Source organism: Nelusetta ayraudi, unplaced genomic scaffold (genome assembly GCF_046127955.1).
Source record: "Nelusetta ayraudi isolate G7.1 ecotype Tasmania unplaced genomic scaffold, CSIRO-AGI_Nayr_v1 ptg000053l, whole genome shotgun sequence".
Lineage (NCBI taxonomy): Eukaryota > Metazoa > Chordata > Actinopteri > Tetraodontiformes > Monacanthidae > Nelusetta > Nelusetta ayraudi.
The window spans coordinates 5,553,977-5,624,788 of record NW_027466103.1 but is presented as its reverse complement, the minus strand read 5'-3'; the positions used below and the strand labels follow the sequence as shown (position 1 = coordinate 5,624,788).

The 70,812-nt window shown below is 42.8% G+C and overlaps 4 protein-coding genes across 5 annotated transcripts in view; 2 read left to right on the top strand and 2 right to left on the bottom strand.

The window, feature by feature from the left end:
- The first annotated feature begins 15,658 nt into the window (after positions 1-15,658).
- Positions 15,659-25,562, top strand: rgma (repulsive guidance molecule BMP co-receptor a). The gene is made up of 4 exons (XM_076037940.1): positions 15,659-16,257; positions 19,866-19,981; positions 21,645-22,162; positions 24,223-25,562. The coding sequence occupies exons 1-4, from the start codon at positions 16,244-16,246 to the stop codon at positions 24,913-24,915; spliced, it is 1,341 nt and encodes a 446-aa protein (XP_075894055.1). The 5' UTR covers positions 15,659-16,243; the 3' UTR covers positions 24,916-25,562.
- Positions 25,563-29,999: 4,437 nt separating this feature from the next.
- chd2 (chromodomain helicase DNA binding protein 2) lies at positions 30,000-56,179 on the bottom strand. The gene is made up of 42 exons (XM_076037941.1): positions 55,797-56,179; positions 54,343-54,403; positions 54,139-54,211; positions 51,807-51,863; positions 48,862-50,754; positions 45,598-45,832; positions 44,969-45,055; positions 44,724-44,779; positions 44,150-44,278; positions 43,302-43,478; positions 42,599-42,738; positions 42,271-42,496; positions 42,082-42,182; positions 41,919-41,960; positions 41,210-41,388; positions 40,980-41,104; positions 40,664-40,880; positions 40,492-40,581; positions 39,961-40,151; positions 39,679-39,867; positions 39,428-39,590; positions 39,114-39,266; positions 38,021-38,092; positions 37,426-37,575; positions 37,194-37,342; positions 37,010-37,106; positions 36,832-36,924; positions 36,544-36,717; positions 36,238-36,407; positions 36,109-36,150; positions 35,859-35,998; positions 35,630-35,768; positions 35,368-35,518; positions 34,573-34,695; positions 34,325-34,447; positions 33,922-34,062; positions 33,616-33,732; positions 33,336-33,514; positions 33,138-33,237; positions 32,856-33,048; positions 32,193-32,436; positions 30,000-31,881 (listed from the first exon to the last, which is right to left on the bottom strand). Exons 5-42 carry the CDS (start codon positions 48,918-48,920, stop codon positions 31,587-31,589), a joined length of 5,451 nt encoding a protein of 1,816 aa, XP_075894056.1. The 5' UTR covers positions 48,921-50,754; positions 51,807-51,863; positions 54,139-54,211; positions 54,343-54,403; positions 55,797-56,179; the 3' UTR covers positions 30,000-31,586.
- Positions 56,180-59,043: 2,864 nt separating this feature from the next.
- On the top strand, positions 59,044-63,159 carry fam174b (family with sequence similarity 174 member B). Its single transcript, XM_076037939.1, has 3 exons — positions 59,044-59,755; positions 60,592-60,723; positions 61,227-63,159. Exons 1-3 carry the CDS (start codon positions 59,475-59,477, stop codon positions 61,228-61,230), a joined length of 417 nt encoding a protein of 138 aa, XP_075894054.1. The 5' UTR covers positions 59,044-59,474; the 3' UTR covers positions 61,231-63,159.
- Positions 63,160-63,373: 214 nt separating this feature from the next.
- The window catches only part of st8sia2 (ST8 alpha-N-acetyl-neuraminide alpha-2,8-sialyltransferase 2), a 13,780-nt gene continuing 6,341 nt past the window's right edge, over positions 63,374-70,812 (bottom strand). For both annotated transcript variants that reach the window (XM_076037936.1, XM_076037937.1), the window contains 2 exons: positions 69,297-69,590; positions 63,374-65,889 (listed from right to left, as the gene is read on the bottom strand). In XM_076037936.1, the coding sequence (XP_075894051.1) occupies positions 65,577-65,889; positions 69,297-69,590 (607 nt within the window). In that variant the 3' untranslated portion in view covers positions 63,374-65,576. The remainder of the gene's footprint in view (positions 65,890-69,296; positions 69,591-70,812) is intronic.

Below are 70,812 nucleotides of genomic sequence, written 5' to 3'. Positions count from 1 at the left end.
CTGCTTTAAAATACTAATTACTGTAGTTAAATAAGCACCTAAACTGCATCTACACCACAAAACGAGTGACTTCAATCAAGTTTAAGCACGGCTGCCTTCACAGAATACAATGTGCCCTTTAATGCAAGACAAAGGTGGAAGACGGTCTTTATCTTGATTTGTCACCACATTCTTAACCTTTTATTTTTCTTTCTAATTGGCTTATGAACCGCAATCAATGACACTGTTCAGAGTCATTGATTTTGTTGACTTCTAGTGACCCCATTGTCATCATCGCATCCGCCACACTAATTTAAGAAATATTTCAGAGTGAATTCACTCTGCCTGTTGTCTCACACTTTGCCAAAGTGCTTTCAATATGAAAGGAGCCTCCTGTGCATGGATGAATCGGATAAATGTGTCGTGAGTGATCTCTTTTCATTAATGGTCAATATTATGATTTTATTTTCAGGGGTTCTTCTCCCTGGAGAAGAAACAGACTGAAGCCCCGCCATTGGACATGTTCCACAGTTATATTTCATTCAGTCTGCTGAGTCTCATTTTAGTCCAGATGACATTTTGGACCGCCAGCACAAGCCAAGCTGCCAATGAAGTCTTTGTCTATTGCACCCCCCGAACCCCCCGAACCCCCCCCGCCAAAAAAACAAAAACAAACCCACAAGTAAAACGTATCCTATCCCAGTAAAAAAAAAAAACACCTGCTGATGAATAAAATCACATGAGCTGAAAAACTCTGAAGACTGAGTAAATTTGATATAGTTCTGTCAAATTTCCATAGCACTTCCACAGAACTGGTGCTTCCTCACTGTGTCGCATCAGTTTGCTGTGGGTTGGGCCAATAAAGCACCAAGCTGTCGGGGTAAACAGCTTTTTGGGAGGTCTATCGCGTTAATTAACACCGAGGGTGAGCCTTGACAGCTGTGACGGCAACAGGCAAGCCAATCGCAGGTGCCGCGCGGGGCGCGGGCAGGAATGTGCAGGGAGTGTTTGACAGAAGAGGCCATGTGCAGAAATAAGATGACAGGTGGTTGGTCTGATCCAGCAGCCGCCTGCCAAAATGAGTTTTTGCCTCCGGGAGCTCCAGAGGAAACGTGATGGCGTGAATGGAAATGGCAGCAAGTCTTAAATGCCTTACAATGGCGTGTCCCACATTCAGGACTGGTGGCCCCCCCAACTGAAAAAAAAAGGAAGTTGCCCTGATAACCTACATCAGAAAGTCCTGGAAGGTGTTGCTGAGAGGTCTGGGGTCTGAACCCAAAAAACTTCCCCTCTTCAGAGGGGAAGTTTTCTTTTCACAAGCTTTTGAGATGTCTGATTCTCCGGATCTGAGCACTTTTTTTGTGTTTGAAGTATATGTTTTTTAATGTAGCTCGGCAAGAGTTTTGAAAAAGTAGGGACGACACTGCAGTGGGTTTCGATGAAGGTTGCCTTTAATGTAGAGATGAGCAGATGAACTGAATGTGATCTTCCCCAGGAAGTGTTGCATTAAACTTCTAACCTTCCTGTTTACAGTGAATGGGAAGCACAAACTTTTGTGGCTCAATCCAGATACATACGGTATGTAGGGCAAATAATTGATGCAATGGATTTGCTGTACAATGCATTGCAGATATACGTACAGGGTTAACTCATAGCCACCTCATATAAATGTGAAACTAGAGGTAAAAGTAAGTAACCATGTAGTGTTCTATAAATACCAGCATATGGAACCCACTTCCATTAAATAAATATATAAAAGAGGAGCTCTGTTCCATTTTGAGAGTGACTGCTGAAATGCATGACTCCGTGATGAAGTGTTAGAGATTTTTTATTTTCTTTTTTGTTCGCTGCAACTTCATGTCCTTCACATGATTTCGAGTCTCTGTGGGCTCTGCCCCAAATACCTCACAGCTTCAAGAAAGCAGGAGCCAGCAACCTCCGAAGTGCAACACAAGACTGGCATGACGGAGCGCTGACACGTGAATCTGCGAGCGAGGAATAGAATGTAATTCGACATATTGTGTCTTATCAAACTCTTTAACGCAGAGGCACCATCCAACTCAAATACACGTTCCGCAAAAGAACTCAGAAAAAGTGGTGAGTGCTGGAAGAGGCCCAAGTACCTTTATTTCACTCACTTAAACTGTTGCTAGGATCAGCATACCAAATCAACATCTAGTGCAATGATAAAATGTTTTTCTCCATTTTGAAATATGATTCTTTATGTTTCTTAAAGTAGTATTTTGGGCGTCTGTCATTGGATGGTGTGGTCAAGGATATTTTGATGGCTTCTTTATGTGGGTAGGAAGCCAGAGAACCTGGAGAGAACCATGGCCAAAGGCCCGGGATTAAACCCACAACCTTCTTGCTGTGAGGTAACAGCTTCTTCTAACTCGCAATAAAGTTTGAGTGCCTTCTTGCAGTGGTTTTACTCCTTTTTGGAACTGAGTTAATGCTCAAACTGCTTAATGGAAACGGGTTTGCCAAATTAACTTTGGTCAGGTGCTCGTGAAACCAACAAGCTCTATGCACCATTAACCCTACCTTGGCATGCGTGTGCAATCTTTGTTGCTCTCTCACCATACGCAAAGTATGAGAGTAAGAGAATGAACAATCTCATTTGTTCTTCTGTTACGGCCTGTCTCCACTCTGGTGACCTCACTACTACCACTACTACGACGACGACAACGCTGCAGCTTTATATAGCCTCGTTATTTTGCACGAAACATGATGCTTTTGCAATTCTCCATTTTGAAACCAAATGTTCAAACGATTGCTAAAAACACACTAAATGCAGACATAAGCAAGTCCTACAGCACTTCTATCACGAAACCTAATTTTTCTTCCATTTATTCTCACTCTAAGTGACTCATCTGCTGCAGAACCCCCCCCCCCCCCCTCCCCAACCCTCCAAAAATACATATTCTTCAAACCCTACCTTCAAAAACAGCTTTGGAGAGAAAATATTTGACTTGGTTGTGTGTACTTGTGGGTGCGTGTTGAATGTGTTCTCAGCTGGTGTCATTCCACTCCATTGCTGTAGCTTTACCGAGTGTTAGATAAGTTTCCATGGCACTGCTGCTGCTGCGCGAGGAGCCCTGCATGCCGGGGCCTGTTTCTTGCACCCGCCATTCTGACACACACAAAGTGCTTCTCATCCAGGCTTTGTGTTAAAGATTAGGAGAGCAGATAGACTGCAGCCACAGGGAGACACACTTCAAATAGCTGCTTCCGTTTTCTCTTATTTCCTCACTGTGTAAATGGCTGCTAGACACCTGACAGTGTGACCGACTTTTGTCCCAGCTGGCGCGGTCAAAGTGTCGGCGACAGCTGACGACGTCTGAGGGGGTTTTTTTTTTCCCTCCAAAGTGGGAGAAAACTGCAGTGCACGGAATTAAATAGTCGCCAGGAGGGTTCAACCGATAATCCGGAGTGTTATTAGCAAACAAAGTAGGCTGTCGAGGGAATAATTTAACTACCCTGACGAGTTAAGGGTTTTATTGCCCAGCGCAAATCACAACACAAAGGGCGCCCCGTTGTTTCAAACGGCTTCCTCCACCAAAGAACAGCACGAGCCATCAAGTCCAATTAGCGTTGCGCTCTTATGCCAGAGCGCAGAGGTAGAGAGCGTCGCCCGCCCAGGAGCAGCACGGAGGGACGACCAGCCTCTGGAGCATGTTGAGCTAGTTAGAGACGTACCCAGGGGGATGGTTCACTTACTCTTTTCTTGCAAAGCAGTATAATTTGAAACTGGCCTGGCCGAGGTTCGGGTTCTGACGAAGATTCTGTTGTAAAAAGAGCAGTCTGTACCTTCATAATTGGAGCTAATGCTCCAATAAGTTTGATTCAATTTTAGTTTTAGTCTAATTTGGCCTAAATCAGGATAATGACATATTGACACGAAGCAACAACTGCAATAACATGGAATGTCGGTTTTCTAAACATTACTGAGATGTGTATTTACGTTAACTACAATAAATATTCCTACTGTAGTTTTTAAGGGTTTATCTGGATTTTTCCTGTAGTTTCCGACACATCCTATGGTTGACAGTTGTTGAAAGCAAGTCTCGTGCCTCCACTAGCGATATCCTCATGTTCTCATTTTCTATTGTTGGACATGTGAGGGAGCGCAAGTGCTGTCATCAAAGTGTGAGGTCCAAAAGCCAACCGAAAAAGACGATGCAAGGCAGTTAAAGGCTAATAAAAGAGCGTTTGTTTCTTTGAATGGGAGAGGACATTCTGCTGGAAGAGAACCAAAACAACACGCCCGGCCACTGACATCACAACGATACTGGGAGTGTTCATCTCTGGCTTTTTCATATATAATACGGACAATATGCTGCTGCGCATGTGAACACCTTTCTTTGAATATCGTCTTTGTCAGATAATAGACCTTATGCCGTGCACACAAATGGGCTACTTGCCTTCCTGATTACAACCAATCTGTGCAAGAGAGCAAAGAGTTGAAAGAGTTTAAAGATGGTGTGGAAACACTAACTGAGCAAAATAAACAGTGTGATCTGGACCCGTTAAAACTCTCTCACACGCAAGTGTTGAATCTAATCTGTTGTTGGAAAAAGCAGACTGTAATGTATGTGTTATAGATGGCAGTAAAGCCTTTCAACGCTCAGCTGACCGTTCACACCTCTCATTCTTTCTCCGCCTCCTTTTTTTTTTTCCTGTGCGTTTTAAAGTTGTCATATAATAGTGCCACTTCATTCCATTGTCACACTGCCGCATTGTGACAGAATGTTTGCAGGTGCAAAGGGTGGAAAAGGAGATTAAAAGGAGAAAAGGCCTGGGTGAATAAATAGAATATTTTATTGCAAAAAGAAGGAGAGATTTTAGGAAATACAGAGAGAAAAGCAGGGGGAAATACAACACCGAACCTTTAATAATAGTCCTGCGTGTGAGTGCGAGTGAGTGAGTGAGTGAGTGAGTGAGTGAGTGAGTGAGACTGTACTTTATCTGTTCCTCATCAGGGTACAATTTTAAAAATGTATGATGGCATTTTGGGCAGAAAAACAGGGGGAGGAAGAAATGGTTTTGGATAGCTCTCTCACTGGTATGAATCTGTCAATACAAGCAGTCATTACTTTTCAAAATCCAACAGAGGACATGAAGGTTGTTTGAGACTCTCTTGCTCGTGAAACTTCTCGGCTTCGGGCTGTGACAGTAATTGAGTTTCTTATCGAAAATGACAGCGATTTGAGATTAGCTCTGCAGCTTCTTCACTCACCAGTTCTCACCAAATCCACAACCAGACAGGAGGAACTACACAGACAGAATCAAACTCTGCGTTTGGTCTCAACTGTATACACTTTGGTTCCGCTCGCATCTGCATTGCCTCATTCTGCAGGCCTGGCTGTTGTTTACCAAATGGGCTAAAGTCGGGGACGTCCACTGAGACACTTGTGAGTGTTTGACTGCTGATGCCCTGGAATTTTGATGCAAAGATGCAGCTGGGATCACGGGAGCGGATCACCTTACTGTGAAAAAGGAGACTGATAGCAGCTGGAAAGCAAATGAGCATGTGTCAGCCATCTGGGGAAGTTGGCCAAAGCGCTACCCATCCTCTGCCCCGAGACAAAGAGACGCAGTTCAACCTCACCAAAGTCGTTTTCACCCTCTTTTTTTTTTCCTCCACAGTAAATGAAGCACAAAGTTGTAATCCTTTCTAAATCAGCCACCACAAATTTGGGCTTAAGGTGTTCCTGATGTCTCCCACAACATACCTCAACATTTCGGTTCACCTATTCAGACCCATGATGAGCCAATTCATTCATGACTGATGCACTTTGACAGTTTGGTTCGAATCGCTGTTCACATCGTCCAGGTCAAATAACTATAGCTAAATTTGCGTCGCAGCATTTGGCGTCATGTTCTTGCCAATAATTATTGTGTTTTCGATAAAACAGTGCGTGTTACAGAGAAACTCCGATTGGGAAAATTTCTGGAAACAGCAATTCAATTTGAAACAACTTCCTCTACTTCCTCTGCTTCTGGTGGTTTTAGTATTTTTGGAATCGGAGCTAATGCACAAAACGTTGCTGGAGAAATGAACTGACACAGTAACAATTCATCATAGCTGACCTGTGCCGTTTGCCTCATCCGGAACATTTCCATAATGAGCGGGGAACCATTGCAGTTCGTTCTGCATTTTGTTTTTCTCTTTTCATTTTTACAGCAAATTTTAGAAAAAGGTTTGTTTTAAATGAACTGCACGCCTTCTTTCAAATGAATGTTTGTCCATCTTCTGTTGTCCAGACTGCACAGGCTGTAAACACAACTGCAAGCAGCGAATCTTAAGAATGTGCAGATTAGGGGCGTTGGCTGCTGACATCTTGTGTGGTGACCATATGTTTCAGACGTAGCTGAGGCCAACACTCTCCTGGTGGGGCTGGAAAAAATATGTTCACGGATGCAGAGCAGTCTGGCTCTTTCTTTTCGTCTTCAAAACGCTCTAAATATCACATACCACTTACGGACAGCCTTCTTCCGCTTCCACCGTCCGATTAAAAGCACCACGTTTTCTTACGTTCCCCTTTCTGGGTGATGTTGATATACCATCACTTCAAAACAATGCAAATGTTGTCGGGTGCAGGGGTTTCAGACAGAAAGACGTGACAGAGGACAGGCTTATGGATGGTGGAGGTCGAGTGCCAGTGTGCGAGTGAGACTATACATCCAGCACATCAGTGGAGGCATACTGAACACATTAAAGCCAACAGCTGCTTGCCAGAAACGTACCTCATAACACCAACACTTGGCTGGTTTTATAAAACAAAAAAAAATAACAAAAAAAAAAAGCTATGGAGGAAGTTGTTTGATGTCCATCCAGCAGAAGCTGGAGATGGAGATTCAAACTCTCCCCTGTTCCAGCTGATGGGCCATCGCACACATTTCCTTTCATTTATTTACTTTTCGGCTGGAACAGTATAGTCTGGCAGTTTTTAGTTACATATATATTCCCCAGACTCGGTTGAAGAGCAACATGTCTATAAAACACAGAGTTAACGAGAGACGCGCTACGGAACAAAACGTCAAATTCAGGACCGTGTTCATGCACTCTGCAATAACCCAGTCAAGAGCTCTCGTTGGACAGAGAATAAACATTAACACCATAACACATATTTACACACACGGTTAAACTCAGACAACGGTTATAGCCAGCTCAGACATTTATTAGACCCCTGTGCTTGTCCCTGCATACGAGCCCATCAGGGAAATTGACTTATTGACTTCAGCGTGCATAGCTTTACTACCTCACATGGCGATATGCCACTTAGTGCAACTAGACGAGATGGACCATGTTAACACTTTTGTGTTTTGTCACGGAGCAGTTGAATCAACTGGCTTTAGCGGCAAAGCAGTAGCATCAATGTTATGCCCTCACTGGTTCAAATTGTTGTTTACTTGGTCTTTACTTCTTCTGTCAAAAACTGATGCAGCTGATGCCTCTGTTTTTATTTATTTATTTATTTATTCGTTCAAGCTCATGCATGCAGAGTTCCCAGCCCAGTTTGGGTGATTAATAGTTTGGGTTTCCAATCACAAAGCCTGAGTTGTGTTAGTTCATCTCTTAGAAATTGATAAGTGATAAATCCAATAAATAAATGAAAAGCTGTTTGGATGTGATTTTGAACTCCTATTTCCTCCCACACATTCATTCAAACTCTATGCCAACTAAATATTTCACAAGAAACCAAGAAGAAATAAAATACGTGGAAATGTCTAGATTCATTGATAATCTTTCAGTGAGATTTCTTTGCTATTTATTCCTGCATAATGTGCAACCCTTGCATTAAAAAAAATAATCAGTCATTGCATGGAGGTCTGTGGGCTGAGGCCATTTATTTCAGACAATTGAGACTGAAATCCCATCAATCAGTCAGGAGACTTTCGCTGTGTTGCTGCGGGGTCCAGGTACAAACTGCAAACTAAATCCAGAAGTGTATTTTACACTGCAGACTAATTTATTCTCCTTCGAGGTCATAATATACGCAATGGGGGAAAATCATTTCTGGCTGTTCCACTTTTTCCTCAATCTCAATGTGCCATCCCAATATTATGTTGTGATATTTTTCTTCTCCTTTTTATTGTTGTTGTAAATTTTGTTTTTTCAGTTTCTGGTATTTAATTCATCCATTAGCAACACTGCATAATAGCCATCTAACACACCAAAACAGAGTTGAATCAACTGCTAGTTGGAATTTGTTTTTATGCCTGAGGCCTTTTAGATTTGACCCCCCAGCATGCCAAATGTTCCCATTAAAACGAATGAAGAATACAGTGTTTCTCACTGCAGCGTTATTGTGACAGTGCACAGGGCCCCGAGGCTGTGGAAACCAGTTAAACTTGGCTCTCCGAGTTCATCTGGGGTGTGGTTCGATTGTAAGAGAAAGCAGAGAGGCCCCATCTCATTCCTTTACAGAATATGTACCGTTAACAATAATCCTTCTGCATGTATCATTGATACATATTATTAATTCCAAAAAAAAAAAAAATGCTATTTACAGCAGAATAAATTCACAGAAATGCGTCAGTTCCGCATACAAAAACTGAGGTTGATCAAACTGGAAAGATGCGATTGTTCCTAAACAAATTTCTCAGAAAGCAACAAGGGACCTTAATTAGGAATTGAAAAACTGTGACCGTGGCGTGTTTTGGCTGAGGTCAGGGCCCATGAGAAATGCTGAAATGTCAGTTGTCACGTTACTTTTTTTTGAAAGGGCATGCTCTCACATTTTTAATAGAGTTCTTGCTATTCTGAATGAGCAAAAATGTGCACAGCTCACCGATAGCTTAATGGATTGCTTGATTGACAATGTTTTTTGTGTTGTTCAAGCGGAGTCCATATAACACTAATGACAACAGTACAGTCATATTGCTATGTCCAGGTCGAACACCAGGTTCATTATAATTACAATGCAATTATTGAATATGAAAGTTTGCAGCTGTTCATGTAGGTGAAATGTTTTCACAAGGTTAAACAGTTTGAGATTAGGTGATAATTCTTTCATTCAGATTATCTCCCAGCTTTAGCTAACTTCCAGTTAGGGAGTACTGCTTACATTGAAAGCGCTCAAGTTTACATTGAAAAATCTGGCATGTCACAAAATTGTTGTATTTTATGACCATCAATCAAACAACGGCGCTCAGCATTGAGAACCAGATTTGATTCTTTTCCAGGATCTCCTGGGGTCACAATAGTGCAGATAATAATGAGTTTTTAGCTTCCTGAAAGCACACACGCTCTGCTAATGACACCATTCACTCAAACTGAGGTGCTTGATTTAAAAAGAGTGATTCAACCAGCCGTGAAAGGCTTGATCTACTGCTGTCTCTTGTCATGGGTGTTTTCAGCAAAGCTTCTCACTGGCCTCCCACATCCGTTCTATTCACAAAGCAGATTTAGCAGCCAGGTACCATTTGCATGGTAAAAAGAAACGATGCTAAGAAGCTTACATACCAGTGTTTGACTCTACATATTCAGACCACAGAAAGCACAATTCAGTTTATCAAAGCCTTAAAAGAACGGATTTAAAGGAGAAATTGGAGCGCTTTTCACTCGGATTCCTTGGCTTTCTTCTTTTCTTAGGCAGTTAAAAGTTTGCTTGATTTACATGCCCTAACAGCTACAGCAAAGGTCTGTCAGGACACGTGATAGCGCCTCATAAAAGGTAGCCCATTTCACCTAATACGTCATTTGTCATATCGCTGATTTTCCACCAGCCACAGGTATGCCTCTTCAGTGTTGCTTTGATTGGCACAAATCAGAATACACGCAGACAATACATGGGCATGTAGAGGCAGCCAGATGAGGACTGAACCAGCCTTTTTATTCACATATGTATGCATTTGTCAAGAAAACCAACATTTACTTTCACCAGCTCAAACGTGACAAAGAGAGGCTACAAATTATTGCCAATGTGCTTCCAGTTGCATTATTTAGTCGTAGAATCTTATCTGAATTCCGCAATTACACTCTTCGACCTATAATCCTTAACAAGTTGGCTAATAATCACAAATCACACCCCAGACTCAAAACTCAGCAACAGTCCCTACTAAACCCAAGTTACTGGTACGAGGGATAGCCTGCATGTTGAGACAGAGGATATAAAGTGGCCTGGAGGCAACTCTGGCTCACTGATGTTAGTTTGGCTCTGGTGTTGAGACTGGCTTTTTTTTTTTGTTGTTTTTTTAACTGGGGTGGGGGCTAAGTCTCCTCCTGTTTCACAACTTTGTGAGGTCCTCGCCGCAGAGAGAGCTGTCAGTAAAACGTCAACAGCCTCCGTCGTCATTCCAGCGTTCAGCAAACACCTGCCCAAACACATCGACCCAACTTCGTGGGACTCTTACCGAGTTCCCGCCGTACCGCCTTCAACTTACTGTTAATTAACCTCAATGCATATTAAGTGAGGTCCTGCAGCGTAGACGTCTACAAACCGTTACCGCTAGCTCACCGAAAGGGGTTTTCTTTCATTTGCTCTCATTTTCAGGGTCTGATTCAATTAACCTGCTGCGATTGCGACGGGCGAGACAGATAAATTGCAGCATCATTTTACACACGACGATCAATAGGTGCATCATTTAGCCCAGGGGAAACCGTCTCGGGAAAGAGGGTCCCTTTCCTGTAATTAGACGTCCGTGGTGTCTTCAATTAATCTGGACCCAAAACGCAGACGTTTCCACAGCTCATTACGAAACAACAAAAACCGGATGGGCAACAATAGTCCACACGGGACTGGAGACCGACGACGCATCGGTGGTTTTCGCTGTCATCCACAACATTGCGTGAAAAAGATTCCACATATTTGAGAGCGTCTAGTGGGGAATATTACAGCTCTTTCTCGGCAACGCTGAAGAGAAAGCACGTGTCTGAATGTGTTACAAATGTATCACTTCTTTCAGCCACTGCTGAATTCCACTCCTCACTAGTTTTAGGGAGACTATAAATATTTCAGTATGGAAACGATCTTTGTCTACTGCCCTAGAATTGAAAATCCACCACGTTCCTCTGGCGGGGGATGAAATTATTGCTGTTGAGAACGGATTGTTGCCAAATTCTGTCGAGCAACTGACCCGTGATTATGGCTGAAACCTTTCCAATTTATATTTGTTGCCAGTGCAATCTGATTTACTGCCCAGATATTGGAGGAATGATTCCTGAGATCGAGTAATTGGCCGCATATCCTTGAACCAATGACAATTTAAAAGGAAACCAAAGTAATAAACTGTGTAATGGAATCATTTAAAGGAGATTTGGGAGCAGCAATGCAGACTGGACATTTGTGGGGTCAAAGTAATACAAAGGAGGACGTACAAGGTGAGCCAAGTAAATAGTGAAGCAAAACACAACGCTAAATTCCTACTGACTCTAATGTTTTGAATTAACTTTCAATATAGAGTTTCTGCGAGGAGATGTTTATCCCCGGCATTGGGGGGAACTTTTCATGTGAAATATAGTGTGATAACATACATTTGTGGAATGAAAAGGCAACAGAAAAATGCCTATCAGATTCCACAGGCAGCACGAAGACTCTGCCCCAATCCCTGTTTGTCACAACTGGCAGAGCATGAAAGCTTCAAAGTGGTTTTGGCCTGTGGATAATTTGCTTGCACCTGCAAAAACTTGAGCTTTTTCTTTTTTGTTTGTTTTTTTCACGGCGGCTATTGTGGCAAGAAGGGACAAAAGGAAGGGCAGCACACATTCCCTGCAGCTGTGCATACAGGACATCAGGGCAGAACCCTGGCAAAGTATAACAACCGAGAAGGAGAAGCCCAGAGACATGTGGAGCTGTGAAGGGTTCAGGGTTGGCTGTTTATTTTCCCAACACCCCTGCATCAGCCTTGATTGATTGAAGACAACATTTTTAGACTGTGCTGGCATTCTTCCATGTGTCCCCTTCACTCTGCACTTACACAGACTGAAGAATGACGTTTAAAGACACATGGCTGCTAATTGAGATTCACTGCTTGCATAGATTTTTGTTTACCGATCGTCGCTGATCAGGCAGCAGCTGCAACGTAAAATGTGTGACATTTCATCTTTTAATTGCAAATTTCTTGGCGCTAAATGGGTGGACGTAATTAAATTGTCCGTGTAAAATGCAAAAAAATAGAAAAAGAAAATCATTAACGTTTTTCCGTACCGACAAAAAACATTTTATTTCCAAGACTGATTAGTTGTGAAATGCTATAGATCAACCTGATGGCGAGGCATTTAACCATGAGGGGAAACCCTTTATCGAATTTCATAAACTGGACGTGTGGATAGCTGTGCACTTTTCGCACATGAACGTCAGGGGCAGGAAATTAAAAAAGGCAGCTGTTTTATTCAGATAAGCCCCTCTATTCTTGCATGAATTTATGGCATCCTGAATGCTAATGCAGTCATGGCTGCTCACAACACATGTGTTTTGTTTTTTTTCTTCCCCAAACCCTGTCAGGTGCAAAATTGTGTTGATGGTCCTTGGTTTAAATGACGCGCAGCAAAGTCCCTGCCTAAAATGCGTCCTGATACGTTGCGTCTTCCACTGAGGTGGGTTGTGTGCGGCGGCGGCGGAGCTAATTATTTGTCTCGCAGTCTCCACACTCTCTGTCTGCTTCTGTTCATGTCTGGAATTAAACAGTGGGCATAATTCTTAGTGGCTGGCTTCAGGGTGGGGGGTAAGGGGGAGAAAAGTGGGAGTGGAAAGGGACAGAAAAATCTCCCCCTCTTTGCTCAGAATGTGAAAGGGGCTCCTGTAATGAGGGATTGTCAATTCAAGCCCATTCCTCCGTTTGCACGAAGCGACCAATTTGCAAAGCTCCGGCGCGTCTGTATTGTTACCGACTGCGGCAGTAATTCCGCACAGCGCCCGGGCCCCACACATCACCTCTTAATAGAATTTTTCAAATGCACGCTCACACCTTATTACTACAGACAGCGCTGCAGGATGAACTCCCCCCTCTTTTTAAATGCCAATCATGTCGGGGTAACATACATCTTAGTCTATTTGTAGGAATCATTGACTACAGAGGAACAGTCATTGGTTAACTGGGGAACATTTTTCTACTTGAATAGCCTGGAGAGAAAGGAGACCTCAGACCCTCTGAAGGTCATTTTTCAACACCGAACGGCCAGGAAGATTTCTATATGCGTATTAAAGCACACACTCACACGTAGAAACAGAATGAGGATGGGTTAACCCTGTTGTACGTATGATGTAATAGTGTCAATTCAATCCCAATGCAAACGTGTCATTTCAGGGAACACAATTTTTTAACTTGCGCTCATGAAAAAAACATCTCAGCAGTTTCTGTGATTTATAACAATAATTGTTTGGTGACAAAAATAATCTTATTTTACTAGATACACATATTTTTAACTGCTGCAGAAATAATTTCCGCCTAAATAAATAAGTAAGAAAAAGGCAAATAATTCTGTTTGATGTAACAACATAACGCAGATAATGTCGTCAAGAAAAAAAAATCCATTAAACATGATGGCATCTTAAAAAACGAGACATTCAGTTAATTGGCATTGATTTAATGGATTCTTGATCAACACCATCATAAAAGACTTTTAAAAAATGTGGCACTGTGACTAAAAATGATTGCTGTTACAATTACAACCACAAGATTTGTCTAAACTTTGAACTAAATTATGGATAAGAAAAAATAGGCGTGATAAGTCAAATGGCCTGGGGCTGAAAAGTCACCAATGTACTTCTTCTCTAACTCATCTTCTGATCTCTGACAAGTTTCCCATTCCTTTTCGCACAATCATCCACTCACAGCATGTGAAAGTTTTTACCCAGGAGAGTAAAACCACACTACGATTATTTGACCTGAAAGACACTGAGTCTTCTCTCGGTATTTACGAGAAATGGATCAGCGTCTGGTAAACTTGTGAACCCGCAGCAGAGAGGTACACTGAGGGTCACATGACCCACTCTAACCAGAAACAGGATCTGAAGTTGATCCGAGTTCAACTCGCGGTTTCTACTTTGCAATTCATCAAGAATACACTGCAGAGTGTTTGAAGTTAAATTAGTCAATAAGCACATGGAGCTCTGAATCATCTCTCATCTAAATCCAATGTGTCTGCCAGGACACCAGGTCCTCAAAAAAATGTTCTTTTGGCCTTTTTTCCAGCAGATTCCTTCTCTCGCTTGTAACAATTAAACATCTTCCTCCTTCACCACCTAGAGTTTGCTCGAACTCTATAAGAGACGGATCCACAAGCTTCAGGGCCGTTTCTTTCATCAGCATCAATAAATAGTTTCACGGCTGTCACTAATCCAAAATAAAGCAGAAAGTGAACAGCGCGCCCAGTCGAAGCTCCGCGCACTCGCTATAATGCCCCAGCAAGGCGTCGTGCACACCAGCTGTGTTTGAGATGGGGCCCCGAATCGGGCACCTCTAAAACCATTCTTTTCACTCTGGGGTGTCACTCTTTCATGTTCTTGTGTTACATCAATGTAAAATATGCTGCCTCTCAGCGGCCATCTGGAGGGGGGCAGCTCCGGGCGCTGACAGTAAACGACGGGATTACAAGGGTCACTTTTCTTTCTGCTGGATGCAGAAAAGGGGGATGATGGAACGAGACAACTCCAGTCCGGCGGCCAAATGCAAACAGCATCCCGCTGCCGTGGTTGGCCGGTTGTGAAAAAAGGGGGTTTATCCATCAGGCTGGTGGGCGATCAACCCTGGTTGTAAAAACCAGCTCGGGAGGCTGTGCTGCCTCCCCCTTCCGACTGTGGAGGACTCTCCCATGTCGAAAGTGGAGCAGAGAGAGAAGCAGTGCTGCTGTACAGAGAGGAGGCTCAAAAGGCTTGAAGAGTAAAAGGGGGGGTGGGGGGGGGGTGGAGTAGGGGGAGCGGTCTGTGGTGGTATTTCCCTCCATGCTGGTCTGATCCCCTAAAACACAGGTGCAGGCACCACTCTTCCTCTGAAGGCGCCCCCCCCCCCCCTTCAATCCTTCACGGCTGCACAGTGTTTGTCCATCTGATCCCCCCCATTAAATCCTGATTAGTGTGGATTTGTCTTTTTCCCCCTCCCCCCAAAACCTGTGATGTGCAGATCAGAGAGGGTGTGTGGGGGGACTTTCTGCGCAAGGTTAAGGTGCACATCTTGAAAAAAAATATATATATATCACTATTTTGCTGGAAAATAATGTTGATAATAACACTAAGTTTCAGGCTCACCCTACCAACAAAGACACAACATTTGTATTACTATACCTACTACTACTACTACTACTACAAAAAAAAGACCCTTTTATATTAGACGAGCCTCATACCAGGTGATTAGAGAGATAGAGAGATAGAAACAAACTAACAGCACAAAATATACAACAATTAGGAATGTTATGGTGAATTAAAATAGAAATAAGGCAGTCAGTTGAGCAGCGGCAACGATATACAATGCATATTACCATAAATGCATAACATATTCACCCTATATGGTGCAGATTTGGGGTTGAAAAAAAATATTGGGTTCGTTTTAGCATTTCTCTTCAGTGCATCTGCGAGGCTCCGGGTCTGTGTGAGATAAGTTGGACATGAGGAGGGAGGAAGAGGAGGAGGAGGAGGAGGAGGGGGCCCCGTGGCGGAGATGTGTGGCTCCCAGTGGCGTCATGCGGAGCCGATCATTGTCTCTCTTCTCACACTTTCTAACAAGCCATTTCACAACATCCACACCGCGGATCGCAGCAGCAGCAGACGCAGCTCTGGCCCCGGGGCTCCTCTCTCTCTCTCTCTCTCTCTCTTGCTCTCTTCTTTCCTTTCTTTTTTTTTTTTTTTTTTTACCTCTACCCGACGTCAAACCCCGCAAACTAACCATTTGGATTCCCCGGACGCGCGCCGGCTCAGGAGGGCAATTACTGGACTTAATCTTTCATAATGTCTCCTTTCCGATCGACTTGATAGGCTCGCGAGTTACGCAAATGGCTGAGGAGACACGAGTCGTCCCCCGCGGGTGCGAGAAGTGATCTGTTTAATAAATGAATCCCCCCCCCCAACCACCACCCCTGGTTTGCGATGAGGAAGGCTGCTTGATTGCACCGAGAGGCACGTCGGCGGACACCATGTACGCATCGGCGGATTTTACGCACGGCGCGTTCGATTTCGGATTACTGTGACAACGCGGGAGGACTTGTTTGAAAAGGAGGTGGATTTTTTTTCTCTCTCTCCTTTCAGGAGTCTCCTTCCTTCCTCTCTTGCTCGTCTCCGCTGTCCTCCGGCTTCCTGCAGGACTCCAGAGTCCCGGAGAGCTCATGCAGTCGCCAAGGTGGGTTCTCGCTTCTTATTTTTCTTTTTTTTAAGGGGGGGGGGGGGGGGACACTGAAGTCAGCGGCATCGGGCATGATCGCACGCAAGCAACGCACACGTTTGACAGATGCTGTTATGCCCCTTAAAAATCCCAAATTGTGTCCAAGCAGGCGACACCGAGCTGTTTTTCTGATGCAGTGAGGGGGGGGGTTGTGCAAGTCAGGACTATTATAATGGAGAAATGCGTTCCTTTTTAACTGTTAAATGCTGGACTATCACGCAGCCACTTTTTTATTGCTATCAAAGCGTCTAAGCGTAAAAACCGCAGGGGATGTAAAGTCCTCACAGTCCCCAGCAGCGCAACGGGACTGCGGAATTTCTCCGTTCATTCTAATTACATGACAAGCAGTAATCAGGGGAATAACCGAGCTGTCCGCGAAGCCCAGATGTAATGACAGGTTCGGGGGGTTTGTCCGCACAATGCCATGTGCGCCTGTGTCATGATGTGCGCCTGTGTCATGATGTGAGGTTTCATATCGGAGCCCACAACAAAGCGCCATCTGTTGGAGAAGGGGATCCGTCCCTCGTGATCGTCCAGACGAGCAGAAGTAGACTACATGCATGACAGCATGTATGTGACAGCGTTAGAAAGAAAGGAGGTCACGACACGGAAACGTGCGCAAACCCGGAGTGCTGCGAGTCGATTAAGGTTCGATTTAAACGGTGACATCACAGGTTTAAATCGGCAGTATAACACGTGATTTTATTACATTTATGATAGTTGAAATGGCTGTGACGGCACCCGGTCTTCAATCTACATCCGACAGTGGATAGGTGGTTTTCAGAAGTAATTGATGTTTTTGCCATGTAACTGTTTTCAAAGCCATTCATTGAAGCCAATTAGACATTCTAAAGCCCAAAAACCAAAATAAGGCAGATGGCAAACATATGAAAGAAAGAAATATGCAAAGACAAGGGAGGAAATATAATGGTATTGCAAACGGGTTGATCAGATGACGAGGCTGTTATATATTTTCAGTTTACTGCGAAATATGTGAGGATTTAATCGGCTCACGTCATAATTTCTCACTAACAGCTGCATGGCGTTCTGTACATTCTTTGTGGTTATAAAACTTTGACATCTTGCATTTGGAGAGCCAGATTTGTTCACAATTCAGTGATTGCTCATCAGTTAGAATATAATTATATTATTTGATATTCAAAATGCGAAATGGATCGCTATAAAAAGCGAGACAGAAAATATCTCTCAGAAAACTCATATGGCCAAATTGTATTTGCCCAAAGCCCGTTTTATCACTTGGAATATAAGTAATGGGAAACATTACTCTTATTTTCATTCAGAACTAGGTAAAGGGCCAGAGCTTCTGTGATATTAATGGCTAGTAAGTTCGGCCACAGAATGTCAAAACTATCCGTTATTGCATTGTACAATTATTTGAAAAAAAAAAATCTTAATTTCAGGATATGTAGATCATGTAGATAAATAATGCAGAAGCAAATATTTTGTGTAATAAGTTAATATTTCAATAGCAATTTTCAAAAATGACAGACAAAGCTGCTAATACTGTCACAGATCTGCATCAAAGTCCTGTCATCTAATTACATGTCATCCCTCATTTTCGTCTTCGCTTCAGAGGAGCTAAACATGTTGCACACTTCATTGAAACATTCCCCAGAGCGACTTATTCTTTCAGCCGGAGCCATTCCTCGCAGAGGCGAACGCACGTAAACATATTAACCCTGGAAATAGGCCTGCATATAGGACCACCCTTGTAGAAAAACATGCAGGCGCAGACCTCATTGTGCACCAATGTATCCATCATCCATGAGAGGGACAGCACACACAAAAGGTGTCTCACGGAACAGTGGAAAAACACTGTACAGCCTGTATGCATGCAACCGCCTGTCTGATTGCACTTACATGCATTTAAAGGACCACAAGAGCTCAGGGATATTTAAGAGAGAGGGTGTATGTCATTTAGAGGTGGAGATCAATGCTTCACTGTGAAGTTTAACACAGCCAAGAATCACCAGAGTGGATGTATTTGTATATGCTGCTGTTAATTAGTGAGACTGTACTTACGATTTAGGTTGCCTCGTGCAGTGTTGGGGGGGAGGGTGGTTGAACAGCACACACAGCAAGGCCGCATGTTTAATGAGCTCATGGCTTGTTGTTTGCGGATCGATATTTTCCTCTAGGTGTCATTGAGAACACACAGATCATGTGTCTTCAGGGATTTCTCTCCATTTAACCACATGAGGATCAGTTAACATCAGAGGCATTTTAAAGAAAGTGGGCTTTAAAATGATGTTTTTCCTATAGTTTTTTGTTTTGTTTTTTTTTAAGCCACAATCTCATGATTTGACTCACTTGGGCATCCAACTAGTTCAATCTTTATGAAATTCTCTACAATTAAACCACAAACTGACTACAGTGAATCATTTGATAGCAACACAAGGCGAAAGGAGGAGAAGGAGGGAGAAATATCCGATTTCTCCTATAAAGATGACTACCACTTTTTTTAAAATAACTTTAAAAAAAAATGCTACTGACAAATTAAAACCTGCAACAAAGCAAATTGTCCTTTAATGAAAATGGGTAATAACGGGTAAAATTTCGATTAGTGTTGTTTTAGCTGTTGTAGCCTAAATATTTATTTAAAAGAAAAAAATGGGTAAACTGTTCAATTAAAGTAAAAATGTTTTTTGGTCAATTGCACCTTGAGAATCTGCAATCGAAAATTGGAAGAAAGATCTGCATCAACACGTGGTGTAAACACTGTATGAACAGTATGTAATAAGTGGTCCATCCGGTTGAGGGCCATAACGTTATCACTAACCGTACTGAACTAACAGAAATCTGGAGGTTGTTGGGGATTGTTTGCTTAAGTTTAGTATTTTCTTCATAATAAATCCAGCACAGTCAACCGTCCAGCACAGACCAGCAAAGTCCAACATGGAAAATTTACATTTGATTATGTATGTTGGCCCCTGTGGCACAGTAAAGAGCGCTAATGAAAGGAGCAGAAAGAGAGCACACAGTATAATTTGCAGTTACAAATCAATCCAAACCCAATGCCTTCGCCCCGCTCTGTATTCACCTCCAGAAAATGGCTGTGTTGGCCACAGTGCGCTTATTGGCGTGACTCCCCTCCCCAGTATGTGGCGTTAAGGAGAACTGGCTAACACCAGTGTGAGTTGTGGGTTCCTCGCCGAACAAATCTGCACTGTGAGGTGTAACGTGAAACTTGGGGAAGGGGGGGGGGGAGAAGGAGAAGAGGGGAGGTTTAATGGAGAGGGGGGAGGGGGGGGCGGTTGTGATTGGCCCTCCGTGTTCGCTCGGCTCCGGGAGGCTGCCCCTGCCTCGACACTCCCTAAAAGGAAGATAGGTTCCTCGGGCTCCCTCCCTCCCTCCAGCCGCAGCGCGCCGCACTGCTCCCGCACTCAGCGTGCGACACTCCCGCTGGAACGAACAAACTTTCCGAACAGGTCGCCCCGTGTTAGTGATGAGAGGACGGGGCCGCCGTCACAGCTCTCGCATGGACTCGAGTGTCTTGGGCGCCTCTAACTGCTCTCCTCTGTGCTTCCTCAATCCGGTGTGACCAGGGAGAGGAGCGGAGTGCGAGCCCGAGCTGGATGGATGGTTATGGGGGAAAGAGGAAGACCCTCGGCGCTTGATGTGTGCAGAGTGCTCGTCGTCTTTCTGTCACTCTTCCCCGCCGGTGAGTTGCCTGTTTGTTTGTTTTTTGTTTTGTTTTGTTTTGTTTTCCTGTGCTCGTAAGTTGCTTGGTTGACTTTACAACACACTGACGTCGGAACTTCACAAAACAAATCATCGCGTCACTTGGCTAACTCGTCTCGAGAGTAACTCCAGCCGACACGCTTCTTGGAATGCTGTTTTTTGTAAAAATGTTGCGTTCTGCGTTTGATGTTAATGTGGTTCCAGTTGTTAGTAGTATCTGTAAGCCAACGACGGAAATCTTTTGAAATCTCACTGAACGCAAAATAAGAAAGTGCCGCATTTGTCGGCGACGTGCACGAGCGCACTCGCTTTAAGAGGAGAAATAAATAAATAACTGCCTTGACATAGTCTAACTCCTATTACGATGTAATACTTCATATTAATATTACTATGCGGGTCCGTTTTATTCACTGCGATCGCCAGAAACGCCAAACAAAGTGAGAAGTCTTCTAGGAGCTGCTGCAGCCTCCAACCAGTGTTGTGTTTGGGGGATGGGGCAGGCATTAGGAATTCACATTAGCCCCAATGTCTTTCCATTACAGCCTCTGGTTCAGTGGTTGGCCATGAAATGAATTTGTTTTTCAAAGTTACTTTCCTTGCATTTTAAAGAACTCCGACAAGAGTGACATCCGGGTATTGTGCTTTGCCGGTTAAGAGTTAAGTTGCCTGTCAAGTTTCTCTCTTCTCTCCCGAAATATTTTGACATTGTTTCGTATCAAAGTTTGAGAAAGTGCCTTTTTTTTTTGTACTTGTGTGATTTGGCTATAATGTGTTTGCCTTGGAATCACAGTGTGCCCTTGCCAGACTCTTATCAGTTTCCCTCTTAAGTCACTTAACCATCCAACAACAAGGTGATAAAGCACTGATAGCGGAGATCAAGATGAGTTTATTGCCATCCATCTAGCGGGTGGTGAGTGGGGAGGCGACATGGGGTGGGGGGTGGGGTGTTGGACAGGATTGCGCTGAAGTTTTTCTGCAGAGGAAACTGTTTTAAGTGGGACTTCAAAGTGTCGACATGCCGTCCTGGGTGAAAATTCACAGCCGGCTCAAATAAAAGCTTTATTAGTCAAAGATAATACAAGTCAAACAAGGTGTTGCGACAAGGCATCCTGGGAAATGTTTGAGAGACACTTTGTGTTTAAAGTTTTCCGGCAGCCGCAATAAAGCAGGGGAGAACAATCTCAAGCCGAGGGTGTTTATAATCACCATCAAAGGTGTAGATTAGGATCCCAAATGGCTCTTTTACGTAAACCAAGAGCCAGTGGGTGTGAAATGGAAGTGCATTTCTTCACAATTGGGAAGGTCATCCTATATCCTCGGTGACCTTGGGGCGTTTTAGACCCGCCATTTGCCTCTCCAAATGAGGTCAGGCTTCAAAAAGTTTTGAAAGGAACATGGATTGTTTGCATTTTGTTCTTTTCTCTATCATTCCGGTGTTAAAAAATTAGATAAATCATATCATTATACATTGTGAACAGAGTTCAAAACATAAAATAGTTTTAGCTTATTGTTGGCGATACTGCATACCTGTACGTTTATAAACCACCATGGAGGAGCTCAGGCTGTATCGAGTTTCTTGCTTTTGCTCGCAGGCTCTTGTCTTGCTTCTTTTGTTCACGTTGTATTTTATTCCCCCGTGACAGTGAGCCTGCAGTGCAAGATCCTCAGGTGCAACTCGGAATTTTGGGCCTCCACGGCGAACTCGGGACTGGAAGAGGAGTTCTGCACGGCACTGCGAGCCTACAACGGCTGCGTGCGGCGGACCGCCCGTACCTGCAGGGGTGACCTGGCCTATCACTCCGCTCAGCATGGCATCGAGGATCTAATGAGCCAACACAACTGCTCCAAGGAGGGCCCCACGTCCACGCCACGTGCCCGCACGCCGGTTCCTCCCCCGTCGCCTCCCCTGCTGCCCGACAGCCAGGAACGCTCCGACGGGCCGGAGGTGTGCCACTACGAGCGGAGTCTCTCGCGCAATGCCGCAGCGCCCAACTACACCCACTGCGGCTTCTTCGGGGACCCACACCTGCGAACCTTTGGCGATGACTTCCAGACGTGCAAGGTGGAGGGAGCATGGCCACTCATACACAACAAATACCTGTCTGTGCAGGTGACCAACACACCTGTTGTGCCAGGTTCTTTGGCCACTGCAACAAGCAAGGTGAGGTCCTGTCCTTATTTCAGTCTTGTACTATACATACATGTATAAGAAGACTTGTATTTTCTGAAGGCCTATTCAGTTGAACTGGCTGAATCAGTTTGCTTGTTTTATTTCTGGTAACATTTGACATATTTTTAGTTTTTAAGCTAAAGAAAAATAAATGCAGATTAAAGTTTCTGGAACTTCATTATATGATACGTTTAAACATGACAGAGTGCTTGATAACGACTTAGAAAAAAAAAAGTGGTTGGTTTGACATTTTCTTTTCACGTCCACAGTTAAGAGAAAATTATAGAGCAAGAATCTCAATAATCATTAGCCATTAATCAGAAAGGAAAACAGCTGGAAGCAAAGAAATTATGTCAAATTGGCCCTTCTATATAATTAAGACAATTTCCTTGGCAAGAGATTCAAAACGGCTAATTAATGTGTAATTAAAATAATCATTAGGTTCCAATTCGTTGCTACATGTTGTATCAATAACCCTCTTTTGTTTTTTTTTAATTATGTGTGTGTGTGTGTGTGTGCGCGTGTGTGTAAGTCTGCTGTAATAGTGAGCCATTTTATAAAGTGTGCAATCTGGTTAGTGTTTGGATGAGTTCCATGATTACAGATAAGGAAGTCAAACTCCGCTCGAGTGCAAAGATCCCAAAGGCTTTACAAATGATATGTTTGTATTACAGCAGCAGCGCGGCATCACAGTGGACAGCCACGGCTGATGTTTGTCCTACTTAGAGTGGAGTTCAGTTTCGGTGGAGTGAATTAAAAATTGACAGTCTCGACATGGGGGAATCATATCTGCATCAGGAGAGCTCTGGGTTTTTGTGTGGATGATGGCTTTCAGTTGCGCTTGAGCTCTCGCCAAAGAAGGAGAAACATTTGTAGATTGCAAACTCACTCTAGACTTGGTCCCACAGTCTGGCGATGTCTGTGGCCCTCCACCACTTTGCAGACTTTGACCTGGAGGACAAGCAGACTTGGTCCTTAATCACATTGGTAGAAAGCGTAATTTTCTGTAATCAAGGTTTCTTAATGATGCGCTGTTAAGCACTTGTGGGTTATTAAGCATTTAAAATAATGGCATTTTTGCATTGCTGTTTTTGGAAGCAAATGAGACAGCTTTTTAAGGATCTTTATTCTGGACAAAAGCAAAACAAGGCAGCAGCCAATTCCACCTGTGTAAACAAGGCTGCCCTAGTAAAAAAAAGAAAAAAGAAAAAAAGATCGACATTAGCAAAGCCCTGACTTTTGGTTCTGTATGTTGCTCTTACTAGAGCAAATAAAATTGTCTGGCTATTTTCATCCTCTTCCTGGGGAGGGTTAATGGGAGACATTTTTGTGTTGTTTGTTTTCATTAAAGTCTACAGAAACAGAAGTGAATCGGGGAATAAAGAGAAGCTAATAATGTAAATGGGAAATGCAAAGGGGGGTTCGGGGGGGGGGAGTGGTGGCGGCAGGAGATGAATTGTTAAAGTCATAGAGAATTCTGTAGTCTCCATTGTGCTGCGTCCCGAGTGAGCAGACATCAGGCTCTGTCCTGGTATCCATTCTCCGACAATGGCTCATTGGTGTCCTGGAGAAACCAAGCTTGCAGAGCCCTGAGCAGTCTCATTTAATTAGCCGCAGACTATATTGCCGTGCCCTGGCCCGATGCCACTCCCTGGAGCATAGTTCTGGGGTTCACAGGCAGGTTCTCTGGGCTATGAATGGATCTTCTTTGTGTCTGTGAACTGAGGCCTGATTTTTTTACATGGCTTGGACCCGTGTTTTTTTGCGGGCGTTTACCTTGGCCTCCCCCATGTCGAGCCGGTGCTGAAACATGACGCTCAGCTGAGGCCGAGGGGGTGGGTGGCACAAGCTACTCCTTAATGCAAACACATAAGTGCTTCCCTTTTTAAATGCTTTTTTTTTAAACTGCAGTTTGCAAGGTAATGCAGAAGCAGCTCATGACGGCGGGTATTTGTAGGAATATCAGGGGACTCGCTGGCCAGCATTCATGAGGTTTTTGCTTCTTTTTTTTTCCTTCTCCCATCTCTTCTTCTTCCTTCCTCCTTCTGCAGCTGACAATCATCTTCAAGAACTTCCAGGAATGCGTGGACCAGAAGATGTACCACGCAGAGACGGACGAGCTGCCGGCCGCATTCGCCGACGGCTCCAAGAACGGAGGGGAGCGGCACGGGGCCAACGCCCTGCGTGTGGTGGAGAAGGTCCCCGGGCAGCACGTGGAGATCCAGGCCAGGTACATCGGAACCACCATCGTGGTCCGGCAGGTGGGCCGCTACCTGACCTTTGCCGTGCGGATGCCCGAGGAGGTGGTGAACTCTGTGGAGGAGGGCGACGACCAGGACTTGTACCTCTGCCTTCACGGCTGCCCCGCCAACCAGCGCATCGACTTCCGGAACGTCAGGGCCCGGGGAGCCGAGGCCAAAAGCAGGAGTGCTGCCGGGTCGAGCGGCTTCACCTACCAGTCTGCCAAGGACAAGTGCAAGGAGCGGCTCCCGGTGGAGGACCTTTACTTCCAGTCGTGCGTGTTCGACCTTCTCTTGTCGGGGGACATAAACTTCACAATGGCTGCCTACTACGCCTTTGAGGATGTAAAGATGCTCCACTCGAACAGTAAACGGCACCACATCTTTGGAAAGGATGCTTTCAGGAGCGGTGCCGTGAGGCAGGACGGAGGCCGACTAGAAGTGATCCTCCTCAACATCTTGGCTGTGTTCGTGTGGCTGGAGTGCTGCACATTTCAACTGTAGGCATTTCTACGACAGTGTCTTCATGCTGTATCTGTCCGTGAGTGTTCAAAAGTGCCATCGCTGTGTAGTGCATCGGCTGCCTTCCTCCGGCTGTGATGGCCGACTTTCCATCCCAAGGGGCCATCCTAGCCCTGGTCTCATTTGTATTGTATCGTCGTGTCTATGACTATGAGTCGCTGAGGTTCAACGTGCTCCTACCCGTCGTCACGCGTCTGTATCGAACTGGTCTTTGAGAAGACTCGTGGTTGGAGGGTGAAGGACTCTGGAGCTCAGGATTTACCCCCTGGATTAAACCCAACATTCTAACCAGGGCTTATGTGGTAACAGGAAGCCAGACAAGATGAGCTTTTGCTGAAAGAGGAGTTTAACCCCAACCTGAGGTACTAGTAGCAGGGCAGGTTCAGGACTTGCGACTAATTTAGACTCAGTTTTCTCAGCCAGGGATTGCTCTGATATAGTACAAGGTCTTAGCTGGAACAGACAGACCCAACTGCTTATGGCCAAGGTGGGGTTACCATGACTTGATACTGCACACAGATATTAAGAAATAAGAAAGAAAGAAAGTGTTTTTTCTGAATCAATGGCTTAATTCTCATTAATTCAGAAAAAATATCAAGTTCATTAATTTTTACTTTTTTAAAAACAAACGTATTGCCTGCAATCAGTAGAAACAGAGCAAGTACTCACCACGCATGCACGCACACACACACACAACAAGCTTGAAAGTACAGACAAAGGCAGTCCACATTAAAGGTTTCACAAATCATAAGCGGTGTTTGGATACGAGTTAGGCCTCGCAAAGCCAAGAGCAACCGTTGCAAACACACATAATCCAACATCGATGTTATTTCTGGGAAGGAGAGGTGTATACAGACAATATACAATGACATAACGACGTGGCCCTCTAAGCAGCGGAGACAAGGAAAGCAAACTTGTCCCTGGATCGTTCACATTGTGAACCAGCTGTGAACTGGCACCAACACCAGTTGTAGTGGCTTTAGGTTCCAGTCGGTGGGAAAGAAGGGGGCTTGTAGCACATGGGGCAAAGTAAGTGTTAACCCAAGGCCAGAAGCAGCTTGGTGTCAGATTGGTTTCCAGCTTTGGAAGCACTCAGCCAAGAGCATGTCAGAGCAACGTCTCCAGTTGTCTGCTGTTGAGATTAATGGGTCATATTGTTTGAAAGTGTGTTTGCTTTGTGCGTGTGCGTGCGTCCGTGTGTGTGTGTGTGTGTGTGTGTGTGTGTGTGTCATCTGTGGATCATTTTGCGTGATAATTTGATTGTGAGCGCATGACTTCCTAGAAATGATATAACAAAGTTCCAGTGGTAAATATCTTCCTTATGTCGTCGCATCAAAACATTTTCATTGTCAGCCTGTTGAAATTGACTCGGAGCAGCAAATCCCCCAAAGGGAGCTGATAAAAATAATCGCTTCTCATCTGGGCTTCATTCGCAGTGTCGTTCAGCTTCTCACTTGATCCTTTCAGCAGACAGTGTGTGCTTCTAGGTCTGCCTCGCGAGCTTCATGGAGCCTGTGTGTTTTTTTGTTTTTTTTCAGAATTCTAATCAGAGCAGATAAAGGAACAGCACCAACTTAAGGGTCCCATATTATCTCCAAACTGATTTGAGCTAAATTGTCTACTAGTAATATGTGTTGCTGCTATGTTTTGAACAGGAGGCTGCAAGCACAGGGCTAATTGTTTTGTTTTCCCCCTGGAGATACAAAGAGTGTGTTGTTAAAAGATAACTGAATTAAAATAAAATAAAAAATCACAAAAAGCTGCCTCACATGAGTTTGAGAAGATTTTATGTTTTTAAATGGAGATAGTACGGGACCTTTATTTACCGATCTAAATCTGTGCCCACTGTAAAGACATGTTGGCGTTTTTACAAAGAGCCTGCTGTGTGCTAATCTGAACTGTGCTCGGTGTGACGACAGGCATGCGTCTCCACACCTGATTTCATGGTGGCTCGAGTCATGAGCCAGAGAACAAGCCCGTTATGCCTGACAGTAGAATTTTCATAGCTCACATAACAGGGATTCTTAACTGTATCTGTCCGATGTTTTGTGGTTGAATTTGTTGTTTTGATGGAAAAATGACATGCACGTGCCGTGAACGCACGGCCTGCTTTTCCTCATGTCATCAGACAGAGTTCCATTTTTCCATGTGGTGATCTGAACTCTGATCCTCAGCTGCAGTGGTTAATGTGCAGGTCAACCTTGTAGATACTGTCGCCACTTGGGCACCGTTTTCTGCTCAGTTATCCTGTACACTGAAGTATTTGGGCAGGTCTTACTACTGCTATTTGGATCATGTATTGGTGCAAGAAACACAAACACAGAAGAAAAAAAAAAATCCTAAAACAAATGATTGTAATGTTGTGTTAATAGGTGTCATTTGTGTTGTGAGTTTTTTGCAGTATATAGTTCAATGTGTGTTTAATGTGAGATTGTACATATGTTTGTGAGTTTAAATTTGTACATTAACAGTTGTGTTTTGGATTTTTATGCCTTTGTTTTTTTGTTTTTTTTTTTGGACATGAGACATTTTGGTGAATGTGAACCTTTTTTTTTTTTCCTCAAAAGGGATTTTTACAGAAACATGAACGCCACAGAACAAAACTCTTGTTTACTAAATACAGTACACTCGGCTAGTTTCTTGTACTTCCGATGAAACAGCCTGAATGCAGCCCACCTCATCCACAAAGGGAATGTAGGAATTTCTTCTGCGGCGTCCATGTTTTTGAATTTAAAGCACTTTATGTTAAATTTTTTTTTCTATTTAGCTCTTGCTTGGTTTGAAATAATGTCAGACTTGTACTGATTTCAACAATGAAAAAAAAGGAAACAGCTGAACGTCAGAAACTGTGTTTGTATGTTAGGCAAATGTTGCGCCACAAGTCAGCTGTTTATAATGTAAATTATTTATTGAATAAAAGCAAAATGTCTTGTTAAAGAGCCCTTCTCTGCTGTACTTTTTTTTTAAATCCACGTCTGCTGCCGCAGTAGAATAAGTAGGCTTTGACTGCCCCCTCCTGTAAAGATTTAGTATCGCATGGGAACTACATGAGTCAGAAGAGCAAGTTGTATACAACAAAGTTCACAGTCACTGCGAGGGTAGTCATTAGAGATGGCCATCTGCAAAAAATACCGTCTTGTATAAAAGTGATGAGATGAGAATTCCAGGTGTTTGTTTTTTAGGTAACTACATCATTTGGCACAGCTCACCAAGAAGAGGCAGCTGACTTTTTTTTTCTCCCTAACAGATCTTTTCTTCTCATACATTGTCATTGTCATTTTTAGTTTGTTCAGATACATTTAGCAATGCTTTGACTTTCTGTTGAATTACCACCTGCATTATTAGTTTAGTACTTTCTTTGGACTGATGTATTCAAAAGTGAAAATTACACTTTCTAATATTCATTCGTTGCTGTAGTTAGTCATTTTCATAGCATTTACAGCCCGCCATAACTCTAATTGCAGGATCACCATTCTGAATAAAGTGGACCGATATATAATTAGTTCAATTCAACACATGCCAGTCCATCAAGATTAATTGTTTAGGGAGTTGGTGGTGAATTGTTAATCAGGAGGCCATACTGTAAAGTCCAACAGCCAAAAATATAAACATAAACACACAAGGAGAAGTGATCTGGGGCCTTGTTGGTGTAGTAGGACTGTTTTTGATGGTAAGCTGTCATATATGTGAGTGGGAGGAACCACTCCTATGATTCTTTCCAAAAAAAGGCCTTTTCTTTCTTTCTCTCACCAGGTGTAAAGCGCAAATTAGACAGTTACGTACAGCTGATTCATCGCCAATAAAAGTGTGTTGACAAGGAGAAAATTACCGTGCTACAAATTTGACAAATGTTACAAAATAATGGCGATGATAACACCACATTGCCGACTGTGGTCTAGGTGGCCCTGGGCTCTGTAGCTCAACCCCAGACCCTGCAAAGTAAGTGATAACTACCAGTCATATGACATCCAGCAAGATGGAGTCACTGAACCACCAGAAGGACTTCCTGCACAAAGACACACACAAATGAACTCTCTGTGAAGCTGTCAAATCGCATGAACATTGGTCAAGTGCAAAGAGTTCAATGAATCACAACCGCCTTCATCGGAAACTACAAAACAATGATAGAGTGAACCAAATAATCCCAAAGTAGTAAATGACTTAACACAGTAAGAAGGCAAGAGGTGCAAATTAATACTTGGGTAGCTACACAAACTCAGAAAAAGACAACGCAATAGAAATGCTCACCAAACAGCGCACAGCCTACACTATGAGGTCACACCATCACATCAGATTATCAGCCCACTAGTCACAGACAGCACAACAGCTCTAACCTTCATACGTGGTTTCCCTGTTCGAAGTGAGCTAACGTTGGCTAGCTCAGTAGCCTCCTCGACTTCATTTCCCGCTTTTTTCGAAACAGCAATGGGTTTGCAGGAGACTTTTTCTTTCTTTTTCATTATTGTGTACATTCGTCTTTCATCTTTCTTTCCCCGTCTTTTCTTTCTCCTTGCAGTTAGTTTCGGACTATAAAGGTGACAGGTGTTACTGGTTTTGAACCACCCGCCGCACACTCACAGACTGCCACCACTGGCCAATCAACAAGGTACATCTCAGCCGGTTAATTAGGTTGCAAAGGTTTTTTTTAAATAAATGAATGACACATTCAATTTAATTATTTATTTTGGTTTAATGACAAATAGTTTCATATTCTGGTAGTACTGTTCAAATCTGAGGTAAGTTGTTGCATGTGTTTGTTTTTGACATGGACTACCTTTCACCCTCATCACTGAGCCTACATACTGAAAACCTCGGTTCATTTATAAGTTGTATAAACCATCATCAGTCTCCACATACATTTAGCACCTCATCATTCCCCTGCGCCTTGTCTTACTTTACAGGATGGCAGCTACTACCACAACACAACATAATTCTCAGAGGAGATCCCCTACTGGTCTCACAACTTCTATACAAATCCAATTTCATAACCGCGGCTCTGGCAAAGAATCAATTTACAAAGTCTCCTCAGGCTGGACTGGTAGACCACAGATTCACAAAGAGACAAATTCAGGTTGTGTAACAAAGTTTATTACATATGTCCAAACATATGTACAACACGTTCCTCTGAAGAGTGGTTTTTTTGTCACAAATATAAATTATTTCGACTTTCTTAAAGAACATATAATACAGGGACTGGAGTTTGCTCGAGTGGAAGAGGAGATGTGCTGGCCGTTCACCGTAACAGGGCGGGGTCAAGACGTCTGGTTCAAGTTCCTGTTTCCTTCTCACATATCAACTCCTTCTGAAACCACATGATGATGACGATGACGACGACGACGATGATTATGATGATGATGAATGAATGGAATACGTGGACCCTTCAGCCATTGTCACCAGCATGTCCTTAAGTGGCAATTTGCTCAAGTGACTGTAATACTACGCAGTACTGCCCATGGACCAATATGCAGCATGGAATTACACACATAAATAAGGCACGAATGGAGAAGTCTCGTCATGATTTAAAAATTGGGAGAAAAGAAGAAGAATGAGGATGAAAGCAGGACCAGATTTGGCACGGGAGAGGAGAGCCGAAAGACAAGAAAGATGAAGAATTGCCATTAGAGATGTCCTGAAAACATTTCAACAACACCTCTGCCAATAAGACAATACCCACCCACCCACCCCCCAAAACATCACATACTTCAGACAGCATCCAGCTCTTTCACAGGGAGCGGATGTGTGGGTGAATAACTGAGATGATACCAGAGTTCCGTCCTTAACCAGCATAATACTGAGAAGCAAAGCGAAAGTACAGTTCTGTGTCATAGTGTTAGTGTTGTCGCAATAAATACTGCCCACAAGTCTTTCCTTTTACCCGGCCTGCTGAGAGGAAAGTGGTTAAAGTGAACAAAAGGAGGACTATCGCAGTGCTCCGTCCGGCTACACAACTACAGATGTCATTGTTTAAACACGTGAGGAAATATGAATTTGCTAAAACCTCTTTCTGCCTTTGATGTCACCCGCGTCGGCGTAAACACGCCGGCCACGCTGAGCGTTCACATTTCAAAGGGAATCGGGCCGCGCCAGCTCAGCTACATGTTCTGAGATAAACATTCTGAAGGTGCACGAGAACACGTTACATACTCTACATGACATCATTTTTGTGAGACTTAAAGCTTAAGCAAACAAACAAACACAAAACACAAAAGTCCAGGTCATGTATTCCTACTCGAAAAACCTTCAGGCACTTTTAGGATGGAGATCAGTCACCTGTCCAAGTATCCTAAATTCTCCTTAGATAATAGTCCATGGGACTAAGAGTTCCACTCAGTCTTAGTCCTGGTTGACTGATCCAGTCTATTCCTTTAAATAAAGAAGTTTGTTTTTGTCATTGCAAAGACAACATGAGGAACAAACCCGTCCCTTAAGGTCAGAAATTATTCAGAGCCGCCCATCAACAGGGGGAACATAACCAACAGCACAGTTTTGCTGGTTTAAAAAAATAAAATAAAATAAAATAAAAAATAAGAGGGAAAGCTGGTTCCCTTTCCAAATGTGAGCTTATGATTGGCTGAGTCAGACTCGTCCATGAGTGAATAAGTTTGCTTCAGAACCCAGATCAATCAGTCGCTGGGCCAACGCTGACGTGGCCTTTATGTCTTCCTGCTGTTCCAGCCGGGGTCGGCGGCGGCGGCGGCGGTGGCCTCAGCGGGCCGCTCCAGCGGAGATCGGGAGTCCTGGGGCGACTTCTGAGCCTGTGGGGAGCGCGGATCCAGCAGGGCAGGGGGCTTCTCAGAGTGGAAAGGCCGATTGAAGTGCTCCGGCCCTGACGGCCCCCCTCCCGGCAGGTGGTCGGACCTCCTCCTGAAGTCCTGCGGAGGAGCATCTCTGCTTTGGTGGTAGCTGGGATGGAAGTCGTCGCCACGCCTTCTTTTGGGGTCCGAATGCCTGGAACGGAGTAAAGTTCACATCAAACCGGCTGTTTTTTTTGTTTGTTTCGCATTTGAAACTAGTGTTGCAGTCAAGACTGCACCAACCGAGAGCAAGACATTATTAAGACAAGAGAGTATCGAGATTGAGACAAGACCAAGACTTTACCGGTCTTGGTCAAAAATCCCGAGTCCGTCTAGTCCGTGACCGAGACGAGACAGAGTAAAAAAGCCTCTGAGTCTAAGATGAGACAACTGGTCTCAAGACCAAGACCAATCTCCAGTACTCCAACGCTATTTGAAACTATAATAAAATCAGTTAATGCTGACCTGTCGTAATAGGGCCGATGTCCCCGGTGGTCCCGGTCGTTGCTGTACTGGTCGTACGGTCTTTTCCGAGGGGAGCTGTTGCGGTAGCCGCCCGAGCTGCGGTACGAGTCTCCGTGGGACCGCCGGTCCGAGTAGTGATCCTTGTAGCGATGCTGGTCGTAGGGGTGATGCCGGTCTCCCTGCCACGACTGGTTGCTGTTTCCTGGGTACATGTACTTTCTGTCCCTCTGCCAGTCTCCTCTGTCTGGAACACAGGATTTTTTTCTTATCTTTACAAACGAATGCTTTGCCAGGGTTTTCCCAACGATTAAAAGTCCCTCGGTCAGAACTTAAAAGAAGGGCTGAGTTTACTTTTTGTTTTGCTTTACTTTTAAAAAAAAAAGTTTGTACTAAAACTTTAGCTCTTTGTGATGTCACAAAGTGAACTGATGCCTCTCTTGGTTAGAGGAAGCACTGCTTCTTGGTCTACAGAGTGCTTTTGCAGGAAGCTGTAAACGAGGGATTAAATATGCTGTGTTTTTCTCTGATATCCAACCATGCAAGGCTGTTCCACTGAAGTCTGTGTAGGGAAACAAAACCTGAAAACGGGTCCAACAGCACAGCTGCCGACCACTCGTCCAGTCAGGTGCCTTCAGGTAAAGACTCCTTCCTGCTGCTACGTACCATCGTTTCCAAAGTGACGCTTGTTAGCAGCGTTGTAGGGCTCTCGGTGGTGTCCGTGGGGGCCACCCTGGCCCGGGTGAGAGGCCGACTTGGAGGACAGCTGAGTGCCCGTGGAGTCGCGGCTGGAACCGGATGGCTCCGGACGGAAAGATTTGCCCCTCCCACCGGGGTCCTCCTTCTTCTTTTGCTCCTTCTGGAATCACCGACATTTGTCACGATTATCACGACACTGCAGCTGCTTCAATCGTCAATGACTATGATTAACAATCGACAACGACTTGCCTCTTCCTCATGCGATCTCTTCTTCTGGGCCATTTTGTAGAGCTTGTGAAGCTTTCTGGCTCCAAACTCAGTGAACTTGGACACAAATATCCAGAGGTTCCTGTGAGTGAAAACAGGACAGCACGGCATTACAATGAGCGCTGTGGGGGAAATTTAGCAGTACCGTGAATTTCCCCAACAGATTACAAGGAGTCTCACCGTCGCCATATCTTGACATGATCGGGGTCGCTGTAGGCTTTAAGGCACTCTGTGATTCGGTCCCCGATCTTCAGCAGGCACGTGCGAGTGTGCTGCAGCTGCTCCTGGTCCGACAGACCCTCGTCGGGCTTGTCCAGCTGCTTCAGGGCCTTCTTCACTGGCCTCATGCGCTCCTTGCACTTCGCATGACATTAATGGAGCAGAGTTTGTTGCTACGACGGCCGTTTGATTTCAGCGGTTTTATCTTAAACGGGACAAAAAAGGGGGGGGGGGAACTCACAATGCTGAAGGTCTCCTGGTCGAGTTCGTCGTCCTCTTTCCCCTCGATGGGGACGGGCTCCGATCCAGCTGTGATGTGGACTGGACCCTGAGTCTTCTTCCCTTTGGCTGCTTTAGCCTGACAGATAAAAAAAAAGAAAAAGAAAAAAAAGACACATTTCACACCACTGGCACACAAAACAAATTAGACAAAAGAATGGTGGGGAGGTGGCCCGAGGCCAGGATGAGCTCTCGTTCTGCTGCTATTCTGAGAAAAACTAAATCTTCATCTGAATGACTAAACGAGGCCGTTAATCTGCCACAGTACCTTCTCTTTTCTGGGCTTGGCGCCCTTCTTTTCTTTGTCCCCGTCCTTCTCCTTTTTAGGAGTCCCCTGTTTTTCCTTGTTCTCCTTGTTGTCTTTCTTCTTCTGCCGCTTCTTGGCGGGCGATTTCTCTGTTCCGTCATCCTGTTCAGACGCGAGAAGAGACAGGGTTGCGTGAAGTGAGCCAGGGAGAGACAAACCAAAGAAAAAATGAGCAGCACTGTTGGACTGAACGCAGGACTAGATTGCATTTCATAGATTTTGTATTTTATAATTTGGCTTGCATTTGGCTGTTTAGAACTCTTCCCTCTGCTGCTCATTTTACATGCACAGAGGCTTTTCAACAAAGCTCATGACCACAGCGCCCCCTGCAGGCAGCCTGGCTGACACCGCAGCCCTCGCTGACCTTGACCTCGCCCTCCTCTGACGGGTTGTCCGACAGCCGCGGGGAGCCAACGTCGTTGCCCTGGTCGTCCTTGAGGACCTTGTTCTCCTTCTTCACCCGAGGCTTCCTCTTTTTCGCTTTGACCTTTTAAGAGGAGAAGACGGGTGAGATGCACATTTCGTACTGCGCAGCACCGGGCTTATCGAGGGCAAGCATCCAGCGGTGAGCGGAAAGCCAGATGAGGTTCTCGGAGATTACTGGCAGCCTACCTCCTCCCCAGTTTTGGACACGTCTGTGCTGTCTTGCTCTTTCTTCAGCAGCTTGAGGAGATACTCGGCTCTCGCCTGCAGCTGCTTGCCCTGCGGCTTTTTGCTCGGATCATCAGGGAGAATCTGTGCGGAGAAGAGAGAAAGTTGAAAAGAAGCTTTTATCATAACCACAAAGGCCAGTGCTACCCTAGTCCAATTTTAGCTGCGCGCCTTCACAAAAAGGCAACGGATTTACACTCGAGGTCTCACTACACAGATCTGATTTGTTGCCTGTATCCAATTTTGTTGCCTGTTTTTCCCCTTCAACATCTGCTTATATCTGCTGTAAAAAAAACAAAAAACAAAAAAAAACACCCATATCTAAATCAGCGCAAACTTTGCTTCACGCTCCCAGCATGCAACAAAGCAATTTTTGGCTGCTGACCCAGAATAGGAAAAGAGCTGGCACAACAACAGCAATAAACAACGTTCCGCAATGGAGTCCAGTAGAATCCAGCTGCAGGCTCAGTGCAGGAACGCTGGCGTGATGGCTACAGTTTGATAGGATGATGATCCAAATGAGAAGTGAAACAGAGCTACCTCACAAGGAAGAAAGAGGGGCAGCTGACTGAATTGTTTATTAATCATGGACATGGAAGTATGGACACTCCTGGATGTATGCTGCAGTGATTTGCACTGTCAGAGTGAGTCAATGAGAGAGAAAAACAACTGATTTATTTTACTTCAACCATGTAGTATAAGCAAGTGTCAAAAGGTTTTAAATAGAAAACGAGAAAAAAAGAAAAAGACATTTGCCTTGTCAGCCAGTTTAAGGTCGGGATCGGTCTTGATCAGGTCCCAGTTTCCGAAGCCGTGCTCATAAATGCCCAGCAGGAGCTGCATGTCGTCCTGCTGATCCCAGTCCACATCAAAGTGGGCAATCTTGACCCGGCATGTCAGTTCAAATCTGAAGCAAAGCAAAGATTTGCTATACATTGCATGTGATATAAACACTTTGTACATATCAATGATAATATAAAACCAACTAAATGTGCGCTGCCTCTTTAAGAACCCTTACTTGCTCCTCTCAGCAGGGTTGGCGGGCACCACTTTGTGCAGGGGTTCGAACTCCTCCTCGTGCTGGATGATGGATTTGGCGTTGACCTGAACTCCTGAGATCTTGATGTTGATTCCTCGCCGTTTTCCAGGGCCTTTGGCTGGAGCGGCAGTGTACGTTTTCAGTTTTTTTTGGACCGTCTTTGAAACGGTTCAAACAGACAGTCGGTCGGTCGGTCGGTCAAGCGTACCTTCCACTGGGTTCTCCTTCATCTGCTCCTCGTGCTCCTGCACCGCTGCCACGCAGCTGGAGTGAATCAGCTCCCCGAGTCTCTTCAGGTCAGCTATGGATTTGTCCACCAGCTCCGAGTCTCTGGCGATGGCTTCCAGTCTGAACACAATGACGCCACTTAACTGCCCAATCTGTTCAAAGACCCCAGACTGAGGCCAAACGTGATGTTGCTGATGCACGTTTGCTGCAGGGATTCTGAATGTTCTTACCGCTCCAGAGGAGATCCAAATTTCTTGTATGCCTTAATGAACCTGTAAGTGACATCGCAATCAATTACCAACATGGTTATTAACGCTAAAAGAGAGAAAAATAGAATATTTAGTTAAAAGTGAAGATACCTTCGTATCTCTGTATCAGTGAAGCCCTCTACATTGTTTTTGCGGGCTCGCGGCCGTCCTCTCTTCTTTGGCTTCTTGTCGTCGTCGCTGTCGTCCGTCTCGCTCTCGGAGCCTGAGGAGCGGTGCTTGAGCTTGGAGCCCACGTCGCTGTCGCTGTCATTGGCCCGAGCCTGGATGGAATAGGAGAGACGGAAAAAAACAACAAAAAAAAACACACACACACAGTGACCACTTATAGCCTCATGTAAAATCTGAAGATGCTGAAAGGGGCTTCGAGCGCTCACAGTGGGCAAAACAACCGCTTACCCTCTTGTTGGAGCTCCTACTTCTGGGGAGCATGAAGATGTCCTCCATCTCCCGCTGCTTCTCCGCTTCCTCGATCTTGCGTCGCTGCTCTTCCGGGATGATGTCGTCCCACTCTCTCACATGCTTCTCGTCAAGGTCTGGAGCGGTCTCTTCCATGCTGGAGAAATTGGCCACCTGCGGAAGCACATTGAGAGATGAGGGGGGAGAATTAGGAGCCAAACGGAAAAAAGAAGCTTGAAGCCTGGACATTTTAAATGGATGGGTGAAAGGGGGACAATTTGAAAGTACCTTAAACTGAGACAGAAGTTCGTCTGTTGCACTTGAGCCTTGGTCGCTCTCTCGCGTCTCTGCCAGCCGCAGGATCTCATCGATATCCATTTCCTACGCAAACGCAGACATCCTGCTTTAACATTCCAAGGGAATGCATCGAATCAACGTTATAACGATAATCAGTTCATAGTGGCACCTGTGGTTCCGACTCTTCTCCCTCGGCCTCTTTGAAAAGTTCCTCTGCACCAAACTTGAGGATGGCAGTCAGTTCCTCTTTATTGAATGGGTTTGAACTAAAAAAAAAAAACAAAACAAACATGATTCCCTGTTCCAACATATTGAACGGCTGATAGCAAAAGCTCATTTCTGACTGAACTTACTTTGTGTTTCTTGAGTTGCTGTCGAGTACAGTGCGGCCAGTGGTGTCCATTCTCTGAATGACCAGATGGTCCAAAACCATCTTCTTCTTTGCTCTCTCGATGATATCCTCCTCGACCGTTCCCTTGGTGACCAGCCGATAAATATTCACCTGAGGGAACAAATACACATTAGACTGCGGTGAAATCACTTGAACAGACCTTGCGGGAGGTGGAGTCGTCGCCTTTGGCTTACCTGCTTTTTCTGGCCAATCCTGTGAGCCCTGGCCTGAGCCTGCAGGTCGTTTTGAGGGTTCCAGTCAGAGTCAAAGATGACCACGGTGTCCGCTGAGGCCAAGTTGATGCCTAAACCTCCAGCTCTGGTGGACAGGAGGAAGCAAAAGTCCTGCAAAACAGTCACAAAACCAGTCACCCAGATGTCACAGACAACACACAAACATTGTGAAATATCCTGCATTATGGCATTATTAGTGCAATATTGCAACATAATATCACCTTCACCTTAAACTATTGGGTGAAAATCAGTTCATGCCAGAGTGATACTACATCATAAAAGCAGGAATTGGATGCAAACAGGTTCAGTTTGAATGCAAACTGTCAGTGAACCAGTGGTGATGGGATTTTTACACTCCAGTGCTGAGCATTATACAGTTGGCCATGCACACTACAGACTAAAAGAAGACAAAAAAAAAAAGCAATGTGTTTGTCCACACCTTTACCCCAGGGTTATCAATTAAAATTATGCATCATTTTAAAACCTAAGAATAGGAAATTATATTTTCATACATGGACTAAGCAGTTAGTAGTGCTGAGATTATTAGTGCACACACCTCTGAGCCTTCAGCATTGAAGTGGTCCAGGGCTTGCTTTCGGATTTCTCCCTTTATGGAACCGTCCAGCCGCTGAAACAGCAAACAGAGCTTGTTAAACCAGTGAAGAGGTCCTGGGCTGCCATCTGCCATAAAATTGGCATCACTTTGCTTCACATGCCATAGTAAATCCCCTCTATACATCCACAGCAGTCTCCACCATGCACCCAGTCAGCAAGAAAACATCCAGTCGTGTGACAGGCCCGAGTATTCGCCAGGGTTTGACAGCGAATATCTTGCTGGTATAAATAACTACATGAAGTCCAAGCCGGGCAGATGACAACTGATATCTGACCCTCAGAGTCTCACTCTGCAGGGCAAGCGACTCAAAATGCTCCATCCGTGTAAACACCAATAAAGGCTAAAAGGAAAGAGCTAACATTTAGAGCCTTGGAGGTTCTGGAGATGATATTTACAAAATGTCAGTAAAGCCCAGTGAAAGCACACAGCCGTCAGCAGCCTCCAATAGAAGTCTTTAAAAGGTTTGTGCAAGTGATTAGGAAGGGGACCAAACTCTAATCAAACGTTCCCCCCCTTTAGATTTAAATTAATGACATTTCACACCTTCACAGCAAACAAACACAAACTCGACGCTCCATTTAGACTTTGTGACTATTTTTACCAATTTAATTTGGCTTTCTTTAAACACACACCACCAGGCTTTTAGGCCACAGACAACAGCGCTTTTGGAAATAACTTGAGATGTTTGCATGTGTCAAACTTGTCATTTTTGTGTCTGTGATTTTCCCTCCTAATGCGACAACAGACAACCAACCGCAAGCATGACTTTAAAAAAAAACAAAATTCTGTTCAAAGCACATTTACTCTCCTAATGCACTGGGGGCGAGATGGCCCTTTCATGCGTTTTAATGACTTTGAACTCTGAAACAACAGGGACTGAAAGTGAAGAACTTAAACTTTATTGTTTCTGCACACTCTTAACATGTGACTTTAAGCTTTTTCTACAGGTTTCTGATTAGCATATAGTATGGTAGCACCACCTCTTGGTTTGGCATGCAGTTGACAGCTGCTCTTTGTAACATGCGTCTCTCACCTGGAACGGGTAGCGATGTTTGGTGAGATACTCTGCCAGAATGTCCAACATCCTGACCATCTGAGAGAAGATGAGCACTCGGTTTCCTCTCTCCCTCAGCCTGGTCAGCAGTTTGTCCAGCAGCACCAGCTTCCCGCTGCCCTTCACCAGACACTGGAACACACATCGGATTTTCAACACAAAGAACCACGAGAGAAAACGAAAAATCAAAAGCACCCACCCCCGGTTGGCGTCGTTTTGTTTTCATCTGTGCTACATCACAACTATACTTTCATACCCTGGGGTGGGGCTGGGAGCTACACTGGGAGGTGTACCTGGAGGTGGTCCTCTTGCGTTTCAGTCTCGCCCTCCTCGGGGTGCTTAATGAGGAAACTGTGGTTGCAGCACTTTTTCAGTTCCATAACAATGTTCAGGAAGCCCGAGGAGCTGCCTCGGGTGCCTTTGGAGAGAGCTCTGTAATTCCTGGTCAGAATCCACCTGGACACATTGAGGAACAGATGAGCGTGACAGAAGAGAAGGACAGAGCGACTGGAAAGGAAACAGATGTGAGGAAATCCCCGCTCACTTGTAGAACTGCTTCTGCTGCGCGGACATGTCGACGCGGAGGATCTGCTCCACCTTGGCAGGCAGAGACTTTTCCACGTCTTTCTTGACACGGCGCAGCAGGAAAGGCTCGAGGACTTTGTGCAGGCTCTGATAGCCGTTGTCCCTTCCCTGGCCGTGTTTGTCCTCAAAGTCCTCCCACAAGTCAAATCTGAAGCAGGAAAGAAAAACCCCAAAAAACAAAAGACGTAAGAATACTTGCCGCTCGTGCCAGGGGGCATTTAGCATCACAACTGGGACGTACTTGTCAGGCATGAGGAAGTGCAGCAGTGACCAGAGTTCTTTCAGCGAGTTCTGCAGTGGAGTGCCGGTGATGAGGAGTCTGTGATTGGACCTGAATTCCATCAGGGTTTTGTACAACAGGGAGTCGTCATTCTTCAGCCTGTGCGCCTCGTCCACACCCATGAAGGCCCAGTTGATGTTCCCCAGGACGCCCTGCACACAAAATGTCAAGTCCTCTGTGAGCCACACAGACTGAACTTCCTTCACGCTCAGACACACAGTGTAATGACGGTATGAGCAGAAACCAGGGTATCAATCCTTGAGGAAACTGTTTAAAATCTATTATCTTCAAGGACAAGCTCATCTTCAGGATGATGACGGAGGGTATAGTACTGAATGTATCTTATTACTCATCGTGCATTTGAAACACTGCTCACAGAAAAATCCTAAATCCTTTAATTCGAAACACATCTGGTCAACAAGTACACAAAAAACAAACCAAAAAACTAAATTTGAAATGAATTTGCAGCTTCATTTTCTTGTTCTCACCAACCTTATCCTTCAGTAGAATTTCATAAGTGGTTAGAAGTGCATTGAATCGGATTCTTTTCGTCTGGAGGTTCACCCACTCGTAGTCGCGGATCTGTGCAGAGGGCGTGTAGAAATGTGAGTCAGCGAGAGTCGAAGGTCAAGCCAGGCCGAGGTGGCAAACCTCTCGAACGTACCGTTTTCCTGCTCATCACGTCACCGAGGTAGACCACCACGTTCATGTCCGGAGCCCAGGTGTCAAACTCCCTCTGCCAGGAGGTGAGCGTAGACAGAGGGACCACCAGCAGGAAGGGTCCGTACAGCTGGTGCTGGTGAAACAGGTAGGACAGGAAGGAGATGGTCTGGATGGTCTTCCCCAGACCCATCTCATCAGCCAGGATCACGCTGTTGCACCTACACGGGAAGGCATGATGTCACTTAACACATCTGTCTTAACACAGCCCGGCTGTGTCGTCTTCAGAGCCAACCGGCACCATATTTCGTGCACGTTACCTGCACCAGGAGTGAGCCAACCAGTTCAATCCGTCCAGCTGGTAATCTCGTAGCTGCAGGTTGTCGTCACCGATAAACGACGGCTGTTTCTTGAGAGGCACAAACCTGGGCCTTTGCTTCAACACCTGAAACAGGGTGGGGTGGGGACATTGCAAGCAAATGTAAGCAAAGAAACCACTTCTCAAAGAAACGCTATAATGCACAACATTACATTGAGAACCTTGTCCTACCTTGCAGTCTTTGGAAGGGACGGTTTTACTCGAGTTCCTGTTGGTGAAGCTGTCTATGCACGGCTGGAACTTCTTTCCAATTAAAGCGCCTTCCTCCCAGCTGCACTCCGAATACGGCAGGCCCATCCACTTACAGAAATACTCTGGCTCGTTGGAGGATGGGGTCTTGTGACTGTGAGCTGATGAAAAAAACAAAAAACAAAACACAATTGGGTCTTAGACACTGAACTACCTGCTGAATGTGTAGCAGACGGCCTACATACAAAGCAGCCAGCTAGCTGGCCACTAGGGGGTATTCAAGCTCTTGCATTGTAAGAGCTTGTGCAGAGCAGCTGCCCAATAAATCTGTACTGGCATATTTTTTATTTTTATATGCGATCATTCTAAGATTCAATCTAGTTATTACAGGTTCTATTTGATTTTGATGGATGGATGTAGCATTTGCAATAAGGCTGTGTTATCTTAGTGGCTAAAACAAATTGAAGAAAAGGTGATATGATACTGCAGGCCTGGAGCCGTCAGTCAGCCGTACTCCTGGAGTTTCAAAATTAGTGTTAGTACCGACTTTGTGTTAGTAGTGAGATATTAAAAAGCATAACAACTGTAGCGCTCCTGAATCTTATCCTGCTTAAGCAGGCCCCCGTCTGCACTTGACAGGTTCAAATAATACATGCACTCGCAGGATTACTAGATACTATGCAGGACTTACAGGGAAAGTCGGAGGATCCAGCTGCTTTTCCGGTCCTTGTTGCTGTTGAAGATTACATTTTGTTGAGTAACAATGCAACATGACGCTCCATTATTTGTTTATTATATTGTTTTTATAAGAAATAAAAAAAAAAGGTGTGGTCTGTGTGGCCACAAACGCTCACCAATAACACGCTCCATAATGTGAAACTGCTTGCTCAAGTCAGCGGTGAGTTCCTGCTGGCAGTTGTGGAACTCGACGTCCTCTGGGGAAGCTTTCCTCAACCTGCACACACGGTCGGAAACAGTGACAGTGACGCATCTGGAGAGGGAAACGAGCTGACGCACAGAAAGAAAGACTTCTTCATCTGTACCATGAATTCAGCTCCTCATGCTTCTTTTTAAAGTTGTCCAGTTTCTTGAGTCCCTTGACTTTCTGTTGAGTGAGTGAGTCCATGCTCTCCCAGGTGCTATGGATGTAAGACCAACCCTTCCACTTGATGAGGTAATGGGTCTCCCCTTCATCTTTGTCAGGGTCAAAGCCTTCGCCTGGGTCGCCATTCTCTTCCACAGCATACAGAGTCGTGGAAGCCCCAGTGGCTTTAGAGTTGGACGGATGCAAGTTTGCGGTTTTCATTTATGCCAAACTATTTAACAATATTCATTATTTTTAATAGGAGGGCAAACGCAAAATTGACTCACCTCCTTTTTTGCCTGTCCTGGCTTCCATCACCCTCTCGATGGTCTCGCTGTCATCGTCCTGCTGCTCCTCGCACGCGTCCCCTGTCATTTCAATCAGGTCATCCGAGTCGGTTTCAAAGTCATGTTGGTCCTCTTTGTAACTGTGACAATCAGAGCAAGCAATGAGGATGACGACTCAGGTCATCCTTTAAAGCTCCACAACATGCCCACTTTGAAGGACAGTATTTCCTTTCATATTGGACTCCAGAGACACACCCCCAAGTAATAAACGACCCATAAAAATCCACAAATCTCTGGAAACACTGCCCATTCACTCCTTTGTTTGCAGCCTCCACCAAAAATACCTAGTTTTATTATTCTGCAAAAACAATGTTTTATTAAGGCTGCACTACACCCTAGACCTGCAGTGTGTTTGAAAAAGGATAAAAACAAAGAGGGCATGAGGTTAGCGGTCGTTGACCTGACGAGGTATCGGAGCCATTTGTGATGTCACAAAGGGCTGATATCTAGAACGACATTCTAACAAGAGGAAGAAACAAACGCAGGATGCAGGCTAGCGACGCATATTGATAGGAAACCCTGGGTCAATGAGTTTCATGACGTCAGACCTTTATCCGTTCTTGAATCGGAATTTCTGGCATTGTTGTTTTTAAAACACCAGGACGGACATGTTAACATATTAATAAAAGTATCGGTGTGGCACCTTTTAACGTTGGTGGCACCCCGCCTCCGGGTCTGTCTTTTCGGAGTGTCTTCTTCATCATCCTCATCGTCCTCATCCTCTTCTTCATCGTCGTCTTCTTCGGCAGATGAGTCCTGTTTCCTTTGCTTCTTGCCTTTTTGCGAAAGCGTTTTTTTCATTGTGGACTTGGCCTGAGGTCTGTAACAAAGAAAATTACGCAAACATGCAAACAGCTGATAATAGAGTGAGTCTCAGTATGAGTGATAAACTGCAGCAAAACCTCGTACTTTGAGTGACTATTAATGTATTAAAAGGTCCCATATTTCCAGCTAAATGTAATTATCCGATGAAAACTCTATGGATCTCCAGAAACAGCATAATTAGCCCTCTGTTCACAGCCTTCTATGAAAAGGTTCAGTTTTTAGCCTCTTGCAGAAAGGCGTGTTTTGTTGGACCTTCCCTTTGTTTGGAAGGGGACACAAACAAGACGGCCATGCGGTGGTCTCAGAGAGGGAGCCACCCCTTAACTGTGGGTGTTGTCAGTAACCTAGAGAGGTATGAGTGTGTGACATCACAAAGGGTTGGATTCAAGAACTGCGTGCTTTTGAACAAGGCATTATTTCTTGAAAACATTGTTAGAGGTTCATTTTGCATAATATGGGACCTTAAGACAGCATTTTGTTTAACGATTCAACAATTTGAAATTCAAGTCATTTTTGAGTTACTGTGTTTTACAACAACAGGCTGCAGCATGAGCACCAGGTGACACAAATGTAAAGGAAAAAAAAAATGTGACAGGGGAAGTGCGGTATGGAACTAATTTGAGCAGTGGGTAGCTGTCTGACGGCCAGGCTTCGCTATGTTCTTACCTTCTAGCAGGAAGTCGTCTGGATCTAACTTTTTTCTCTTCCTGCTCACTGTCTGTTATGTCGGAAGACGACTCCTCCTCCTCCACCTCCTCTTCATCATCATTAGAGTCATCATCTTTCCAGATATTTCTTTCAACAAAGAAATACCACAAGTTCACCCTTACTGCCGTAACCAATTGAAATTTCATCAAATGCGAGCCACAAGGGTGTTCACTAGAAGCCGACATTGATCTGATCAATCAATTTTTTGAGTTATAGCTATAAATGTACGCAATGCAAAACATCACCTGGCTGACCAAGGCCATGAGGCCCATGTGGCGCAAACAGATACCCAGTAACAGGCTTTAAGTGATATGACCAACATTATCAACACAGACTGACAACACAGTGACAAACACACAGATGGGCTGAGCAAAACCACTGTATGAAAAGGACTACGTATTAAATAATAGAAAAAAGATGCTATCAAAAGACTTCACTGTGCACGTCTTTGAGCAGATTTAATAAATGTGCTTTAAAAAATAATGGAAAAAAGAGGAGGCTTTGCTGCTGCTACTTTAACATTCATACTTACTCCTTTTTCTTTGACGTCTTCCTCTTGGGACTCTCACCCTCTGAGTCACTGCTACCCTGAATTGGCAGACCGCAGAGATTGCGCATTTAGCAATAGCATCTTTCAACAATAACAACTGCAAGCACCTGAACTAATTTTAAAGATCCACTAGATGGAACAGTGAGCTTGCCGGAGAGAGCTGGTGGTCACACAAACAGCAAAGACTCCTCAGGCGTTTCTTTAGGCTGTCTCTCTTGATCACTTACCTCTGCTCCAATATTCAAACGGGCCGGTTCTTGTCTGCTGCGGTTTGACCTCCTGACTCCATACACATCTGGATGCTCATCCCACATCTGTAAACAAAGGCCAACCCCCATCAGTGAACCATACGGTCCACGGCACAATGAACTCCTTTTACAATGCATTGTTTTTTTAGTTTGTTTTTCCTTTCTTTTCTTTTTTTAATTTAGTTATTTCATATTGCTTTCATGATTTATGGGTATAACTGGTTAGTTCCTTTGTAGAAATGAAGCCCAGAACCTAACAGAGGGACAAACAATCTCTCTAAACATTTGGGACAGAAAAAAAACCAAAACAATAAAATAAAATCAGTGACTAAATTTCTAATTTGACTATATCTTTACACTATTTATCAGTATTTGTAACTACCTTGGAACAAGGATGTAGCTAGAGGTTATTGTTTGAGGAGTGGTAGAAAAATAGAACTGAACCATTGCAACTACAACCTTGGCACATGTTCAAATGACAATACCTTATTATTATTATTACAAGAGCAACCTCAATCTTCAGCATTAAGTATAGAGTATTTTTTATTAATAGGAAAAAACACCCAAATCTTTTCATTTATAAAAGTTAAAAGTTCAGAGACCTTTACCTTTTTCACATCTGCCAGACGTTCCTTCTTTCGAACAGGCTTGTTTTTGGCCTCTGTGGTGGGCCGCTGTGACTTGGATCCCGTGGATCCGCTCTCTGACTCGGAGTGGCTCTCAGACTCTGAAGAGCTGTTTGACTCGGAGTGGTGTGACCGCCTCCTCTCGCTGCCATGTTCACTTTCTGACTGACTTCCTGTGTCCGATGCAGAGTGGTTGGATTCTTCTGAAGCTGAATTGCTACAGGAACAGACATGTTTTAAATCCTCAAGTTTTTCAGTGAATGCGATTTCATTTATGCCAAAATCAACACGTTGGAATGACCTCAAACACAAAGTGAAAGTTCAGACCATATAGAAATGTCTGACAAGTGTCAGTAGCACGCTGTTTTTAAATGAGCCAAGAGTAAAACTCAAAAACATGTTGCATGATCTTTATTAAGCTTATATATTTACCTTATCCTGGGGCATTTAAATCATGTACAAAGGTAGAGGCTTAAAATTAAATTTCGACCACTAAAATAAAAACTAAACTGTACTCAAATTTGTTTCTGTTGAATCGTAATTATGACGCTACAGCTCATTAAACATTAGGAACTGGAAAAAAATAAATAAATATTGAAGTACCAAGTATATTTGCACAGACTCCAGATTGGTACTTTGACTCACATTTTAAGAGGGAAAGATTCATCTGTAACATATAAGTTGCTGTTTATATTATAACTTACTGTTTTATATTTTCTTTTAAAATTTAATTGAATTTATGAAGCTAGAAAAAAAAGAAGCAATGTCTATCTGCATAGGTGACCGTCACACATGCAGTACCGCACGTGGACACAGAGGGGCATTCATTTTGGAGATTAACTCCAAAAACTGGGACTGAACTAATTTTCGCTGATATTACCATTGTGTAGCACTAAGGTCTACATTTAAATGTATACCTGGCTTTTAGAGTTAACTGGGTTAAAGGTTAAAGTTTTTGAGGTCGAAGTTCATATGTATTCATTTTTAAAGCAAGAGTGGTAAGATAAATATTGTGAATGTTGGAAACCATTGTACACACGGCAACAAAAAGAAAGAACAGCCTGACTAGAGTGTTATTTATGGCCACCCAAACGAGTGAGAAAAGATTGCGTAACCCTGCAACTCCGTCTCAGTTTCTCCTCGTAAGCGGTTTCTATTCCTGAACACGGATGAGAACGGGTACTTCCGCTTTAAGTGCGTTTAGAAATGGGCAGGACCAAACGTACCCTAACGGCGAATTGTGATTGGCTAGTGGGTTACCATGTCGCCTTTCGTCCAATGGCAGCGCGGAACGCAACATTTTCGAGGTCGGAACTCTTCCTGTACCTCCTCCGTGTAGTTCCGAGCAGAGTTTTAATACAGATAAGTGAGCCAGCTTGCACACAAAGCAAGGGCCATTTTGTGGTTCAATGGACCCTATGTGAGAAGTGTTTTGACTACACGTAATACAAGAAAGACAAAACACTTGGTCTTTACGTTCTGAATGTAAGAATGTGTGTGTAAATTATTCAAAAATGTGTTGCACTGCTTGTTGTGAGGAAGAGGACATATTTCACTTGCAGCTAAAAGCACTAAAATGGCTGCCACAAGACCACAGAAAACTACAACTGTGATGTAAACTGCTGCAGTACAAGGACACCAAAACGCTCTAAAAAGAGGGTGAATATCTGCACCTTGCACAGAAATATATAGCTTAAGAATAAATACCTTAAAAAAACAAAGTCTTTCAAAATTCACTGGATAATTGGGAAAAAAAACATGATGCCTGTCAGGATTTGGAAAATCAACCTCAACATGTTTGTGGAAATGGTGATCCCACATCGGCTTTCTAAACTTCAGGGTGGTTCTGACACCACAAAAACTGCCTGTTTCTTTCATAAGTGTATATAAACTAGGTCTTTATTGATGAAGTTGTAACGTTTCCCCTGTAAATGGATATCAGAGGGTTCAAATACCTGTTGAGGATATATTTTACTTTACTTGTTCACATGACACAGCTATTTCGCACTTTTATTAAAAAGAAGACTAGAATGTCAGTTCATGGGGTGAAAAATAAAAATGGCAACAGGGTCAACTCTTTTACACAGGCCTTTATACCTGACCTGAGAATAAATGACAAACACATCTGTCAAACAGTTACCTTTAAAAATTACAAACACCATATATTTGAGACACAATTCACAACCTGCATTTGTTTTGGGAATTCTTTGACTGTCATTGCAAAAGTTGATTATCGCGACAATTAAAATTACAAATTTATTCCTCTGGCCATCAACGAACTCTCCACAGGATGAAAAGGCCCGAGAAAGATCTGTTACTTTTAACCTTGAGGAAAAAGTCTGACAAAGTTATTTGACATTTGACAATTTAATATTTGCCTTCAAAAACAAAAGGAAGACAAATGAACCCCACAAAACACCATTTGAATAAAGTTAAAAACTACATAAGTTAAAATCTATCAGTTCATGTACAGGAGTAGGTCAACAGTGACAGAGATGAGTAACTGTGCTTTGTATTCACTATCCATCCTACAGAAGCATAAATATATGAAATTTATGAAATATTTGAACTAGTCATTTGGGGTTTAATACAGAGGAAAGGCAATAACTGAAAAGAGCAAACTTTTTTTTTTTTTTTTTTTTTTTAATTTCCAAAAAGCTGTTGGTCAAACTAATGTGCACAGGCCCCTGAAGGCATCAAAATGAATACAGCAGTATCCAAAATGACTTGAAGTAGTTTATGTAATGTCAAGTTGCAGATGTGATGAAGACATCAAAAACAATGAAATAAGGGGCATATTGTTCATCATATCACACGAAAACGCAGCAGTGTTTCCAAAATGAAAACATGAATTAGAAGGTTGGTAAAATGGTGCAATGCAGCAGCAACTTGTCAGACAAGGTCATAATACTTTGCAACGATCAGACATCAAATGTATGTGACAAATCACTGATAACGTTGTCAAGGAGACAAATGACTTCTTTTTTTTTTTCTCTTGCGGTTAGCTACATACATCTTATGTCCGATGATCAAACAGGCCCAACTGTCAGATGCGAGTCGAAGAAACGGTACGAAAATCAGGGTGTGGCTATTAAACAATGGCAAGGTCATTCGTGGCAACGGTGCACTTTGAGCAAAAGCGTGTGGCAATCGAACACACAGGTGATCAACCAAGCTTGACAAGGTAAACAATCACAGAAAGCAAAAGTAAGGTAAAAGAAGGGGAAAACGTTTGAAAAGTCATACCTTGATGCATTGCTTTGGGTCGAGCCTTCGTCGTCTTGCTTTTTACTTTTAGTCTTCATCGTCGTATGATCCGGATAACGTTTGATAAGATGATCTTTTGCCCCTATTATTAGCTGTCAAAAAGTTAGAGGAAGCATGGACTGTGGTTTAAGTCCCACAAGACCGCCTTTGCTCAGGTGGCAGTTAAAGCCCAGTCGCTCTGACACGAGTACAGAAAAGGAGCACTAAATCCAAAGATTTAGTAATCATTATCTCTAATATTAAAGAACCGAGGGGGGAAACAAAAATGAAAACACTTGAGGTTAAACAGTCAACGTGAGTCTTTCAGTTCAGTCCACGGATCAAGCCGCATGCAATTATTTCTAACTGCGTCATCAGACGAGGGATTGGGAAAAACACGATTTAAAGAGACGAAAACCGAAAAATATCGCTTTGCAAAATGTAAACAGAGCAAATCAAAGTAGGGAAAGGTCGTAACCTATAAATGAAATACAAGATTGACGTTCGCTTGTGTTTCGCTTTTTTAAAAACCTTAACACAAGCCGAACACGACACGTATTTTTTAAAAAAGACAATTTAACAATAAATTACAAAAAACATGCTTCGATTCAAAAAGCTTGAAGGCCTGTACGGTCTTCATTTGCTGTCAGACTCAGAGCGGCAGACGCGAGCAGCACACACTAAAAATGGAGGCGCGCCATGGCTGCCGGAGCCCAGTATGGAAAACAACGACAAGCACTCCGCAGCCCAGACGGCTCAATCGCATCGAAAATCAGCCCGAAAACAGCACAAAACGCCTCAATTTCTACAGAAACACCGATCGGATCACAAAATCCATCCCTTGGCGGTCGAAATCAAGCGAAATAATCCGAAAAAGAGACAAGGAGAGCAGCCAGACGAAGCCCCATAGCTCCCTTCCCAAGGCTCAGCCGCCATCTAGAGCTTCTTCCTAGCTCTGAAAGCTTCGTCTCTGATTGACGTTATTTCCATTTACACCACACTCAGGTGATGTTTAAGTCCCACCCCTTTTTATAACGTTTAAATGTACTTCTATAGTCTTGGACGTGAATTTTTAACACTGAGACACAATTAATAAGAGGGGCATTTTCTTTCCTCTAACGTAGATAAAGTTAGAAAACGAGTGTAAGCAATAGAAGTATGTAATTGTTTTGCACCAATTGCATCACTTCCTGCTTGTGCAGGAAGAAGAACAACCAGAAGCCATTTTGAGGGGACATTTGGACACCATTTCTGTTCAGACCCTGACCCAATGGCATTTAAGGTATCCAACCAACATCCATTCAACTCGAATGCTTGATGATTAAAAAAATATTCAATATAAGAATTGGCTTTTTTAATCAAAGATAATTGTAAAAGTAAATGCACCAAAACACAAGAATCTGAAAATTATTTCAAGTAAAATGGCAAAACAACAAAAAAAATAACACAAAGGAACTTAAAAACCAGATTGATTTGTAGTTGGAAATAGCTACAAAAATACCGCAACCAACTTCCGATTTAATGGTTTTTACCATAATATAAAGAAATACATGGAGTTCAAGTGAATTTCTGATCGCTAATGAGGCAGTAGCTAATGAAGTAAAGCCAAGAAAATAAAGAAAGATACATTTTATTTAACAGCATTTGAATATGAAGTACAGAAGCGAATTTCGCAATTCCCGAAAACAATTTAATTGTAAAATTCAGTCCATGAGACAGCCAACAATTTTCGTTTCGAGTGTCCACGGTGTCAAAAAAAGTAAAAAAAAATGGAAATCCAGAACTCCAGACAGAAAACGATTTCATCTTGTCAAAATCTGGCTAACTGCCAAAAGACTTGCAATCTTCACGTTAAACAACGCTGTCTCCACTTCAGCGATATCCAGGTGGGGTCTTGATAGGATAAAAAAGAAGGAAAAGTTGTAAGCCCACAGTGAATACTGAACAAGAAATGCTTCACTGTCCAGCAGCTACAGACAACAAGTGGAAATAGGCTGAATGAGCTAAACCCATGGCTTTTTGGCTAGCCTTCGTTTGAGTGTGCTAGCATAGTCCAAGCACATCGCATTCAAAATGTTCACAAAGTGTTGAATTGCACAGACTGAAACACTGCTATCCACAGAGTGCAAGAAATCCGACTACAAATACAGGTAACTGTTGACGATCCCGCGTCACAATTGTTATTCGATTTAAGTCAACTATGCTCTTCTATTTGGCAGACCTTGAGTTAATTACTACTTTAATTACTATCACTACAATGTTAAGTATTTCTTTCCTTCCTACATGATGAATTTAATATAATATGATATTATTATGGCCAAAATGTTGGGGGGAAAACTTGGTCAAGTATTAAATTCTTCCTATGACCACTAGGGGCTAAATAAACTAAACTTAAGACATTTCAAAAAATATATTCCTCAAACAAATTTACAGTGATTTTAATGTTCTAAAATGAAAATTAAAAAGGATGGCATGTGCACATGACATTTCTTAAGTTGAAATCATAATAACTAGTCATAAAGACTAGGGCTCGTGAAAGCACTTGATGTTGGTATGCATCCACCATTTTCAATTTCCAGAATTGTTAAAAAAACAAAACAAAGAAAAAACAGATAAATACCAACATCCACACAATTGAACTGAAATGAGAAATTTTTGTGACACATCATCCAAATTAAAAATGATTTTCTGTGCACTACACTATACAATGTATGTACTACCATATTTTGGCTTGGATCATGCATTCAGTTTCCTATCATTTGGTCCTATGATAACTTGAAATTTAGAAATTGATGAAACAAAAGTGTAGATTTAGTCTGCTTGCTCCATCCTCTACCTATGAAATAGGACTTAGGAATACATGTCTCCGAAATAACTAAGTAGAATGTTGTATTACTTCGCTCTTCAGGGATGTGACAGGGATGTGAATAAAGAGACAAACTTACAGAGCTGCCTCAGTTTTCTTCAAATTTTCAGCATCTTCTATTCAGTGATGATCTCCACTGTGGGGAAAACATGGGGAAAAAATAAATAAAAGCCGATCAGAAGCACATTTCACCATTTTCTGTGATAGCATCTTAACTAAATGACTGCTTCATGTGGTTAAAAACACCGCACACTGTTTCATATGCTACACTGGAAAGACAAAATGTAATTAACCCCACCCATTTACTTCATCACAGTGCTAACGTATAACAAAAAAATAAAAGTTTTTTTTTTTTTTTTAAACAAAACCTAACAATGCATCTTTTATTACATAACAATAATGTTAAAAATGTGGTTTGGCATGAAGCCAAAATTAGATTAGGCTTAGGATATTGCACATCCTCTTCTCTGATCTCCCCTTCAGGTAAATTGAAAAATGAGAACTAAATGCATTCACATGGTTGACCTGTATAGATGTCAAACTATGGGATTTTTTCTCTTGCAGAGATTGATTGTTAGAGTCAAGCAAGGCTAAGCTTTGCCATAGTTTTGTTTTGTATAACAATTGTAATTGTATAACATAGCCTTAATTGTTTCAAGGAAAGAAACTCTTCAGGACATTAAGTGTAAGGATGGTGAAAGAAAATATAAAAAATTAAGATGGTCTTTCTAAATCATGCTTTTAAAGTTTGCCAACCTCTTCAACTGGTGTGTGCAAAAAATAACAAACAATGTTTTGAACTCATTTCTATTTTTCCTCCCATTCAGGGTTACCAATCACTTAAAAATATCCAAGCCACTGTATGGCAGATTAGCGAACACAACACTTTGGTACGCTGTCACCAATTCAGTAACTTTTGTGAGATTCAACGCAAAACTTGTTCAATATCATGGGCATGTACTTTAAACTATCACACGGATTTTAAAACTTGGATCACTGATAATTATGCATGTAACTGTATATATGTATGAAGAATCAGAGTATCCAAAGTGCTATGATTGGTAGTACAGGTGCTCCATGAGTCTTCGATAAAGCTTGTCTCGAAAGAGTTACATGGACACAATTGGCGAATTTGTTTTTTTTTTTTTTGCTCTCCGACCCACACTGTCAAAATCAGACTTAAGTAAAGCAAGTTCATTTCTGTAGCACTCTTGAGATTGCTTAAAGTGCATTATAAAATCAATGTATTATTATTATTATTATTATTATTCAAACAGATTATGGGCCTGAGGCCTAATCAGTCGTGTAGTGTAAATAAAGAGAACAGGTAAAGACACCAAGCTAGGGGAAACAAAGTCCATGTCCTATGCTAGTCGGGTGACATACGATTCAATATCAAAATTCTTGAAAATGTATTAGATTGGTGGAATAATCATGTACTCTGCACACCCAAGTAAAATATCAATTACATTCTTCAGTGCAGCGCAAATAAGTATCTTTTTTCGTAGATGTACTTGACAAAAATCATGCATGAATGATTTTTGACACAAGGCAGTGGTAGGTTTCGTACCCGAGAGGAGAGTAACCTAATCGTAGCTTATTTGTTTTTACAGGTATTGTAATCAATGGAAATGAGGCACAATGTGTATTTATGTATATTTTTGTCAAGATGAAAGGATCTATAGCTATTACTGAAGAGGTCCAAACAATACAATTTGTTAAAAATTCAAAAAGAAAAACCATTGCTGACTCATGCAAATGTGAATCCTGTGATTTTTTTTTTTTTTTTTGAAATTCTATGAGTAGACAATGGTTAGTTAACCTCAACTCGTAGTTGAATATGTCATAATACGACGAAATGTTGGGATTAACGCAATATTACCTCGCTACTAGTGCACTGTAAGGATCTGTTGGTTTATTAAGTTATAAATATGAAGTGTTTGGTGTTAGGTATGCTAAGTACTGGGCAATCGTTGGTTAAAACCATTTTAGACACAAGAAACAAATGCAGAGTGGTATGTCAAATGGTTTCATATAATTTAACAGACTAGCGTGGGTTAGATAAACTTTACATTTTTTGGGAATAGATAATTTATAAAAGATACAAAACAATTTAAGATAGTTATATAAAAAGCAAAAAGCCAGGTGAAGTGGATTTTTAAAAGAATGTATGCATTATGCAAATTATGCATCTTCAAATATAATACGTGTATATAAAATATATAATAATGTTTTTGCATTTCAATAAGATAACGTAATGAAAGTATCAATTACCGAGTAACACCTGAGATGCACAAGTTAATTTGTTTTGGTTTGTCCAAGTAGCCTTTTTTAGTTGGCCTGATTGAATGCACACAGTGCAAGCCTTAAGTTTTCTTAAAATACTAAGTCATCGGAAAAATAATACTTACAAGGCTTCGTTGCAGCGCGAATCAGCAAACTTCTTCATGTCACATCCCGTACAACCTGTACTGCATGTTAGCCCTTAAAAACAGAAAAACCACGATTATGAGGTGTGCGGAAACAGCACTCTCTTCTGGCCATAGGTATGTGGCGGTAACAACAGAGGCGCTAGCAAGGCGGTTAACGATCTAAATCTCGCAAAAAACACGTACCTGTCAATGCGATCCAGGTGTTTCTTTTGGTGCCGATGTCTGACACATAATGCGAAAATCCCTGCGAAAAACAAAATAATAAAATTATAATTATATAAAACAAAACCAATGACACTAAATTGCGAAAATGGACGATAAAAGGTAGCAAGTGCCTTAAGTTTAGTTAATTCTATTTTTTCAAACACTAATTAGGGATGATTTTTGTAGCTAATTTGCATATTACCTAAATCTTAAGTGGTGGCATATTTAGTCACACTAAGGTACGAAGTTTAGGAGACTTGATATGCGCTAACTGTAATTACCAAAGTTGTATCTCTATTGAGAATAAATGTTGCGATCAGGGTGGCGATGAGCTTTTGAACTTAACAAAAATTTAGTTGCAGTAATAAAATCTAATATAAAAAGATACAACCTAAGGTTTAAAAATACGTAATGTGCAATAACAGCCAATTCCTAGTGCTAATAACTTGGCTAGTCCTAAACCTATTTTTTTATGGTGTGGTAGTTAAGTAAATCAATTTTTATTTGATTTTTGGATATATTTTCAAGTTTCGTAAAAACTGCAAAAGTTTGGGTCGTTTTCTGACAAACATATATTTGTCATATGTCACACACCTGTAGTATGAGATAGGAAGCCAAATTTCATGTACATATTTGGTAACTTCACCAATCAGCCCCTCAAAGGGTTAAAAGCCAACACCCAATTTTGTAATTCGAAATATATATCCTGCCTTTTAAAACAGAAAGACCCCCATTAACTGAGAAACAAGTCAAGAATGGATATATGTAATGTGTGCAATGGAAAAGTGTAAATTTGTTGAGTTTAGATTATTTACACAACTAAATAATATTTATTAAAACTATTTTTTTTTTTTTACAATTCCAGTATTTTCTATCTGACACTAACTCACATGTTTAAGTAAACAACGTTTGGACATTTTGTGAGAACATAACGTTAAAAAGTCAACATTTTTAAACATTTTCTTGAATTTCAAATCAGTGAAAAACAATAAAAATGAATATTCGAGAAATTAGTCAAAAAACTTGTAGAGTTGGTAGCAATTCGTCGTAAAACAACGTTCAAATTACAAAATATCACCTAATTTTGGTGTTTTTGTCGAATGAATTCTCACAAGGGCATTTGCCCTTCCAAGGACAAAGCAAATTTTAAATGCGTAGGTTGAAATAACTCGAAATAGCTCGAAAAGGAAGAGACATGAACAAATAAAAAACATTGTACCGTATAACACTGAAAGCAAACATTCACATTCCAAAAGATAGACTACAAGCTATTGCATTAGGAGCTTTAAATTCGATGTCTTTATTCGTCGCTGACAAGCCACCATGGCCATTTTTACAACACTGCATCTAACTGTCGTTCTATCCACCATTTTGACACACCGCAGGACCGCGTTTAAAAGGCTATAAATGATGGATTACTCGGAGCTTCTTACCCATTTTCAATTCCGTGTTTATCCCCCGTCGTCTGCTCGGCCAGGGTTCTCATTTTGGGACAGATTTAGTCGTTTTGGCGGGTCTTTGGGCCACATCGCGAAGCTCGTCTTCAGCTCCGCTCTCGGCGACTGGCTCCTCTGTAGTGCGTCTTTCCCTCCGTGTGCCTCCGCCTGAACTGGGTCGTCCGGCGGCTCTGCCCACTTTCCTCTCGACGTAGCAACGTAGCCGAGTTCCACTTCCTCCCCAGCCCCGACGACTGTAGAGGCTAAGGCTAACCCGAACAATGCTAAAACTCAGAAAGAAACACATCGAAGCGTATTAGAAGCAATCGAAATGTATATGTTTCAAAAATCCAAAACACCAACCACTGTCTTTGTTTTCAGTGTACGAAATGGCTTTAAATACACATAAATAGTGCATTCAAATCAAGAGATAAAGTTTAAAGTTTGTCGAAGAAGTAAACTCTGCGTGACGTATGATCGACTATATATATATATATATATATATATATATATATATATATATATATATATATACACACACACACACACACACACACACACACACACACACACACATCACACACATCACATTGATATCCGTACATTGGCTGTTAAACTCTAAGACGAGATTTATGTATACCATTCATCTACTATTTACTACTATTATCTATTTACTTAATAAACATTTCTCACAATTTTTACAGATTTTTTTTTTTTTTTGGTCAACTTTTATCCTTCATGAACTTTCTCTGTGGGAATCCTAACGGATAAAGTGTTATAGGTCCATAGCTCTTAATATATAAAAACAAAATCATATTTGTTTTGACTGCTTTGTTACAAAACTTGCGAAAATACAAACATTAAGGGTCCATTGAATAAGTATAACTTAACCTGACTGTCAGGTCACTCCCTGCCCCGGAAAAATCAGCTAAAGCACTATACATTTGCCATTTTATTTGTTTCAAACAAGGAAACCTAAAAAGGATAATAACGTTAATTGCAATACCAATGAGACAGGCCAAACCTGGCAAATCTTTGGACTCAGCGCAGCCTTTATTGGACTGTCAGTGTCAATGGATTCTGTGCTATGCGCTCCACCCCTGCAACTGACCAATTAGATGCCTCACACCACAGCGCATGCTCATTACAGGGGAAGTTTTCCTTAAAAAGATTCTTGGCCTAGCAACAGGACAGGAGCGCCCTGCAAGAGTGTACCAATGCAAATACTACAAGTGTAGTGAACAAACCTGTACTGGAGACTGAATAGGAGCCACTGTTTGAACAGGAAGTTGTTTAGCTTAGGTTTCAACTAGTAAAATCCCTCCCCAGAAATAAAGTTGTTGTATTTGAAAGGAAGGAAACTAACCATTTTAATTTCATTAATAGAGTTTGATTATTGTTGATAGTATCAAATAGCATTTTTTTTTTTTTAGTCTGAGTGTGATCTCAGAAGCAATTTGATATCAACAAACTAAATGTGAGCAATTTCATTCATTCATTCATTTTCCATACCCACTTCTTCCCGAGCTCAGGGTCCCGGGGGTCTGCTGGAGCCTATCCCAGCTGTCATAGGGCGAAGGCAGGGTGACACCCTGGACAAGTCACCAGTTCATCGCAGGGCCACATAGAGACAAACAACCATTCACACTCACATGCACACCTACGGACAATTTAGAATGCTCAATTGGCCTCACATGCATGTACATGCATAAATCCCACACAGAAAGGTCCCAGGCCCGGAATCAAACCCACGATCTTCTTGCTGTGAAGCGGCAGCACCACCGTGTCGCCCCGAGCAATTTCATATTAATCAAAAAGCAGTTCTTGTTATAAGTAGCCTTTTGCTTTTTCCTTGAGATTGCTGGTCAGCTTCTTAACTCATAACTGTGTGACCTTTAACTTATTAACAGGAGCCAGTTGTAACCACAAGTTCTCCTTTGTTTGTTAGCTTGAGCTGTTAAAACAAATACACGACTTAAGGACAACAGTCACCACATTTTCATATCACACTTGAGTACATCAGTAGGAACAGTGTGTCGCCTGTTCTCCTCAGAACTAACTGGCCAATGAGACCCGGTTGCACCAAGTCCAACTTCTGCACGAGGCAGTCTCAGCCCAAGAAGATAACTTTGACTTACACACGAACATCGGGGCTCACTCTGATGGAGATCCTGCATGAGCTCTGTCACACTGAGTCCAGCACTGCCTTACTTAACCTGTCATCAACAATATATACTACATCTGTAAACTGAAGATGTCTCTGATTTGTTCCTGGGCTTCCAACTAAAGAACCGCACCTAACAAATTCACACTGATAATGTATTGAACTTAGTGCATCAGAGGATGTTTTAGAAACTAAGCAAATTAAACAATCAAATAAATAAACCTTTAAGTTATGTATAAATACAATTAGTCTTGGATAACTTGCATAGATGAGTCACCTTTAATAAAGGATGTGAAACTGTCCTGTGACATTCAGTAGGATAAATATTTTTTATCTACACTCACTGTCACGAAAGTCACTGACATACTTAATGGCCATGACTTGTGGTGGATCCTGTAAACAACAGGGTGTGCCTTTACACACTGGTGAACACACGAGAACTTTAGATAAGAGTAAATAAAAGACCAAACTCACCAAACACAAAGTGGAACTACAACTAGATTTGACCTAATTGATGTTTAAAGTTGAAAACTAATCGTATTAAGGGTTTTTGCATTGTCTTTAAATAAATAAATAAAAAAATAAAATAAAAAAATAATAGGACAACTAGTAGCAGAGATGTTTTAAAGTATAATCTTGTGTCCGAGAGCTATATAAACGTTATTTTTTTTAATGAAACAAAATTCGCGTCAACAGATTTGTAACAGATTTCTGTTGCTGTTACTAACAGATCTAAGTTATAGAGGGAAATGTATCCTCAGTTATTAATATGTGCTGCCATCTGGTGGGCATTGATTAAACAGCACGCAGCATGATAGACCCCGCAAACTACACGAACGGAGAGAGAGAGAGAGAGAGAGAGAGAGAGAGAGAGAGAGAGAGAGAGAGAGAGAGAGAGAGAGAGAGAGAGTATAGTCAAAGCATTTGACAAGAGAATAAATAACTTCCAGTTTCACATCAAAGTCTTCTGGGAATATGAATATTCTCAATTCTCCTTTGTGTGTGTCCTCACATCACTGGTATCCAAACAATCCGAATGCAGCGTTTTGCCCCTCACCCAGTGTAATCTTCGTGCCTCTTGAAGATGGTAGGAATTACGAGGGTAACTTGAAGGCAACACAGGGTTGCTAGCGGGGACCAGCCTTCACAGCGCTTCCGGAGGCGGATAATCCTCATCACACGAAACACCAAATGCAATCAGGAAGGGGTCGCGGTCACACATACACACACACACACCTCAGGAGGAGACACGCGTTTATTTTTTAATTTTTTGTATGTATGTTATCTATGTATTTTTTTTTTTCCACCGACACATTGCAAAGCTACCACCTTTTATTGCCCCATTGTGAGGAGAAGCGCAATTGAGCAAAGAGATGAACGCCTCATCTTGTCTTTATTTTGGAAACAGCAGCGTGTCTAAGCCGACCGTTTCATAATGTGACAGCTGTTGTCGCACTCGGCTTTTTGGATCCAGTGACGGAAGAGAACAGCCCGCCGTGTTTCCAGCCACCATGTGGACGTCTCACCTGGCCGCTTTAACTTTCATCGTCGCGTCCCTGTGGCGGGTCGGCGGCGGCGAACCGCAAATTCACTACTCGCCCGCAACAACACAGGTCAACTCCACCGCCGCGTCCGTCGCCGAGGACGGACCGTCGGCCAACGTGACCGAAACCGCCGTGGGATCCCGCATCTCAACGTTCATGACGCACCTGCCCACCCTGAAGAACGTGGTGATCTTCATCTGCGTGCTAACAGCCGTGCTCATCACCGTCCTGGTCGTCAAAGTGATCAGGTAGGGTTTCATGATGATGATGATGATGATGATGATTGTGAAGAGCGAACTTTCGTGATGTATTTATTTTAGTTCTATTTGTCGAATTCAGACCAAATCGAAGTCGTCCTTTTTTCTTTTTTCTTTCTTTTTTCTTTCTTTTTTTTTTTTTACTAGTAATCTTTCGTCCAGAGGTGTGCAAACTTTTTGACTGGTGGGGCCACAATGTGATGTAAAATTGGCCAGAGGGGCCGGAGCAGCAGCAGATGGTGTTTTGGTGACCCACCTCACAGGAGAAAAACCGAAATATCATGGGATACGTAGAAAACATGTGCTTTGATTTCAGCTGAAAATGAACAAAAGCAAAGTTACAGCAAAATATGTCTTTAAAGCCCCACGGTATTTGGCCCTTTATTGAAACGACTCTCTTGAAATGACACCGAAGAAATGGATGAAATACAGCTACTTTATGACTTACTGATGTTAATATTATTACTTCAAGTTCGGTGGGCCAGATTAAAAAGATAAACAGACCACATATGGCCGTAGTTTGCCCATGCCTGTTTTAGTAATTAAATTTTATATATTAAATTTAGTAGTTCAGCGAAAAGTACCTTTGACGTATTGGTTTCTCAGTGACTCCCTGGCTCATCACATTTTTGGCGGCAGTCGGCCAATCCAATTATCGTCCTTCGTCGTCTGCTAAATGACATTAAGCTGTTTGCAGCGTTGTTATTGATTTAGCAGGGCACATTCCTGTCACGCCGTTCAGTTGCAGGAGGGCCCCAGATGGGTGCATTTTTCTGTCCTTCCCACGTCTAACTTTATTTTTTTTGCCGCCTTCCTCTTCCTCGCAGATCTGGGAGACGGATCAGGAAAACAAGGAAGTATGACATTATAACGACCCCGGCCGAGCGTGTGGAGATGGCCCCGCTAAATGAGGAGAACGATGAGGACGATGACTCAACGCTCTTTGATGTCAAATACAGGCATGGTCCATCATTATCATTATTATTATTATTATTATTATTATTATTGTAGCTCGTGAAGCAGTGGAGCTGTTAGTTGTGTTAAAGCAACAGATAGTTCTGTTGTTCTCAGCGACAAACAAAACACGACAATCATTGCACCACACAGTGCACACCGTTTCTTCACTGTTCAGAAATCTCTCATGAGTCAAATGCAGAAGAATTGAACCGCACAGGTAGAACATAGCTCAGAATGTGTGCAGAGCACCAGTTTTCTTTCTCTCAAAGAAACACTGTTTCTTGCTGCTGCCATGTTGACACTAGGTTTCACCCTTCCGCCTTTCCCATTGTCTTTTAACACAACCACTTCCTCAAAGGAAAACGTGTCCTGTTTACCTGACATTCTCGAGTTCCAAGTCAGGCGACGAGGAGAGCATTTCTGACACTCCGTCGACTATAACGGCAGATAAAATAAAAATAAAAACCAACTGTCAAATAACAGAGGTCTCACCTTTTTCTTGCAGGTGAATCACACGAGGACGTCAGCATTTGGCAATTTCTGTTTTTTTTTTTTCTTTTGACAACTCCTGTGATTTTTGTGCTGCCAAGTCTTACTTCATGTGCTCCTTGTGCACGACTCTGCTGCTGTGTTTTAAAGGACATGTTATTTCTGCGTCACCTCTGCCCTCCGTGCTTTCGTTCAATGTTCAGGCAGACCGTTTCTCCTCTCAAGTCACAGAGTTCTCTGAGTCACAAAGCTTTAGTTTGTTCCCGATCAATGTTTTCATTTATGCTTTTTCTTTACAACTGCCCTCTTTTTCTCTCTCTCTCTCTCTCTCTCTCTCTTTTTTTTTTTTTTAAAGAATCAGTGCCTGCTTGAAAGCTGTGAGCCGCCAGTGTGAAAATACAGGTTCACCACATAATATTATTTTAATGATCTTTCAGAAAATACCAGTCAGATGGGATCATCCGTCATAAAATGTTAAACAAACAACAGATGTTGTGCAGGACCTTCTGTATTTGACAGTAATATTTGCACATAGTGAAGAACCCTATTGACTAAATAGATATTTTTAACCAAACTTTCATAGCGAATATATTTGTACCGACTAACCACGTTATTGTCCACATACACTGAAGGTTTTCTGACCATTCGTCCGTGAAGTGAGCATATATTTTTGTACTGTGTTGTAGAAACTGTGCGTTGTAAAAACCTAAATGTCTCGCTCCTCTACCGGCTGTAGTTTGACCTTCTTACAATGTTCAGCTTTGATCAAACACTCAAAACACAGTGTGAATGTCAGGCGTTAATAGGATTTATCTGTTTGCAATGACTGTGAACACTGTAACTCGTACAATTGTATCAGTAGCGTCAGACTGTCAATGTTTTTTATTGCTAGCCGTGCTCTCGCACGGCATTGTGTTTCTGCACCTAAACCGTGTTGTGTCATCGTAGTTTCAAATAATGACAAAATCTGACCAAAGAAGAAAAGTTGCCTCTTTCTTAAGCAACACTACAAACACTTCAATATGAGGCAACGTCTAACTTGAAAAGCCTGGCCACTCAAACTAACTCCTAAATTGGGTTCCGCATTATGTGAAACTGAGCAAATATTCACCAGATGTTTCATAATGGATGCCATTCATTGCAAATATGAATTTCCCCTGCCTCTTGGTTAAATTTGCTATTTTTATTTGCAGAGGGATAAACCGTGACCAAGTGCTTGAGCGGCAGATGCTGGCACTGCAGTTGTTATCTGATTTTTAGAGCCAGAGAGGGCTATGAGATAATGGAAGTGCGATTTTGAATACAACACTGGCTTGTTGGATTTTTGTTTTTTGAATCAGAGACACTAAAGTTTGTTGACAAAACACGAACAGACCTCCCTGGACGACGCCTGCCCTCCGCATGGTGTTAGCGAGAAGCGACAGCGGAGCAGAGGACACAGAGATTAGGTGTCTGCAGGCAGCCTGAGTGCTCCAGGTGACCTTCTGCGATAATCCCGAGTGTCATGTGATAGTGCAGCATGGCATACAGGTGCAGCTGTTTCTGAAAACCACTTTCAGGTGTGCAGGGGTCTGCAACCCCATTCCAATGTCGTTTGTCCTGGAGAAAGAAAATTGTTTGCCTGCGTTCAGTATGTGAATGTTGACATTCACGGTTTCCTGGGTGCATTTATTACCTCTGGTATGCAGACAGTGTGTGAGTGTGAATATCACAAGTTCAAATCAAGCGTAATTTTTTAGTTTGGCTGTTCTTTAAGAGGCTGCTTATTTAATTGACTTGTTCATCTCAGTTTAAAGATTTAATTGTATCTTTATGTGGTTTGTTTTATTCTGTATAATTTTCCGTCCTGTTGCGTTACTGTCGGCTTGTAGAGAAAACCCTTAAAGACTATTTCTGCATTTGTGTTACGACAGGATGAACTTCCTTCAGTAAAATGAACTGACGTCACTGTAGCGTCTCTTTGAGGACTTAATTACCCTAAATAGACCCACACTCAGACACAACACAGCCCTGGAAGTTTATTGAAAACCAAGCCCAGCTTGGTTTTTCCATGAGATGCGAACCTAAAGCTGTTCCTTGAGTTTCCACTGGTTTGACGTCACTAATGAAATAAAGAAGCTTCTTTTGGAGTGTTTCATTGACCAAATGTGCCAAATGTTTGTTCTTTTTGATCTTTTGATGTTTTCCACCATGGAAGAAAAGCAACTTAGTAGAATTTGTCCTCCACACGCAGCTAAAGTAAACTGGGTCGAATAAATACTTGACAATGTGACTTTGGCAAACATACGAAAGAAAACATTGTTTGCTGCAATTCAACTATTAACAGTTGTTGAATCAGGATGAAAATGAGAAATGGCAGCAGATTCACAGCAAGATCACCATGTAAACATCATTTTCCAAACTGTTATCAATTGATTAATTGTTTTGGTCACAGAAAGTTTCTATTTTTTTCTCCTCCGAGCTGAAACAATCTCTCAACAAACAAGCCTTTTCACTGCCGGAGAATACTGACGTCTCGCATTTGACTTTCTTGTTTATTCTAAACTGACAGTCTGCTTGCAGGCCCTTCCAGGCACAGCCTGTCAAAACAAGGCTTTAACAGACAGATGACTGGGAAGCTGTTGCATCGTGGCAATAAATATTTCTGCCGTGTCTTGCGATATTTGTTTATTTAATGCCGCATTTTGTCGCATGGAAATACCCAAAACATTGATTGTGAGGTCCAGCAGGACTGGCCTTTTAAAAAACTGACAGCTGAAAATAAACATACATTAACCAAGTAAGCAGTAAAATGGAGCTGTGTTCAGTCATACATTAGCTTTGAAAAGACATATAAGTACAATTCTTCCCCAATAGAACAATTTTACAGAACAATATAGATAACCCCCCCACCCCCCCCACCCCCACCCGACATTCCTGTAGTCTTCTAGTCCTGCTTCAAATAAAACCTGGAAAAGGTCTGGCGTTTCATCTCTTCACATGTGCAACAGGCAGGTTTCAAATTTAGGCACAGAATGCTGGCAGTTTGAATTCACAATAACACACTAAACCAGAAAAGAAAATATAATAATAATATCAAAATATCTTACATGACTTAAAGGCTCCAGTGTTACTGTATGGTTTAGGATTCAAGCTGCAGCGAAGTTTCTTCTTCCCACAGCCTCTAAAACCATTACATTCATTAATAGTTGGAAAATAACACAACCTACAGCTTAGCGACACAGTCTGACCTCGCCACAGATATCAGACATCAAACAAACCTTCCCCTCGCTGTCTTTGAGAAAAGTTTCCAAAGACAGTTTACCATCAGAGAAGTCTGTGCAAACACTCCAGTGTGAACAGCTGCCCCACTCTGCTGAACTCACAGAGTCTGAGTCAGATCAAACATACTTCTGATCCCCTAGTTTGTCTCTCAAGGTAACCAGACCTGAGCATGTGCAGGCTCGGTTTGACAAAACCTTCCTAGATATACGTACATATATATTTGCTGCACCAATGAAGTTGTTTTTTGGGGGAAGATACAAAAGCATAAAACCACAAGAATGAAAACGAGCTAAAACAAAAGGGTTTTAGTGTTGCGTCCTCCCGCACCCTTCAGTGCTTCCATCTTGTGGCCTAAACTGTGACCCACAGCTGGCCTCTTCACTGCGTTTTCCACACTGCTTATATTACTGACACGTTATGTATAAATAATTACCTAACATGTCCAGTGTGTAACACTAAACATGCACTAAAGATGCAGATGTTGAAGGTTTTTTTTTTTTCTCGTCTTACATTTGTCTTGTCTTGTACCATCCGTGATGTCAGGGTAAAAATAACAAAATCACCAGTACATTCACAGTCTCGACCACGAGAACCACACTAGTGATAAATGGCCGCCTTCCTTCAAGAGGACCTGCTCTTTATCTAAATGCAAATGCTTATTAGTGAAATGAAGGCAGTTCTTTAAACTCAGTAACTTATTCTCACTATTGTTCCATTTTGTATGCCAGTAGATCCCTCTAAATGTTGAACACTTGGCCTTTAATATTAGCGGGTATCAATAATCCATGGTGTTTTGTGGTTCATTTTGCTCAGCTCGAGAAATGTGAATCCCCAAAGTCTTGTTTGGTGCCATCCTGGAACCCCTTTGTGGACTACAACAGCCCAAAATGGACTGTCTAATAAAGATACGGTGAGCAGGTAGACGTGACAGGGTCTCCATGACCAGCTGGCCACAAAAAGTCCTCATTATTTTAAAGGTTGCCATAGAAATGTCATCAAAAGGTAAAACCCACCAGTGGAAGAATCCGCCAAAGAGCTCGAGATAGAAAAAGGTCATTCCATTCACTGGATTTAAAAAGTACAAAAGGAACTGGTCCTCCTGTTATTTCTCCCCGGGCTCCGTCTGCGGCCTCCACTCAGTGTCACAGGTCCCGGTGTGGAGGCGGAGCGCCCCCTGTCTGTGCAATGCGCTCAGCGTCCTGAACTCCAAGGGCATGGTGTGAGGACTGGAGCTGGACGTGTACTCGTACTTCAGGGTGTCGTAGTAGTGGTACTTGACTGGTTTCCCCAGCGGGTCCAGTGGGAAGGGCCAGAACCCGTAGAGGTGGATCTCCTCGCAGAAGCGCGTGGCCAGCGTGTACATGAGCAGACCGGTGGTGGGCCGCTTGATGTGCACTTTGTTGGTCAGCCAATACCTGTTCACAAAGACACACGTTATTGCAGGGACGGGAACTCAGTAAAGGCTGTCGTGCTTGGAGTTAGTTCAGTTGTATTTTATGTCTCCTTTGGTTTGACCTCTCCACCAACAGGACTTGATTTTAAAGAGCGATGCATTGTCCTCGGGAGCGGGCAGAGCTGGGCTGAATTCTAAAAGGCCACTCAAATAAAAATGCTGCAGCTGGTGAAGTCGGGAGAAGACGGCAAAAGTGGCCCTTCGAGAGCCGCCTGCTTACAGATAATCAATAAGTGACCTTTTGTTTCTCTTTTTTCAATTGAGAGCCGAAACATGTTCTTTTAGGAACTCTAGAAATCTTTATCTCAAGCTGTCAGTTGTGAGGGGAACATTTAGTCATTTCCAGAGAAAAACGCTTAGGCCGGATTAGCATCTCTACGCTGCTATATTTTACCGTAAACTGGCAGAGTCTTTAAATGCTGCACTGTTGATTGAACTAAAGAGGAATCCAATACTGCCTGCAGCTCTGTTAGGAAAAACATCACGCCCCACCTTTATCATTCAAATCAAGCTGGTTTCCATTCAGGAAAGCAAAACAATGTTTTTGCTTCATTCAAGGATATTAGAAGAAACTAAACAAAAAAAAAACAAAAAACAAACAAACTGAAAAAAAAAAAAAATAGTTCGGCTGGCTGCCTGTTTACTTTGGGTTTGCAGTGTTTCATACAAGGTCAGCGTGTTATTTTACCTCAGGAAAAGAAAACAGCACTTTTCTCGCATGCTGCCTGTGCAGCTGCCTTTTCTCACCCAGACCGAGGTGCTGCTCATGGCGAGGAGGAAAAAAGAAACGTTGCTTTCAGAAGCAGGTGGTCAGGTGACCCAAACCCATTCACCTTTTCAACCTGGAGGCCGTCGCTGGTGGTTTTTCTGAGGGGGTCACGTTAACATGCAGAGTTTGTACTATTTAAAGCCGCCTCGGTGCCCCGAAGGCCGACCGGAGGACAAACACTAACGCCGCGGCAGGTGGCGAGCATTTTAACGAGCAAAAGGCCGACCATCAAAAGGTGATATTGAGTTAGAAGAAAGAATTCCTCCTCTAGAACTGAAGGAACACTCGGACTCAGAGGAGTAACATTTTCCAAGGAATCTACGAGAAAAAAAAAACTACTCAGGCGTGTGTGATTTCATCTCAAAGAAAAGTTTGGGCTAATTATTCTTTCCCTGCAAATCACTGCTCTTACAGATCATTAACTACATGGCCCAGTTACACGCCTGGATGTTCAGCGACGAACGGCGAAGAAAAGCTCCGGAGGAAAGAGAGCGGCTGTAACGAGAGCGAAGCAAAGGCAGGGAGGGATAAAATGCAGCGGGATAAAAGCTTAACAGAGTAAAAATGCCGCGCTCGATTAAACAAAACACTCGTTTTCAGCGTTAAAAAGGGCCAGCATGGCCGCTGTTATGCAAGACTGGCCGCTATCGCACTTCTTTTCACATCTGTGTTTGTGGTTTAAGAGCTGTAGTATCATCAACAACAATCTCAACTGCATCAGGGCTGACATGGCCGTTCCTCTGAAAACAATCCCAGGATGCTCATTTGTCCTGAGGCAAATCTAACATATCATTGAAAGCAGAAAGAGTTTAGCCCAACATTAGTTACCCCCCTAATGGCTGCTTGTAGTATTGCAGATTCAGATTGTCGATTGGAATGAAAGGGAATATGTTTTGATATGGATATATTACGTGAGATCAAGTAGAACATCAGCAAAAAGGGATTAACATTGTTTGCATAATTCTTTAATTGAATTAAATGCATCTAATTATTCTTACGTGCCGGGCCTTTTTTTTTAAAGTTGTTTTTTTTTTTTGTTTTTTTTTTGTTTTTTAATAGTTTTTGATTAATCAACTTGAATATTTTCCAACAGGTGTTTCTTGTACATCAAGGACATTATCAAATTTAACAGGCCAAGCAGAAACTCGTATGCAATGGCTGCACAAGAAACAGTCCTTCACACTGTTTATTCAGTCAGCAGAATGACGAGGAAGCAAAGCTTTTTGCCATATTTAACAGACAAACAATCCTAATTGGATTAAAAACGTGCCGTCGTTGTTTCTATTTGACTAATTCCTCCTGGCTGCGGTAAATAAGTTTTTTGCTACACTTGCAATTCAGTGCTGCCGAACACTTCAAACAATCAACTCTGTGCCTTACATCATCGACACAGAACACTAAAATGGCTGTAGACAGACAGTTATGGCACATTTTGTACTCACACACCAAATATCACAATGCAGCTACCAGTAACAAGTCTATGTGTCCCGATTATGGCAGAATGTGGGCCTGATGCTACAGTCACAGCCCAGTATCCAGCCAAAAGTCCTCAAATCTCAAGTGCCACTATAGTAAATATAATAATGATATTGTGCCGATTGGAAAGCAACGTGCTTTTACAGTGCCAACAATGTCTTCTCGGCCAGTATTTCACCCATTGTCTTTCAGTTTTTCTGTATTTTTGGTACAAGGCAACAAACATTTCTGCCCACGCCACTGCTAAAGACAGGATGAACAGTCTAGTGTGCACATTTGTAGTAGAGTTATAACATTTTTTTGTAATAGATTAGTCGAAGCATTGTTTCCATTAAACGATTACTTGAAAAGGAGAAAATAAAAAAATAGTGAAGATGTGAAAATGACAAACAGCATGTTCTTTACTCCAGAACCAGCTGAGACAACAAACACAAAACGCATAAAGCCAAAAAGGATGGATAAAAAAAGATCTATCCTGGAGTCGTGTTTGTCCCAGTAAGGGTCCGTGTGAAACACAGTGTTGGAACCGATGTTTAGCAGCAGCCAAACTCAAGAAATAAAGCTGTGATCCAGGAAAACTGTTAATGAATAATTTGTTTAATGGATGCAGTTTGATTAATCAATGAATTCATTGTTAACAGATTACTGCACAGGAAAAAAAAAAAAAAAATCCTAGTATGTGTTGTCTCTCATCTGTTGTTTGACAGCTGTTTCATGTGAGGCTTAAAAAAATGAACTTGGGCTGACAAATGTTCCTTCATTAAATTCTCACTAACATTTGTCACGAACACCGGAGCGGCGCTTTGACCCTACCGCACTGATTAAATAGGAAACTCAAACGTAGGCGCGCGCGAACACACACACACACACACACACACACAGATCATTTCACACCTAATCAAGACAGACTTGGTGATGCAACTCAAGGTGCCCCCTCCGAGTTAAGAGAAAGATCAGAGCGGCACTCCGCCCTGCTGGTCAGCTAATGCAGCGCCGGGAACAGCCACAGCCACCCGGGTTGCAGTTTAGAGTCGACCGAGCCTGTTATTATGCTGCTCACAGGTGGTCTTATTAGCCGGGAGGGACAGACGATGTGCAGAAAAACCTGAAGAGCAGAATCTCACCCTCTGACGGCGTGGAGGAGCCTCAGCGAGGGGAAGGCGGTGCGCACGTCCACCGTGTGCAGCAGGATGAGGCGGAGGACCCACTCCACCCGCTCCTCGCCGCCCTTGGCCATGAAGGCCGGGATCCACAGCACGCTGCCGCTGAGGCTGCGCAGCCGGCGGAGGAAGCGGCCCCTCCACTCGTCGTTGGCCAGGTCCTGGAAGGCCCGCTGGACCACCGAGGGGTTCATGGTCACCAGGTCGGTCTGCAGGCCCACGTCCCAGCGGTAGTCCTCCACCGGCGCCAGGTTACACCTCGAGGAGAGAGACGGCCCAGTTCAACGCGTGAAGTGCTTTCACATGCACGAGCCCTCGCTCTGTGTTGTGCAGCCAAACAAACACACCAGCCTCCTGCAACGCTGACTGCGTAGTTCCCCGGTTCGCAGCATCATTTGGACAATCTGCCGTCTCAACAGAAGCAGCTCACCTGTGGAGCAATCTGCCCACACACATGAAACTAACAACTGAAACAAAAACTGTCACCAGAGGGCTAAAAGAATGGCTCAAAGCAAGACAACACACTCACATGTATATGTATGAATAAATATGGACTTTTAACTTTATTGTTTTTGGGGAGGGCTGTTGTTGTTTTTTGTTATTTATTGTTATCACCATTGCTGCTACATTCACAAATTTGATCAATTTCCTCCGATGTTGTTAAATCTGTGTTTTGGGACAAGCCGCTGATGGTCTGCTCTGTTGGCAACCCAGTAGCGCAAAAAGACATGTTAAAGAGCGAAAAAAAAGAAAAAGAAAATCAGTTTTTCATAAAAGGCACCCTCTAACTCAGTAAGTAAGGCAAACAAGATTGGACTTGTCGCGGTAAATAATTAAATATTAAAATAATTGGGGGGGAAATGCAGTTTGCTTTCAAACAGTAAACAGGAAATGATTCCTCTATTTTCTCTGTTATTTTCTCTGATGTCGCTAAAAATCGTGCAAGGACATCAAACGCCTCCACTCACACTTAAGATTTTAGCAACAAATGCACGCTGAGAGGAAACTCGGAGGCTTGCCGGCTACAGGGGGTCAGCACACAGTCTTCAGACAGTTAAAGAGAAATTAAAGGATCCCGATGAATAAATCACTAAAATACGACTGCAAAAATTGAGCTTTGACAACAGTTTGCACTTCCAGTTCTTGTTGTCGTTTGAAGAGAGAGAAAGAGAACCATCTGTCTTCTAGCGAATACTAATCATTTCAGTTTTTATCGTAATTTCATCTCTGCAGGCCTGCAGAGCCACTTTGGGTAAACAACTCGAAGCGTGTGATCAGACAAGTGGATCCTTTTTTTCTCTCCTCACCTGACCTGCCCTTGCTCTCTGCTCACTCGCTCCTACATGCTTGTTGTGTGCTGGTGCCTTATGAACTTTTGCAACCATCCCAGAATGCACCTGTGGGCTTTCTGTCTTTCTTGGCAGATTGATTATTCATTATATAAAAGATATTCCTGCTTACACGGAATGAATAAGCCGAG

What these genes read in the sequence shown, in the direction of transcription:
- rgma (XM_076037940.1), top strand. An exon ending in TCTGTCACTCTTCCCCGCCG is followed by an intron (nt 19,982 to 21,644) that starts GTGAGTTGCCTG and finishes CCCCCGTGACAG; the next exon opens with TGAGCCTGCAGTGCAAGATC. An exon ending in TGGCCACTGCAACAAGCAAG is followed by an intron (nt 22,163 to 24,222) that starts GTGAGGTCCTGT and finishes CTCCTTCTGCAG; the next exon opens with CTGACAATCATCTTCAAGAA.
- chd2 (XM_076037941.1), bottom strand. Translation starts at nt 48,920, where the DNA reads ATGAAGACTAAAAGTAAAAAGCAAGACGACGAAGGCTCGACCCAAAGC. An exon ending in CGCAAGAGGACCACCTCCAG is followed by an intron (nt 39,267 to 39,427) that starts GTACACCTCCCA and finishes TGTGTGTTCCAG; the next exon opens with TGTCTGGTGAAGGGCAGCGG. An exon ending in TTTGGATCTCCTCTGGAGCG is followed by an intron (nt 35,999 to 36,108) that starts GTAAGAACATTC and finishes CATTGTGTTCAG; the next exon opens with ACTGGAAGCCATCGCCAGAG.
- fam174b (XM_076037939.1), top strand. Translation starts at nt 59,475, where the DNA reads ATGTGGACGTCTCACCTGGCCGCTTTAACTTTCATCGTCGCGTCCCTG. An exon ending in CTGGTCGTCAAAGTGATCAG is followed by an intron (nt 59,756 to 60,591) that starts GTAGGGTTTCAT and finishes TCTTCCTCGCAG; the next exon opens with ATCTGGGAGACGGATCAGGA.